Source organism: Fundulus heteroclitus, unplaced genomic scaffold (genome assembly GCF_011125445.2).
Source record: "Fundulus heteroclitus isolate FHET01 unplaced genomic scaffold, MU-UCD_Fhet_4.1 scaffold_96, whole genome shotgun sequence".
In the NCBI taxonomy this organism is placed as follows: Eukaryota; Metazoa; Chordata; class Actinopteri; order Cyprinodontiformes; family Fundulidae; genus Fundulus; species Fundulus heteroclitus.
In genome coordinates this window covers 299,696-371,784 of record NW_023397428.1, presented here as the reverse complement: position 1 = coordinate 371,784, position 72,089 = coordinate 299,696, and the positions used below count along the sequence as shown (strand labels likewise).

The 72,089-nt window shown below is 42.5% G+C and overlaps 1 protein-coding gene and 2 long non-coding RNA genes across 3 annotated transcripts; 1 reads left to right on the top strand and 2 right to left on the bottom strand.

The window, feature by feature from the left end:
- Positions 1–3,445: 3,445 nt before the first annotated feature.
- On the bottom strand, positions 3,446–5,550 carry LOC118562530. Its single transcript, XR_004930650.1, has 2 exons — positions 5,350–5,550; positions 3,446–3,490 (listed from the first exon to the last, which is right to left on the bottom strand). It is a non-coding gene; the product is annotated as an uncharacterized LOC118562530 (long non-coding RNA).
- Positions 5,551–24,336: 18,786 nt separating this feature from the next.
- On the top strand, positions 24,337–28,486 carry LOC118562526. The gene is made up of 4 exons (XR_004930644.1): positions 24,337–24,378; positions 25,618–25,978; positions 26,073–26,488; positions 28,018–28,486. It is a non-coding gene; the product is annotated as an uncharacterized LOC118562526 (long non-coding RNA).
- Positions 28,487–34,792: 6,306 nt separating this feature from the next.
- LOC118562532 (F-box only protein 3-like) lies at positions 34,793–71,387 on the bottom strand. Its single transcript, XM_036134961.1, has 10 exons — positions 71,376–71,387; positions 71,138–71,294; positions 40,941–41,025; positions 39,472–39,561; positions 39,222–39,385; positions 37,923–38,037; positions 37,645–37,849; positions 35,419–35,487; positions 35,061–35,132; positions 34,793–34,881 (listed from the first exon to the last, which is right to left on the bottom strand). The coding sequence occupies exons 1-9, from the start codon at positions 71,385–71,387 to the stop codon at positions 35,061–35,063; spliced, it is 969 nt and encodes a 322-aa protein (XP_035990854.1). The 3' UTR covers positions 34,793–34,881.
- Positions 71,388–72,089: the final 702 nt, after the last annotated feature.

Here is a 72,089-nt window from a genome sequence, read left to right as displayed (position 1 = left end):
AGTCCTCAAAAGCCTGCTGATACTCACAGTGAAATAATTATTTTGATATATCTTATACTTTTTCAGCTAGAGCGATTTGTTCGGGACCGTTTTAAGAGGATTTTTGAAATTCCTTAAAAATCCCTTTTACATCATAATTTTTTACGCCTTTAGTAAAATATTTCCAGCAAAAACCGATAGCAAGTCTTCTTCTCCAATTCGTGAAGAAATAAACACAGAAAAAATTACGTCTCTACCATTTACGGATCAGGCGATATGGAGTGTTGTGCGAAGCAAAGTTCTCCATTATAACCCAATGGGACATATTTTGAGCAAAGTGTCTGCACTTCTGTAGACGGGCAGCTGCAGGTGTGTGAGTGAGTTTCCATGACGACGGAACTCTGAGGGCCAGAGGGAGAGGCTCCATTGAGAAAGAATGGCAACTTTCGACACTCACCGCAGTTGCTGTGATTAATGTAGGAATCTGAAATTCGCACAGTCACTTCCTCTTGACATTTTAAAATTTTCAAGTGACTTTCAGCCATGTCACTTTTCTGTCCAATTTTGGATTTCACATGCTTTCCTATTGGGCCTTTGCTTCCAACAGGACCTGGCATGATGCCCAGACACGACCCAATTGGCCAATACAGCACCACCCACCTGTGGGAAATCGTGCTATTGACCATTTTGGTCAAATGTTGAGTTCTGGGCCCAGATGTGGTGAGGCTGAGTTGCTAAAAGAGGCCAATCTGACCCATGAACTTTGGTCACGTTTGGTGACATTAAGTATTGGCACCCCTTTTTGAGGCACTTCCCAGTACAGGATTTGGACCAAACTGACAGAGTACAATCACCCGGTGATACTGAACACAACCATGTTAGCGGCTAACAGTTAGCATGTTTCTAATCTGAAGTAGCTCTAGGAAGCTCGGACAAACTTCTGCTTTACAGAGTCTGTACCTCCTTTATACAGAATGCTCCACAATACGTTTGGGCCTCGTCACGTAAAGCATCTCCAAGTTAGGAGGTGTCAAACATCCAATGCTTTTCAATGGGGGCGAAACCCCTTATACTCCCTAGAAATGCAGGCCCACATATGGCTACAGTATATTCAAGTTTGAAAATCTACTTTTGCTTTGTTAAACGATTCAGTGTTTAGAATGAGTTAGGAAATGTTTGGTGCCTCTCCCTCATTTTTTTCTTCTTCTAATCATTCAGCTATTGTTCTTTCATGTTCAAATTCTTCAACTCTTTCAACGTCTTCAACTTTTTAAAATTCTTCAATGCTTTTCAGCAATTTTTTCTCTTCTTCAAAGATCTTCTGCATCTTTTGCTTAATCATTCAGCTATCTGCATTCACAGTGCATTTTCGCAGGAAATGCTAATTTTTCTAGTTATTAATGCCATCACACAACATTTAAATAAATTATATCATGATATTATTTTTGGGTGATTTAACACACTCATAATGTAGAGAAATACTTTCTCCTACCTGAGAGTACTGATGTGTGGAAGTGCCTGTAACAGGAATTCATACAAACTGCTGCAGACCGTACCTCCTTGAGCCCAGTAGAGACAGACATTGACCTTTGCAGCAGCTCTCTGTGTGATTTTCACAGCGCGTTCAAAAAGCTGTTTTTTACCGACAACTGGAAGATGCAGGTTGTTTTTACACAGATGAAGTAATGTTATATATTCTCTCTGCACTTCACTGAGAAGGACAACCATCCACAACTGCTGAGGCAGAGTGTCATGCCTGTAATAAAAATGAAAAACAGTATATAAGACAATATCATTTTAGTATTGTATTAAAAAACAGATCATGTACAACTTTCACTTTGAGTATAGGTCTTAATCATGGGGAGTGAATATAAAACAAAACCTGTTAGGTCATACCATTCAACATTTTGAAGGCATCCAAAGAACCGTTTCATTCCTTGTTCTGATACAGTCACATCTTCAAGGTTCAGAGTTATCTTCCGTTCTTTTGACTGAGTGACTACAAAGGCCACAGCACAGCAAGAATGAGGGTCCAGATCCTCTCCACTGAGGTCCAGATAGAAGTCCAGTTTGTTCAGAAAGTAAATACAGGCTTTAGAGTTTTGGGACTCATACAAACACTGGCATAGAAACAAGGTGTCGACATAAACCTCACTGTCATCAGCTTTGGTGGAAAATTTGTCAATCATCTCTTCCATGAACCAATTAGGTGTTTCCTGGAGCTGCTCAGCTGGAGTCAGACAGCTCATCAAACATGGACTCTTCTCAATCAACAAACGACACATGAAAGGGATCAGATGTTTCATGTGTTTCATCTCCTCAGTGAGGCAATGCTGAAAAACCTCCCTGATCTTATCAGAATTCTTTAACAGCCACAGAGCTGCAAAAAACTCCTGCATGGTGTAATGGAGAAAAGCATAGACAGTTCTGGTTTCAGTAAGAGCTACTTTTATATCAAGTTGTTTCAGGAAGGAAAGGATGCAGCTGTCATCACAGGAAAGTTTTTCCAGGTTTGCAGTTTTTCTTTGAGTTGCATAAAAAGCAGCTTCGGCAAGAGACAGGATTTCATTTGCCTTGGTTTTGATGAACTGATTGAGATTCTTAATCCTGGTTTTGTTGCTGTTGATCTGGAGACAAATCCGAACAATGTTGATGCATATTTCAGTTACAGTTCTGGGCTGCAGAGAGTTTCCTGATGAAAAGCTGGCAGCCACCATCAGTGCATACATTGGGACATGACAAAGAGTCATCAGCTCCACGTTACTCAAAACCTCCCTGTGATCATCACCCAGGGTTGTAGACAAATATGTTTTTATTGTCTTCTCACTGAAGCCTTTCACCTCCACTCTGAGCCAGTCTTCAGGACAGAGGTCTTCCTCATCATCTGGTCTGCAGGTAATGATGATTTTTGCATCAGGCAGCAGATCTTTCTTCACAAATTTCTGCACCACCAATGAAGAAAGTTCAGTGACTCCGTCAAAAATCAATGTAACATTGTCAGAGTTGTTCTCTATATCCTGTAAGACCTCATCTTTGCCTTCATCTGGTTTAATGTATCCATTAAAAAGAAGATCCTCCAAACCCATGGTTGGTGGGATGCTGCTTATTTCCCTCATGTCAAAGTAAAACATGTAATCCAGATCCTTGTTGTCTCTTTCTGTCCACAGTCTCAATATTTCATGGCTCAGTGCTGTCTTTCCAATTCCAGGTTTACCAACCAGGAGAATATTTTTATCTGTTTTTAGAAGATCAATGGGGGAGGGTTTTGGTTTGTCCTCTGGAAGGTAAGCCCTGAACTTTTTAGGGCGACTCAGTTTGCTTTTCTTGCTTTTTAATTTCTTTATTTTGGATGGAGAGCTTTTCTCTTGTGTGTCCAACACAAGTGAAGTGTACGATAGATCAGGACTCTTATTCTCCATAAATAGATTCCTGCTGGCCCTCCAGAACTCATTGGATAAGTTTTTTCCTTTTGATTTCAACTTTGATTGATATCTGTGGCACGGCCTTGGCCCTGAGATGGAAGGAACAAAAGGTACATTTATTAAAATAATTTAGCATTTGAGTTGTAGCTCTCAGAAGAAACATTTTTGATATAAACACACTAAAATACAAACATATAGACAGGTCTAAGATGATACCTGATAAAAAAATATGTGTAGCGCTTAATCTTTCCAACCAGGATAATGCCCTTAGTTCAACTATATCATATTACTTCCCTTAGTAGATTGTTACTTTGTCATGGTGCAGCTTTGCCTTCTGCACCATGGACATATTCTTGGCATTCTCCACCCTCCATACACCCCAGTCTCCACTCCACCTTCTAATCACCTACACCTGTCAGCCACTAATCAAGCCAGGACTCTTTTCACCTGTCATCACTCCTACTTAAACCTCCCTCAGTCAGCTCTTCCCTGTCGGTTCGTCTGCTCATTACTGCTTATCTCATCCTTTCCTTGTCCTGCCCAGTGCTCCAAGTATTCTCTCTGCCGTGCTATTGGTTTTCCTGCTACTCAAGCGTTTTCCACTCCTCCAGCTCTTGCACTCAGTATTCATCTGCTCCAGCCCGGTAAAGACCCTGGTTCTCATCCTCCACAACTCATCATCTTCAATAAACTCTCAAAAAACTAGCTCTGTGTGTGATTGTGTTCGGGTTCTGTCTACAAAGTATGACATACCTTGGTTTTCTAATACTTAAACATTAAAAACTTAATTTAGCAGCTGCATTTGAGTCCAAATAACAAAACTAATCTTTCCAAACACTCCCTCATTTATTAGAGGGACAAAATAAAAAATTTAAACCTGGTATTTTCTCCAGTCTTTTCCAGAATAATAAACAGGTTGCATCAGATTTACTTAACACAAATTAGATTCAGTTTTGCTCAACCCAAAACTTACTTTTAAAAATAAAAACTCCCAAATTATAAAAACAGAAATTGGGTAAACTTCTCTTTTTTTCAGTGCATTAATGAAAAAAAACTATTTTCTGTCGACAGATTAGCATATGAAAATTAGCCCCCCTATTGCAGGCCTGTACGATGCTCAGGAGCAGTGTGGCCAAAAATACTGTGACCTGTTCACTCTATTGATCTAAAATAAAAAGATGAGGACTCGTAAACTCCAGAATAATGTCCATGTCGTTAAGTGCCACCTCCCACAATAAACTGCAGAAATCAAACAGACGTGGTCGACGCTGTCAGAACAAGATTTTGCTTGTTGCCAGAGGAGCCGCCAGGCTGTACCTGGTCACCTGAACCCATCAGGTGCAGCAGCGTCTTGCTTCTGTTTCTCCCTGATGTGAGCGTCTCGCCCTGCTTCAGTCAGATGCAGCAGCGTCTCCTTTTTGCTTCAGCTTGGCTGGTACGCTGCTTTCGGCAGGAAACACCTTACTTAAATTTAGCGGTTTCTGCTCTAATTAGCTTACACAACAGTCCAACCAGTATTTACCCAAAAAGTCTTAACGTTTTCCAAGTAAAGTCGCTTTTCTTTCCAGTATTTTCTCTTGATTCTCTCCTTCTCCTCCTCTGCCGTGTTTTTTTCTTAGACCCTCCTCCCAGGTAATCAGAATCCAAAATTGATCGGTCATTCATTTACATCTCCAATCTCTGAATAATAATAAACCAATCATGGTTGCTTTTCCTATGGAGCACATGTCTTCCACTTGTATTTCAAACAATGTCTAAAACTCTGCAGTACCCCCTGCTGGCATGTTCACTTACTGCATAAACTGACAGTGCAGATCAGCACAACTACTGTATGTCCTGTTCATTACCTTGCCTGCTGACAAAGGTCTATAAAGTTTTAGTTTTTTTACGATCCTAATAAATCTAAATAGGGATACATATATTTTCAACAAAGTTTACATATAAATACCTTGCATGTAATTTGCATCCATTTCTACATCTTCTGTGAAAGAAAAGCAGCTGATCCAGTGGTTCAGGTCAAACTTTTTAGCCTCAGTTGAAGCTTCATGACTGTTCTTGAATACAGGATCGGGCCTCTCCAAGGTTCTTTTCCTCGTTTGGTAAATAATCTTCAGTAACTGATAGCAGGCTGATTCACCTTTTTTAGTGACTGAACACAGTATTGCTCTGGTTCTATCATAGTCATCTTTCTCTGCCTTTATTTTGCTGACCTCTTCATCATGGAGGACTCCTTGCTTATACAAGTTCTCAAGAATTATGGAGAGATTCCTTAATCCTCCAACAAGATGAACTCTGGCATTCTTCAGATACTCCAAGGAAGACTGTGATGTACAAGCCATAACTCCATATGTCTGTTTTCAGACAAACCTGAATTCACTGATCTGAAAGACAAAACAACAGTTTAAAGAGTAGTTTTGGAAGACAACACGCATGAACACAGGACAATATATTGAAGACTGAATGTCGTTATAGACTTGTGCACCTTTGAATGCTACAAGAACAACTAAGTGAACCCTTCTTATGGTATATCCCACCAGGTAAAAGCAACATTTCTTATCTTCTGAGATCATGGATAACTTCACTCATAACAAGTCTTTGAAAAGGTGAAGGGAATAAAGAGCCAAACGGAACAGCAGTGTCATAAAAGTTTTTAGATATTATTTTGAAAAAAATGTGCCCTTTGATGGATTGGGACCTGTCTGGGGTGTATTCTGCATCCCACCCTCTGACGGTTGGAAATAAGCACCAACTGCCCTAAAATTGTGGTAGAACCACAGTGTTGTTAATATTGGACCAAAGTGCAGTATTTGACACTTGATAACTCTATTATACTGGAGCGCCTGGAAAACTGGGTTGACCTTTCTGGTACAGCATGTGACTGGTTTAAATCCTATTTGAAGGACAGCGACTCTTTGGTGTCATTAGGTAACATTAAGTTCCCTCTTGAGGCCCCTCCTATTTAATATCTATCAGTTCCCAGTAGCTCAAACTACAGCAAACAATATGACGCTACTATAACTATATAGACAGCCCACAGTTCTATATTACTTTGCCATCAGGAGACTATAAACACATTCATGCACTGGGTAAATGCATAGAAGAAATTAATGCATGGATCACTTATGTCAGTTACCTAAAGCCGGGCATACACTGTACGATATATTCAATCGTGGTACTCATGTACAACTCAAACTGTACGATCAAACCGCAGGGTTTAAAATTTCACTGCTCACGATATCTGTTCTTACACTGTGCGGTCCGACTCTCTGATTCGACTTGACTGCTCACACAGTGCGTTCAAAAACTAGACGTCGGACTCATCCCCGTAGAGAGATGCCACTACTCGGACTCATCTACCCGGAAGCCAAACGTCAACAGTAGAAGAAGAAAAAAGCGGAAGTGTTAATTCTTACTATTAAATATGAGGCTTACTAGAACGAAATGCCTTGGCAATTCTACGAGTTGCTCCTCCGTAGTTTGACTCCATGTCACGCGTACCGCCGCCATGATTCTCTCCGCTCCTATGTTTTTGTTTCAGAATACGAAGAAGAATTTCCTTGTTTACGCATGCGCAGTGCACGAGGTTGGGAGAAATCGGCTCGTAGACGTTTGTAGCTCTGCTTTAACAGCAGGATACACTCACGATCACCTCACGAGGGCTGACTGAATTACAGACATTTTTGATTTTTATCCAACTGTCTGATTCCTGATGGGGAGGTGGCCGTGAGAGGCGAATCGCCCCTCGTTACCCCCTGCATACTTTACAACGCAGGACGCATGATCAAGCTGAAACTCGTCCCGTTCCAAAAAATTCTCGCACGACTGAAGAATTGGCCCAAAAAGGGCCCCGCTTTACAAGTCTGAGTTAATTACCTTGTATCTGCAATATGTAACCTTTTAAGGAAAGGGATTTAGGTGTCTTTTATACAGATAACATGTCCAAACAGCCATGGCTCGGCATGTTGGACATGTTACTGAGGCTGGTTGCCGAGGCAAAAACGTGGGCGTGGGAAGAGTTCGGAGAGGCCATGGGGAAAGACTTCCGTACGGCTTCGAAGCGATTCTGGTCCACTATCCGGCGTCTCAGGAGGGGGAAGCAGTGCAGTACCAACACTGTTTACAGTGGGGGTGGTGTGCTGCTGACCTCGACTCGGGACGTCGTGCGTCGGTGGGCGGAATACTTTGAAGACCTCCTTAATCCCACCAACACGTCTTCCATTGCGGAAGCAGAGCCTGATGACTCTGGGTCGGGTTCCCCCATCTCTGGTGCTGAGGTTGCTGAGGTTGTTAAAAAGCTCCTCCGTGGCAAGGCCCTGGGGGTGGGTGAGATTCGCCCTGAGTATCTTAAGGCTCTGGATGTTGTGGGGCTGTGTTGGTTAACGCGGCTCTGCAGCATTGCGTGGACATCGGGGGCAGTTCCCCTGGATTGGCAGACTGGGGTGGTGGTCCCCCTATTTAAAAAGGGGGACCGGAGGGTGTGTTCCAACTACAGAGGGATCACACTCTTAAGCCTCCCTGGTAAGGTCTATTCTGGGGTTCTGGAAAGGAGGGTCCGTCGGATAGTCGAATCTCGGATTCAGGAAGAGCAGTGTGGTTTTCGTCCTGACCGTGGAACACTGGACCAGCTCTACACCCTCAGCAGGATTCTGGAGGGGGCATGGGAGTTTGCCCAACCAGTCTACATGTGCTTTGTGGATCTGGAGAAGGCATTCGACCGTGTCCCCCGGGGGATCCTGTGGGGGGTACTCCGGGAGTATGGAGTACCGGACCCTTTAATAAGGGCTGTTAGGTCTCTGTATGACCGGTGTTAGAATCTGGTCCGCATTGCCGGCAGTAAGTCGGACTCGTTTCCGGTGAGAGTTGGACTCCGACAAGCTTGCCCTTTGTCACCGATTCTGTTCATAACTTTTTTTGGACAGAATTTCTAGGCGCAGCCAAGGTGTTGAGGGGATCCATTTTGGTGGCCTTAGAATTGCATCTCTGCTATTCGCGGATGACGTGGTCCTATTGGCTTCATCAGGGCGTGATCTACAGCTCTCACTGGAGCGGTTCGCAGCAGAGTGTGAAGTGGCCGGGATGAAAATCAGTGCCTTCAAATCCGAGACCATGGTCTTGAACCGGAAAAGGGTAGAGTGCTTCCTCCGGGTTGGGGAGGATGTCCTGCCCCTAGTGGAGGAGTTCAAGTGTCTTGGGGTCTTGTTCACGAATGAGGGGAAGATGGAGCGGAAGATCGACAGGCGGATTGGTGCGGCGTCTGTTGTGAAGCAGACGCCGCACCAATAGAACCAATAGAACGTAGATCGATTTACCGGCCGATCTACGTTCCTACCCTCATCTATGGTCACGAGCTTTGGGTCGTGACCGAAAGAATGAGATCCCAGATACAAGCGGCTGAAATGAGTTTTCTCCGTAGTGTGTCTGGGCTCTCCCTTAGAGATAGGGTGAGGAGCTCAGTCATCCGGGGAGGACTCAGAGTAGAGCCGCTGCTCCTCCACGTCGAGAGGAGCCAGTTGAGGTGGCTCGGGCATCTGGTCAGGATGCCTCCTGGACGCCTCCCTGGTGAGGTGTTCCGGGCACGTCCCACCAGGAGGAGGCCTAGGGAAAGACCCAAGACTTGCTGGAGGGACTATGTCTCTCTGCTGGCCCGGGAACGCCTTGGGATTCCCCCGGAGGAGCTGGCCCAAGTGGCTGGGGAGAGGGACGTCTGGGCCTCCCTACTGAAGCTGCTACCCCCGCGACCCGACCCAAGATAAGCAGAAGAAAACGGACGGATGGTGTCATTAATACGGGTAACGAGTGGAGGGAAGAAGAGCTTCTTCAAAAAGTTACAGATCTCTGAGGGTCAGACATCTTGCTCATTTGTGGTTAATCAAATACTTCTTTTCCACCATAATTTACAAAAAGTCTTTAACATCTAATATCTAACTTAAAATTTAAAAATCCTACAATGTGATTTCCTTTTTTAATTTTAATAATAATTAATTTAACTTTATTGATCTCACAATGGAGAAATTCTCTTCTGCATCTTAACCCATCCCTTTGGGGAGCAGTGGGCTGCCATTGTGCGGTGCCTGGGGAGCAATCAGGGGTTAAGCGTCTTTCTCAGTGACCCAGAGTGCAGGCTGTGGGGATAGAACCGGGTACTTGCAACCTTCTCTGAGTGCAAGCGTGCTGCTCTAACCACTAGGGCACCACTCCCAAGAAGCAGGTTCTGTCAGGAGTTCTTTTGCACTCATAGTTGAGGTTTACTGATGATTAAAATTACAGCTCACCTTCTAAACAGAAGAACTTCCACAATCACTGGCTGACCAAATATTTTTACCCAACTGTATTATTGTAACAAAAAAAACTGCTGCGGTTATACTGTATCTGCCAGAGTTAATTACAATAAAGGATTGTGACCATATAAAGGGAGTTTACTTGATACATTTTTTTAAACCCTGAAAATTTTTTGAGAAATATCAATGTTGGATAGAAGCTTGTAGGAGAGAGGACTTTACTGTGGAAAATCTGACCAGAGACACCTCTAAATTTCATTGGTGGTAGGAAACCAACAATTGAATTTCCAACAATCGCAGCCTCTCTTCAGGTACATTTATTTGATATTTTCTTAGCGGAATGAAAATTTCCTCATACAATTCATGACATCCCTCATCATTGTAATCGTAAACACATCATACATTGCACTCTTTTTTGGAAACTGTCTATAGCCCCATCTGCACTGCTACTCAAAAGCCTGGGGCTTTGCAAATCACAGGTAGCGTATCCATACCCATCGCCCCAACTAATTTCTCGTTCCCGGGGCTTTGGTGCCCCAACCGACCCAGTACTCATCTGCTTTCTTGGAGCTTGTTGAGGGGACAGGTTTGTGTGCAGTAAGAAAAACTGTCCACCACAAGTTTTGTTTTAAGATGATTTTAAGTAAGAAATTTCACCTCCAAACGTCTTCTGTTCAGTTTATCAGGATTATGAGCCTCTTTTAATTCTACTTGGACTTGTCGAGACAGAGCACCTTTCAAAATGGTTTACGGTTTGACAGCTTCTGTTATATTTCTTAATGTTTATCTTGGTTAACTCCTAAAAAAAAACACCTGAGCTATTAATTAAAAGTTAGTTCCTGAAGTTGACACTCGAGGATCTGTTTTGCTTGTGGGAGATGGGCGCCTGAAGACTGTGTGTAGGAATTTCACCCCTACCTGAACACTCTGGGAGTGGCCGCTCAGTCACTTATCTTAAAATTAGGCTCCTGGAATGTATCGAGCAGACAGATGCTTACAATGGCCATGGAGGGGGACTTTGGTCATTTACTACATGAAGCTTTATGGTAAAGTTGTAAGTGTTTTTCTCCCTTTGGAATTACAATTGTAATAAATATATGCATGTAAGTATTTTGTCTCTGATAATTGTTTTCTTCCTTTGCTGCCAAATCTCCGAACCAGGGGAGGCGGGCCGGACTTCACCCCTCCCTGGAATATCCTGGAGGGGTCTATTAAAATTAGGCTTTAGAATTTTTGTTGGTTTACCTTTCTTCTAATTGTTATTTCAGTGCAAAGACACCTGGTCAATATAATTGAAATGTGCTAACAGAGAGATTTGTCTTTTTTTGGGCATTCTCAGGTGCTGAATGGAGTCCCAAACTGTGCAGCAATGACATGAGGGGCTGATCCTGGGGACAAAGAGGAAAGGTCATTGACTTCTGCCTAATCCAGTCTGATTTGGATTATCACAATGTTTGCAAAGGCTGCAAATAGTTTTAACGTGGACATGTGATGCTACAAGGTTTTAAAAGAAAAACTTGGTTTTATTTTTAATTGTAATTATATAAAGACGACAAATTCAGTTTTCTTTTTTAAGTATTGAAGGGATTCACACCTGGGGGAATGGTGGAAGACCTTTTTATGACTTTTTTAGAGGGAAAACTGTGGTTAAAATGTTTGTTTGTGGCTGTTTTACAGCATTTTTTTTTTCAAAACGTATGGACACTACACTACGGATGAAGAAGATGGTCAATGTTTGTTTTAGATTATGGGATTTTGAAAGAACTTCCTTTTGCAAAAATGTTGGCAGAGTGCATTCTGCTTTCAGAGACGAAGGCTGGAGATGTGGGTTCATGGATTCTAACTCTTCCTGTAAGGTTGATGTCCAGCTGACAAGAATTCAGACACAGGGGCCATGAAAAGAACACTAAAAATTGATAACAAATGGCAGAGGCATTGGTGAACCTTCAACTGTCCTGTCAGCTACAGAAACTAAGATGAGTTCAGCAAACACACCTTTCACTTCAGATTTTCTTGAACACGATTAAAAAAACAAAATACACAATTGCGAACACCACATTTACTAGATATCTTGAAGCTTGTAAAGGCGCAGAAAAGAAACAAATAATTGAGATGTTGCTTGTATCTACCACCCCAGCAGAAATCAAGAAAGCTCCACAAAGTCAGACTGTCCACAGTGGAGCCTCAGTCCCTGGAGCAGTGGACAGCCTCAAAGAGTACCAGCTAAATAACTCTGCAGACTTAGGTAGCTCAGATTGGAGGGATGAGCAGCCATCACACCTGACTTATACCAACACCTGTCCTGACTCTGTGCCGCCCCCTAAGGGCCACGAGAGTTGCTCAGGTCTCCCACACCAACCTGATCCACCACCAAATGTCAGAATTAACACCTTGAATACTCTCCCTTAGATCATGATCATTCTTCCTTGCATCATCAAAGGTTGGTTCAAATGCCTCCATAAGTTCGTGAACCAGCTTGATTCCCCAGGTGGTCCAGGTCCACCTCATATGTATGGTAGCCGTATTTAGCAACTGGGGTCCCTCGCTCAGGACGTAGAACATTTTGACTCAGATAATCATGATTCAAGCATTCATGATTATCTGCAGGAAGTAGAACATTGTCTTATTGACTTGCCCTTTCCCTCGTCTTGTGAGAAATTAAAGCTTATTTGGAAAACAACAGCTAAGAGTGTTAGAAAGGCATGTGGGTGAAAAATATACGGCATCATGTTTGATCCATATTTAAAAATATCTTAAAATACACACCTGTCTGCTTGACGCCAACTCGGGCCGATTGGGTAAATCAAGTTGAACACTGTTTTATTAATTAAGCAGAGCAGCATTATGATAGTTATGTAATACTGCCGGTAGATGGAGCCACATCTGATTACATCTGGTCATTGTGCCTGACACTCAGGTTATATTAATCCACAAAAGGACCATCAAAACATCATCAGGGTGGAGGCTTGATGTATATAACTTTATTTTATCATGATAAACGTTTTGTGGTCTCTTTTATAAGCATATAACGTGGCTATATGACTTTAAAATGTGTTGTCACATGACCGATTCTTCTGCAGTTATCTAGAACAGGAAGTAGCACGACTTCCCCACTGACAAAAATTAGCAACTGGCTATAATCTTGCATATTTACATTGTGTTCATTAATATATGCAGTGTCCCTTTATAAATAAATAAATACAATTACAAATCACCCTCCCCTAATTATGTACTGTTCATATACACTTAGACAAGTTACATTATATAGACACATAAACAAATTCTAGGCACTAATGGAACCCCATACAGTGGCATCAGAAGGCGTCTGAGGAGGGATTGCAGTTGGACTACATTTCAGTTTGTCTAATTCAAAGTCTGTTACTTTTTGTTTCCGTGTCCATCCAAAGCTTCTCATCTGTCTCCATTGTTTTCTCTTTAAGGTTCAATGTTTCTCCTGTTGCAAGAACTCCAAACCATGAAAACCAACCAGTTTTTTTTTTTAAATAACAACCATGTCTTCCTGATTTCTGGCAGCGTTTCTCTTTTTTCAACCGGGATATCGACCCTTGTTCTCGGTAGTTTACTTTAAAGTCTGCCTACGTCTTTGTGACTTGTAGAAACTAAGAACAAGTCAATTAAGTTTCTTCTTCAGAGGAGTTAGACACATTTTACCTGAAAATAATTATTAAAATCTTCTTAAATCCTACCTGTATGACCTTGTTCCGGTTTATTGTTCGCTCCGACATTTCCTCATCTAAATGCGGAACTCCACCTGTACATGTATTCTTTCAGTTTCTTTTTTCGCTGTGACCCCTGCAGCATCCACTAGATGGCGGCATTGCACAAGAAATCGACAGACTGACCCAGTAGTATGATTGACTGATTGACTGACGCAGGAAAAACGCACCTGTTAGCGAGTTGAATGCCTGAAATTAAATGATATGAACTGTGACGGTGTTAGGCTACTCCTTTAAAAACAGACCACACCAAAATGCTTCCTGTTAATCCCGTTCTGTTTTTGCTTTACTGTGGATTTTTTTCACCCTAAAACATTTTAATCGGTTGTTCAATGAGGGTGTATAATTATTTATTTAGTTAGTTATATTTGAATATGTAAAAAATATATATAATTATTGTCATTGTTGTAATGTTATAAATAACATAAGTGAAAGATTAAAAATGACGTATAATATATTTTTTTACATCAAAAAATCTGTTTTTGTAACAGGTTTTGTTTTGTTTTGTTTTTTAACCTTTAATAGTCACTTTATAATCCTAAATGAAGAATCTACATGTGACGCAGATATCGATTTACATGCAGTTTAAACTACACAACAGACCAAACATTAATCCACATGTAATATTAATGTCATAGTTCACCAGCTCAGAGAGGAACACTTTGATACTTTTTCTTTATTTATTTATGGCCAAGATCAGAAATCAAAAAGTATAAAAAGGTATCAAAAGATTTCAGCATTTTATTCTTGTATTTTCCGTCCAGGCAGTGAGACTTTTATAGTTTCCATAAAAATATCTTGTCTGAATGATGTGAATCTCCTTATGATGTCTACAGCTTCATTAATGCGATGATCCACCAACAGGATCTGATCGCATCATAAAGTTGCTGTCTAAAGTTTTGCAACACATCGTGGTGAAGAAGTTAAATCCATCTGTACAGAACCTGCATTGTGTGGCGCAGCCAGGGTTGCGGCCTGCAGGGGGCGCCACATAAAGCTCCATCTGTATTAAAGCGCTGCACCATCAGCCGGTAACTCAGTCCTCCAGACACAGTCGCTCCTGCCGGCCTGCGCTATGGGCTGCCGGGCAGCTGCAGCCTGGCCTCTCCGCCTCCCTGCGCTCTCCACCCGGACACTGGCAGCGCTCCGGCCCGGAGCCTCCGCTGCGCTCTGGACCAGGAGGAACCTGAAGGTGCAGGCGGCCGGTGAGCAGGCGGGGAAGCTGAAGAGCGTCGCTGATCTGCCGGGGCCCAGCTGGTCCACCACTCTGTACTGGCTCTTTGTCAAAGGCTACGCTGACAGGGGCCACTTGCTGCAGGTAGGCCTGGCCCTGGCTCTCTGCGCGCTCTGATCCATCCAGTCCCAGAGTTTGGCAGGAAAGCGTCAACAAGAGTGACGTCATCAGCCTGAACAAAAAGTCCGATTGTTGGACCCAGCAGGTGGAAAGTTTGGCATCTAAACTGATCTGAGAGCAGCTTTCTGTATTTTGTTCCTGTCCTGATGTTATAGCAGGATAACATATTTTCTACTCTTTGTTTCTCTGATCACTGTTAAATATTAGTAATAAATATTATATATATTAAAATAAATACTTTAGAACAAATAGAACAACATATTAATGTTTGTTTCTTTACCCAGAAGTTATCAAAACGGTGAAGATGGGGTACATGTTGAACCGAAAGATTTTTATTAGATTCTCCCAAATTATCACCAGAATATCAGATAATCAGAACATTGTTAAAATGATCCAAACTTCTCTGATTTTTATGGATAATTAATTTCAAAGATGCAGGATTTAGGCTGCAAACAGAGTAATTACATGTTAACGTCCACTGAAAGCACAGAACTGACACCAGAACCAAGCGATGATGCTAGCAGGCCTCATGAAGCCGATGAGAGAACATGAAGCCGGACTAATGAGCAGTGAGTGTAGACGGCCTCCAGGAAGAAGAGCTGGTGGAGACGCTCCTGCTGGGAACCATTGGACCACGTTGAATGAGTGAAGTGTGAGAAAACAGGTTTAATTCTCTGTCAAATAACTCTCATATCACTTATGCATTGACTTTTTCAGTTATTCTCTGCCACCAACACCCTTTTTTTTCCACAGCAACAGCATCGTTTCTTATCGTTAATATTCTCCATATGCCTTCATTAAAGATTTTTATTTTCACTTGCGGGAAATGTCACTTCCAGGCTTCTTATTTCCTTTGAATAAATTGAATAAAATTAAAAATAAGGCACATTTTCACAGAAAATGGGTTTGAATAGGGAATATATCTAATCGGTTGTTAAATCCAAAGGTCATTTCTTATCAAACGCTTTTGTCACTTTTTCAGTTTCCTGGTCCAACCAAATAATACGCTGTTGGTTTATGATGCAATTCTCTGTGGTGCTTTGAAACTTCTGTCATTTCTACCTCAAAGTCAGGACCCTCTGCTCCATGCTTTGATCAAACTACAATTTATATTAATCACAACTCTATATTTATAAAGTTATACCTACTGATACAAAAAAGTCCCTGTCCTTTAAGTAGGATTTAAACCAGTGGAGAGCTGTACCAGAAAGGCCGACCCAGTTCTCCAGGCGCTCTAACAGAATGGAGTGATCGACAGTATCAAATGCTGCACTGAGGTCCAATAGAACCAGCACGGTGGTTCTTCCACAGTCTGTATTTATATGGATGTCATTAAACACCTTGATAAGGGCAGTCTCTGTACTGTGGTGAGCGCGGAAACCTGACTGGAAAACATCAAAGCGGCTGGTCGTTGTTAAGAAGGTGTTTAATTGTTGAAATACAGCTTTTTCAATAATCTTACTGATAAAGGGGAGGTTTGAGATGGGCCTGTAGTTCTGGAGTAGAAGTTGTTCTTTTTCAGCAGTGGTTTGATAATTGCTGTTTTTAGGGACTGGGGGAAAATACCTGACAGAAGGGACGTGTTTATTATCTGAGTCAGATCAGATGTTATGACAGGTAAAACTTTTTTAAAGAAGGCTGTGGGTAGAACATCAAGATAGCAGGAGGAGGAACTTAGCTGCTGAATGATCTGCTCTAAGCTTTTGTGGTTTATTTGGCTGAATTGGGACATTTTGTCAGAAGTAGTTCCAGCTGGATACAGCTTTGGTTCTTGTGTTGATATGGTAGTACAAAGTGATCCTCTAATTTTTAGGATTTTCTCAGTAAAGAAGTTAGCAAATTCATTGCAGGTCCTGGTGGAGTGGATTTCAGAAGCCACGGACACAGGAGGGTTTGTTAACCTGTCGACTGTGGCAAATAAGACACGAGCATTATTAATGTTCTTGTTTATGATCTCAGATAAGAAAGATTCTCTTGCATTTTTCAGTTTTAAGTTATATGTGTAAAGTCTCTCTTTATAGATTTCACAGTGAACCTGCAGTCTGTTCTTTCTCCACCTGCGTTCAGCTGTTCGACTCTCCCTTCTTTCACCTCTAACTGCTGGAGCATTTCTCCAAGGAGATTTTTTCTTCCCGGAAAAAACTTTATCTTTAACTGGAGCAACGCAGTTAATGATGTCTGACACTTTAGAATGAAAGTTGGAGTCGTCGGATGATTTATTTCAATATTCTGAGCTCTCACATCACTTTTGTAACATGAAAGAACGCTCTCAGTTCAGAACAATTTCTCTCTGCTGCTCTACATTTTTATGCAGTGTCAACTAATTTTTTAGAAGGATGGGTGAACAATGCTGGCAAAAAAGATGAACATATCAGTTATTTCAATAACTCACACCATACCATCATTAATCACACATGTTGAATAAAACCAATTAGATCCATCAGATAATGACATCAAGCAGTTTCTGGATAAAATAACACTTCCTAAATGATCAGATAGTCAAACAATGACCCTGGATTCAAGGCTGACAACCGCTTAAATTCAGGAAGCTCCAAAAAGCATGCCCAATAAAAAGGCTCCAGGTCCAGATGGATTCCCTGCTGAGTTTTAAAAAGAGTTCTGGAATATTCTGGCACCAACGTTTCACAGAATGTTGCAGGAAACTCAGGAGAATGGTAGATTTCCTTCTAATACGAATTCTGCTACCAACTTCTGTTAAAAGTCTGTCAGGTTGCTGCGGCGTCTCTCTCCCTCTCACAGGCGGCTGACCACTGGGCGGTGCTGAGCGCAGGTGTTCTACATCACCGCTACTGCGGAGAAGGCTTTAAAAGGAAGCGGCTGACTGCACCTCTTCGCCAGAGGATTAGCCATTTGTGGTAGGAACTCACGGCCAGCGTTTTTCTAACGTCAATTCTCTCGACTAAAGCGTCTGTTTTGTGTCTCAGGTGGACAGCTCCGAATCACGTTCCACGGGGAACTGTCCAGTCCTGAAATCGAGCCGACATCCCCTCGTCCAGATCCACTCTCCTGCCGAAAGGTAAACCAAAGATCTCGCCGCCGCCTGCATCTAAGCGGCGCGGTGTCCAGCAGCCAGCCGTCAGCACCGATCCGCAGTCCGATCACCGGAACCCCGCCAGCCCTCCACCTGTCAGCAGTCTCAGGAGCAACAGCCGCCTGCCCCGCTGCTCTCACCAGCAGCCTCCGGCCCCAGAGCCCCGCAGTGTCCGCTCACTCTTCCCGTCGGTTCGTCTTCCACAATTAATTCTTTCTCCCTCTGTTCCAGAACCTCAGTGTGTCCCTGCCTGTTCGCCGGATCCAAAGGATCTCCCGCGATCGTTTTCTGTTTAATAAACTTTATATACCGTCCTTCTGCCTGCTGTGTATTCTGCATGTGGGTCAAAAGACTAGGAACCATGACAAAGTCTTTCACCTTTTCTTTCCTTTCTTTCTCTCTTCTACTTTCTTATTGTAGTGTCCACATAACATGAAATACTCCCTGCATAAATTAGAATAAAGCCATTTACATGTATAAATAAAGCGGAGCAATATGGCGAAAGCGGTACGGCTCTACTTGTGAAAGCAAAATCTGTTGTGCTGTTTTTGGCATTAAGACAATTGTTAATGGCAGACAGGACACTATAAAACGCTGCACTAGTGACGGCGAGGACAGGCGTTCCTGTAGACTACGAATGTATGACTCAGTGAGCCGCCCCTGTCTAATTGTGATTGGCTGGCATATTGCCTTCAGTTGTTGATGTGATTGGTTTAATTGTATGATGGAAAAATCAAAGATATGAATACTAAAAAGCTGCCCCCCCCCTCCCCTCAGGTAAAAAACAAAACCCAACTTCCAGTCCAGGGCGGGCACAGCCCCCGATGCCCATGCCACCAGCTCTGATGTTTAGATGTAACTTATCATTAGATATATTTGTTTATGCTGGAAACACTGAGCAATACATTTATATTAAACTGAATGACCTCATCCGTTCACAAAGTAGAAACCTCGTGTCATCCTTCCTGTATCCTGATACACCATCTTGTTTGCTGGCCACACCTTGAATGATTAGCCCTAAACAATTACTTCTAAACAATAACCAATAACCAACTAAAGCATTGTTGGATATAATCCAACAATGCTGGTCCTCTGCCCGGCTTCGGGCAGAGGACCAGCAGGGCTGCAGATGGAGACACCAAGACTGCAGATGAGTTGAACTCATTCTTCACTCGGTTCGACTCCCCCCACACTGGCCCCCTCCTTGCCCTCAACTCTCCACATGTCTCCAACCACCAGCACTCGAGAGACCTACCATCCCCCCCACCGCCACTCCGATCAACGACTGACCCATCCACACCTTCAGCCCTACCTTCCTCCCCCCTCACAGTCACACCAATGCAGGTGAGGGGACAGCTGACGAGGCTGAAACAAAGGAAAGCCTCTGGACCGGACGGCATCCCCCCCAGGCTGCTGAGGACCTGTGCAGATGAGCTCTGTGAGGTCCTCAGCTACATCTACAACCTGAGCCTCAGCCTGGGGGTGGTGCCCACCCTGTGGAAGACCTCCTGTGTGGTACCGGTTCCCAAAACACCGCACGCCAGGGAACCGGCCGACTTCAGACCAGTCTCCCTGACCTCCCACCTGATGAAGACCATGGAGCGCCTCATCCTAGCTCACCTGCGCCCCGTGGTGAGCCCCACCCTGGACCCGCTGCAGTTTGCCTACCAGCCCAACATCGGAGTAGAGGATGCCATCATCTACCTGCTGCAGCGGGCGCTAACCCACCTGGAGACCACCGGGAGCGCTGTGAGAGTCATGTTCTTCGACTTCTCCAGCGCTTTCAACACCATCAGACCGGTGCTACTGAGGGGGAAGCTGGAGGACGCTGGGGTGGACAAACATCTGGCTGACTGGACCATGGACTACCTCACTGACCGCCCTCAGTACGTGCGGCTGCACGGCTGTCAGTCAGAGGTGGCACTGTGCAGCACCGGGGCCCCCCAGGGCACAGTTCTGTCTCCGTTTCTTTTCACCCTTTACACCTCGGACTTCACCTACAACACGGACAGCTGCCACCTTCAGAAGTTCTCTGACGACTCGGCCATTGTGGGCTGCGTGTCTGAAGGGAACGAGCTGGAGTACCGGTCGGTCATCAGGGACTTTGTGGACTGGTGTGAGAAGAACCATCTGTGCTTAAACACCAGTAAGACCAAGGAGATGGTGATCGACTTCAGGAGAAGACCCCCACCACACTCACCTGTGAACATCCAGGGGGAGGACATAGAAACTGTGGAGAGTTTCAAATACCTGGGTGTTCACGTCAACAATAAGCTGGACTGGACACATAACACCGACGCCCTGTATAAGAAGGGCCAGAGCTGCCTCCACCTCCTCAGGAGGCTGGGGTCCTTTGGAGTGAGCCGGCCTCTGCTAAAAACTTTATGACTCTGTGGTGGCCTCAGCACTCCTCTACGCTGTCGTCTGCTGGGCTCCTGGCAGTGCAGAGCGGGACAGAAAGAGGCTGAATAAGCTGGTGAGGAAGGCCACTTCTGTCCTGGGCTGCACTCTGGACTCTGTGGAGGAAGTAGCTGAGAGGAGGGTGTTGTCCAAGTTCACATCCATCATGGACAACACCTTCCACCCGCTGCACCAGACTGTAGAGGAGCTGAGCAGCTCCTTCAGTGCAAGACTTAGACATCCTGTCTGTAAAAAGGAGCGCTACCGGAGGTCATTTATTCCTGCTGCTATAAGATTTTACAATGCTGCACTATAACTGTGACCATAACTGTAATAATTAATGTGCAATAACCAATGTGCAATAATCTATTTAATACACTGTCCTACAACCCGTGCAATAATCCTGATGTAGTGACTTCTGCTGCTATCATCACCTGAACATAAGTCAGCCCACATGTATGTATGTATGTATGTATGTATGTATGTACAAATGTATACAATGTATATGCACGTACATACGCGTAGGTGCGTATGTAAGTAGGCGCATAGATATATGTATATATTTAAGTATATAGATATGTTTATATATATATATATAGACCACTAAGAATGTAAATGAGACATCATATGCCCATTCCTATTTCCTCTTTTTTGTATTTTTTTGGTATTCTTTCTGATCCATTGTATATATGAAGATTCACTGTATATAATTGAATGCACCTTCCCTACTCTGCACCTTCTTGTATGAGCCGATGTGACGAGTGAATTTCTCCATTGTGAGATCAATAAAGACTATCTTATCTTATCTTATCTTATCAACATTTGGATTTAATGATGGGATGGTGTGAATGATTGGCTTCACCCATCCTTCTAAAAAACTACCTGACACTGATTTTCTTGTAGGGGTATAATTTGTGCCAACCTCACTTTATTTTAACTATATCATATATGTAGGCTAAATTTATATTTTAAGTTAAAGTAAAGTGTCTTTATTTGAATAAAGAAAGGGCGTGGCCCTGGCAGTGGGGGTAAATCCTCAAAAACATGCAAAGGAAGGAATGTGAATGCCATGCAGCAAATTAAACCTAAAATATATGAAAGGAACATTAGAGCTGGCAGACTTGAACTTTGATACAGAATAAATTATTGCATTGTTGGTTCTTTTATTAATCTCGTGGGTCTCTGACTACGGAGCAGTGCAACACTAACATTTCTGAGAACGAGACATACAGCGGCTTTGAAAGATTTTCTGCTTCCGTTTGCATAAAAACGAAGAGCAGTACAAAGAAAGTGTTCAGAACTCAGAGTCCCCTCGCTGTGTTATAAAAGCGATGTGCGGGCTGAAAATATCAAGATAAATCATTGACAGTGGTGAAAGATGATGCTTGAAAATATATGAATCCAGAAAGGATAAGACAATTAATCGTGGTCTGATCAGCCTCTCCTGACAGAGATGTTATAAAGTATTTGGGGTCCAGCCTCTACAGGCTCCTCCAGAAAAGGACAGGCCTTTTCAAACACTTCCTTGCGCAGATCTCAGCTAAAAAGTAGGAAAACCTCAGAGTTTGCCCAAACAACTCTGCTACTGAGCAAGGTTGTTTCACAGAGTAATTGTAATAATGTGACTCAGGCTTCTGGGCTTTCTGAAATGGAAAAGCCAGGTTATGCAGGAATTTACCCCAGACATTACACTGGATATCCACTAACTGAGCTTTCTTAACCAGGGGAGCAGGGAGTTACAAGAAATAATGAAAGCCCTGGGAATCCTGACAGAAAACAGAGCAGTTAAAACAATCTGAATGCAACTGAACACATTAAATTAAACCTATAAGACCATTTCAATTCCATATCCGCGTAACAATATCTTACTTAACCACTGCATCACATATCAGCACTGTTATGGTGGTACATTTATTATTTCAGCGTTAATCTCTCTATCCTATTGAGACGGATGAGAAATATGAGTTGCAGTGTTTTTCATGGTTTAACTTTGCAGATAGGCCCTCGGAAATCATCCTCTGCGTCCTTTGGTTATTTTTAATGTAATAATAATAATAGTTAAATGTTGTTTTTAATATATATCAGTATTTTTTCACAGGTATGTGCTAACAAAAGGCATGATTAGCTACCTCAATTGCAGCCTTGGACAGCTGTGGATATTTTTGTGGACAGATTAATTTACCTGGTAATCTGCCGTAAATGTCCCATGACATAATTAAATATACCTTTTAAAATATGAATTGAAATATAAAAATGTCATTGTCATGATAACATTGCAGCATGGGAGCCATGAAATAAACAGAGTGAAATAATTATATGCATTTTTTTATTTTATTCATCTTGTAAACCCATAGGTGGGTCCAGACCTCCACTTTGGGAAACTCCTGCTGATTAAAATGCGATCATGCAAACCAGCTGAGTAATCAAATAACACCCCATCTCATTTCAAGCTGCGCTCCTTCATCCTGAACGATTTTCCTTGTTCTCGGTAATCTACGTTAAACTTTTTCTACTTCTTTGTGACTTGTAGAAAGAAAAGAACAATAATAATCATAGAGATTAAAATCTTTTTAAAATCTTACCGGCGCGACCGTGTGTATGGGGCTAAAATAGTAGCTTTAACATTTGCAAATGTGTGTGGAGAGTTGTGTGTCTGTATCTCGATTTGTGCGTGTGCAGTGGGATTTGTAAATGTGTGAGAAGATTTGAGTGTCTGTACAACAATCTGCAAATGTGTAAAACTACTTGTGTGTAATCCGTTTTGCAAATGTGTAAAAAATCCACAAATCTGTATTCAGATCTGCAAATGTGTACAGAGATTTGCAAATGTGTAAAAAATCCACAAACCTGTATTCAGATCTGCAAATGTGTACAGAGATTTGCAAATGTGTAAAAAATCCACAAATCTGTATTCAGATCTGCAAATGTGTACAGAGATTTGCAAATGTGTAAAAAATCCACAAATCTGTATTCAGATCTGCAAATGTGTACTGAGATTCGCAAATGTGTAGATCAATCTGTAAGCACACACAGAGACACTTGTGTCTGAAGTGTTTTTGCTTCAAGACCCAGAAATAAATATCTTCCAAATGCTACAAATAAGAGCAACTTCCTTCGATGAAATCTTTGCTTTAAGAATCAATGCCAACTCATAAAACAGTGTTTTCTCTTTAGTATTTGTGATATTATTCTCTTTTTGGTAGAAATGGCAATGCTTCCTTTTTGTGGCAAGACAGTCTAAATGTCCCCACCACCATGACCACATTTTCCAGTCAAACCTTCAGATCAAAGCCTGCCAGGGTGTCCTCACAATGGTGTTCCCTGATCGCCTTTTTTTTTGTACTTGAAAACTCCAACAAAGAGTGTGTGAACTAGGCACTCTGAACAAAATGTAAAGGAGAAATTAATTCCTGGAACGGCATGAGTTGGGCACCAAGACAATTTTGTCATTAACCGTTGCTGCTCTGTCTCCTCTGTGTAAGGCAATGGTCTTCAAGGATGGGTGGTCCGTCTGGGGCTGAAATCGGACGTATGTGTAGGGGTGTGTGAGCTCCCTTTGTGTCAGGGGAGAGCGGCCTTTGTTCTCTTAACCAGGGAGGTGGGTCCAACAGATTAAGCCTTTAGAAGTGTTTATAACAAATCATTGGTTACAAGTCAAGCGGTTTTTCGGTTGGCTCTCTTTACACACGTGATTTTTGCTACTGTTCTGCCGCGTGAGATGCACAAATGCGTGGAAGGATTTGTATGCGTATCTTTTCGATTTGTGTCCCCTTGCGCAGACTCACAGGCTCAAAGGCTCACATACTGCCCTGAGCGCAGGCTCACAGGCACACAGGCTGCCTCTTCCGGCTGTGGGAGGTCACGTGACTTTCAAGGATTTTACCAAAGCGTTTTGCTTCCAGACGGCTGATAAGGCAACTTGTTATAACTATATAACTTTCTCCCTTTAACGGCAAAGGTTTCTTGTTTTAATGAGAGACTTATCTTGCTAAAACCAGATAATTGTCTCATCATAACAACGCAACATACCCCGGCATCAGCTCGCGGGATATTTGAGTGTCATGGAGAAGAGGAGAGACGGAGGGGCGCCTTTTATTTCTTTTTAAAAAGTCGTCATTTGTCGGAGGAATGTATTTCTGCACTGAGGAGTGACAAGGTAAGTCGTGCATATACAGCAAGTCCTCTACTTGAAATTTTATCAATTCGGCAGTTATTTATATTTAACAACTATGCTATGGAAACAAGTTGCAGCCCTGTAGTACAGTCTCTGGCTCTGTTTACACGGTGAAAACAGGTTTGCGTTGCCTTTGTACTCTCCATTTACACACTACAAGGTTTAACTGTTGCTTAGGGGGGCTTTCAGCTATAGCTGTGGGTTTATTTACAACAGTTTGCAGCCGAAACAGTCCTCCGCGGTGCCAGCCGCTGTTTTCTTCTTCTGGGCAATTTGACCCGGAGCTTCAAAAATCACAGCACTACTAGTGGTGCGTCATGGGAATTACACCGTTTAAGTACTCTAAACAGGGCCTGTGACTGCTAATGTACCTATGCCTTTATGTATTTGAATTAAATGTAATTAAAATAAATTTTAATTCGAAACTCGTAAGGCTAATTAAAAGTATGTGTATTCTACACAATAAAAGTGAGGCTAGATAAAGCTACATTTATCCATATTTTATTGTGTCAAAACAAAGTGATGAATACAGAGCTTTCTAATGTGACTATTCACAAGCCAGTAAAGGACAGCTATTTATATCAGATCCATTAATAAACCCAGTCAACTACTGCTTTATGCTTTAATAAGGAGAAAAGCAAAAACTGATAATCGATTATTATTGCTGCAAATTCAAAAGTTAATATCGGAATTTATCAATAAAAGCACCTGGCAGCAAGGCACAACTGTTCTCAGTTTATTAGTTGTTGCATTTGTTTTTTCTGATGTCTTTTTAAACTTACTCAGAAAAGAAAACAAATCTTAATCAACAACATTGTTTTATTGTAGTCTAGGTTTGAGCAATTAAACATTGATCCAGTCTAACCTTTAATCACAATTTTAAACAGTAGCTATTCTTCTTCTGATGGGAATTCTGTAAAAGTACTTTTTAAAATTCCCATAAACAAAAACATTTAGGTAGGAGGACCAGGATTAAGATAGCTACATTAAAAATACAGCCAGAAAATCATGAATGTTCTCTTTTGCATCGTAGAATGCCTGTGCATTTAAATTGACACAAAATTTAAATACTTGAAAACTTTGAATTTGGAATAAGTTAGATTCTCACATTTAGCAGAACTAACGTGCTCAATTTTTAGAAAGAATACATTGTTATTTTTACCTTTTGTTTAAAATAAAAAACTTGAAAGAACGATAACAAAATCTCTGCTGTGTTTACAGGTTGGCATCTCTAAAGCTGAATACATGGATGGTGCTGTCCAAAAGTTACTGCTGGATATTTTCTTCCAGCAGTAACAGAGGGGGTACCACAGCCAGAATTCATAGAGACATGGAGACAGAGAATGGTACAATGAAAGACATTCAAAGATTTTTGCGTCTTGATGACAGCTATCCTGAAAACTACTTCATTGTGGGATCCAGCACCCACAGCCAGCACATCAACAGCTGGTGGGATTTCTTAAGGAAACGTTGTGCACAGTACTGGATGAACCTTTTTCAAAAACTGAAGAATACAGATTACTTTACTGGTGACTTCTTGGATAAGCAGCCAATTCTGCTCACCTGTTTAAATATCACTGAGGTATGTTTGAATGTAAAAGATAAATACTATATGATATATGCTTTTAAATATGGAGTATGTACTTTAAGAACTTGTTTATTTTCTTGTCTTTCAGGAAGAACTCTTAAAGTGGTTCACTTATGGAACATAATTCGTAAGATTAGAGATACTATTGCTCCAAGTTGCCGGTCCTACATGATGTATACCCTTCCACGGCTTTTTGGTGAACAAGACAATCTCAAACAGGTTTCTGAGCAAGCGGCGGAAACTTGCACAGTCCAACGTCTTCAGAGGACCGTTCACACGTGATGAGAGTTCGAAGTATCATACCTTCTGATGACAGAGAACTTTCTTCATGCACCGTCCACACATGATGAAACAATTGAGTTATGCTTATTTTTAAAGAGCTTATATACGTACAAACCTGTGACACGTGTGATATTTTCTTGTAAAAAAAAGAGTTTGTGGAGCAAATGACCTTGTGAGCCTGTCCAGAATGAACCTGTCACTTTCCCACACAGTCAGAATAGGGTGTTTTCAGCTGACGTCACGCTCACGTGACTACTCAGCGCGTCCGCCATATTGGGTGGCAGTCGTTTCGCACTGTTGACCTGCGTTGTATGACGCCTTAGGCAGTATTGGAAGTGAACAATGGGGAAAACGTGTTTAATGGTTGGTTGCACGGCCCGTGGAGGTGGAGATCAACGCTCTTTCTATCGCCTACCATCCGTAATAGTGAATCAGTGTGAAAAAAAAAAACAGCTGTCTGAACAACGCCGTCACCTATGGCTGACACGGATATCCAGGTCCGATTTGGACGGTGTTAAGCTGGAATACGCCAGAGTCTGCGGTGCTCACTTTGTCACAGGTAATTAACTGTTAAGTATTTAAAACATATAAGAAGAATATATTAATAATAGGGCTTGGGCGTTATGACTTATTATTTTCCGCGGCTGTCATGTTGACTGCCTCCGCCGCCTCTACTGCCTATTACTACCGCGTACTGTACTCCCTCTCTCAGCCGTGTTTTAATTTGATTAATTTCACCTTAACTTGATTTCAACCATGGTAAACCGTTGCTGTATTGTGGGCTGTAACAGCGCAACACATGATCGCCATGGGAAAAACATAGAAACAGATTAATTTTCCACCGCTTTCCTGCCTGGAGGCGCAACCACGGAGAACAACTGTAAGCGATAACAAAGAGTCGTCGGCTCGCTTGGATCGCGGCTGTAAGTCGACCGAACATAACTTTCCACAGTATCCCGATGTCAATGAGAGTGTGTTCTAAACGTTTGAAACACACAGCAGCAAGTTAAAAGTACATTACATGCGCGAGTGGTTGTTAGCACTGACGGTTAGCAGCTACTAAACTAGCATGAGCGCAGCTTACCTTTGAACGAGTTGCTGTGTTCCCACTGTTTGCTGGCTTTATGATCTGCAGCTCCTACCGGCGCCAATACGGTAAATACAACTTAATTTTGCACTGGTCATTGTTCTGCTTAAATAATTAAAGCCGCGAGCGGCGCCGATCAGCCCAGAGCCCGTCCGCCCTGCGGCGGGCGGTGCGCCTTCGCGCACCGCCCGCCGCCGGCCGCCAGCCACCGCAGAAGCATGCGACACATTTGCGTCGGATTGTTTACATTTTTACCATCTTATTAAAACTCACCCGTCCACGTATGATGGCGATTTCCTTGATGTACATAACCAGATGTGAACTGGTTGTGAGCCTCTAGACCCTTGTAAGCTCTCATTTCCTCAAGAGTGTGCAGAGGGTTTTCACTGAACACCAGGTAATGCACTATGTCGCCGTGCTCTACATTTGGCCAATCATCTGGATTACGGCTAAACAAGGCACCGTGGAGGGCATAGGGGTCCATATGGTCGATCACGGAACATTTCCTCAGGTATACATCCTTATCTGGTCGCTCTAGCGTGCTGGCGTACTTATCCATTCGCGATACGATAATACGTGTAAGACAACTAGAGATAAGGAAGTGTGCCACCCAATATGGCGGACCGGAAGTTGGCCAGTGACGTCAGTGAAAACACCCTATTAGGCAGCTGCAGACCCCACAACCCATAAAGGACAGGCAGTCAAAGAAATACAGATGGAGGGGGAAAAAACAGACCTCTGTTTTCTTCGATTCCCATGTACTTAAAGGTTTCATCATGATGTACATAACTTTTTGAATTTTGCTGCTAGGTTTTATATTTTCTGTGATTCTTGTTGTGTTTGACAGCAAATATATGCTGCTACATATATTAGGACAATAACAAGAAATCTAACTTCACATTTGCCTTGTAATCTGTCATGTAGGACAAAATGTTTAAATGACATGTTCTGTAAACCCCTCCACTGCTCCTTATATTCAAGACATACTTTTTATATTTATCACAGCAAGACTTATAGTTCTCTGTTACTGAACACTGAGACCCAAGTTATGTACTGTTTCACAATGACGATATGGTCGAATGATATATGAAAACCTTTAATGAATCTTTGGTAAAAACCCATTACAAAATGAAGTGTTATGGTTTGTGATCAAACCAACTCATTCTTTCCTTAGAAACATAACATTATACTCCAATGTTACATCAACTCACAGAAGAACATACATTAAAAGTACCTTTAACAAGTGCTCTGAAAGATCCTTTTGAAAGGAAGTTTTCTACCTCCAGAAGATGACCAAACTAGAACATGATCTATGAGTATTAAAAAGATCAATACATGGATCTCAAAAATGAACATGAGAAAATCCTTTTACATACAACAGACAAAAGTCTTTGTTAGAAATCTGGGCACTATTGCACTCAAAGCATTTATCAATTTTAAAATCAACTTTGAAGAATATAAAAGAAAAATAATGCCCTATGGAAAGAAAAGGAAAATCAGTACAGTTTAAACACATGCTTCAGAATTTTTACCTTAAAGAAGCTTTATAGCAACAGCAATAATTTGACTTCAAAACTTGTATTTCACAATGTTGTTGGAGTAATCTTTTTAATCAGTATTTTTGCTCTATATCTTTGTCAGCAAAAACAAAAGCTAACTGACTCTATTGTGGCTCACTTCCATATGTTCCTGAAAACATGACCATTTTGAGTCAAATGGTAAACTTTCTTTTGAAATATATTACATAGTGGTATTACCTGTAACCAAAAACATTTTAGATCAAATTGGACTTTTTCCATGAAGATTTGCATGAAAAGAGTTTTTCAAGCAATGTCTGTCGAAGGACACCTCTTTCACCTTTCCCTTGGAACTCGAAGCAAAATCTCTGGGTGGCAATTCTGTCAGCATAGGTGGGAATGTAGATGACCAAGCTCTCATCATCCATGGTTGCTATAGCTGATATGTCTACAAGCACAATGAAATTATGGTTAATATAAAAAAGAAATAAACTAAAATGACTCTTTTAAGCACACAATTATTAGTCTTTACAGCAGAATTTATGATTGTATGCATGACATGTTTTAAAAAAATTAAGCTGCTTATCCGTATCTCTATATCTTTTTGTCAGCCTATCTCATTAACATCCATGAAGAACTTTTGCAGTCACAGGCCATGTTTAGAGTACTTAAACGGTGTAATTCCCATGATGCACCACTAGTAGTGCTGTGATTTTTGAAGCTCCGGGTCAAATTGCCCAGAAGAAGAAAACAGCGGCTGGCGGAGGACTGTTTCGGCTGCAAACTGTTGTAAATAAACCCACAGCTATAGCTGAAAGCCCCCCTAAGCAACAGTTAAACCTTGTAGTGTGTAAATGGAGAGTACAAAGGCAACGCAAACCTGTTTTCACCGTGTAAACAGAGCCAGAGACTGTACTACAGGGCTGCAACTTGTTTCCATAGCATAGTTGTTAAATATAAATAACTGCCGAATTGATAAAATTTCAAGTAGAGGACTTGCTGTATATGCACGACTTACCTTGTCACTCCTCAGTGCAGAAATACATTCCTCCGACAAATGACGACTTTTTAAAAAGAAATAAAAGGCGCCCCTCCGTCTCTCCTCTTCTCCATGACACTCAAATATCCCGCGAGCTGATGCCGGGGTATGTTGCGTTGTTATGATGAGACAATTATCTGGTTTTAGCAAGATAAGTCTCTCATTAAAACAAGAAACCTTTGCCGTTAAAGGGAGAAAGTTATATAGTTATAACAAGTTGCCTTATCAGCCGTCTGGAAGCAAAACGCTTTGGTAAAATCCTTGAAAGTCACGTGACCTCCCACAGCCGGAAGAGGCAGCCTGTGTGCCTGTGAGCCTGCGCTCAGGGCAGTATGTGAGCCTTTGAGCCTGTGAGTCTGCGCAAGGGGACACAAATCGAAAAGATACGCATACAAATCCTTCCACGCATTTGTGCATCTCACGCGGCAGAACAGTAGCAAAAATCACGTGTGTAAAGAGAGCCAACCGAAAAACCGCTTGACTTGTAACCAATGATTTGTCTGTATTTCTGGGTCTTGAAGCAAAAACACTTCAGACACAAGTGTCTCTGTGTGTGCTTACAGATTGATCTACACATTTGCGAATCTCAGTACACATTTGCAGATCTGAATACAGATTTGTGGATTTTTTACACATTTGCAAATCTCTGTACACATTTGCAGATCTGAATACAGATTTGTGGATTTTTTACACATTTGCAAATCTCTGTACACATTTGCAGATCTGAATACAGGTTTGTGGATTTTTTACACATTTGCAAATCTCTGTACACATTTGCAGATCTGAATACAGATTTGTGGATTTTTTACACATTTGCAAAACGGATTACACACAAGTAGTTTTACACATTTGCAGATTGTTGTACAGACACTCAAATCTTCTCACACATTTACAAATCCCACTGCACACGCACAAATCGAGATACAGACACACAACTCTCCACACACATTTGCAAATGTTAAAGCTACTATTTTAGCCCCATACGTGTGCCTCACAGATGCATCATCCGTCATTTCCTCGTTGAAATGTGGAAACTACACCTGGACTGTGTAATCTCTGCAGCATCCACTAGGTGGCGGTATCGCACCAGCAAACCAAAGGACTGACTCACCTGGAATGTTACAGTTAAAGAAGTGGAGAACCACCCAATCCCGATCTGAATGTTGCTGCGTGACTATGTGTTGTTGGGATTAATCTGAGAGATTAAATTTGGATTTGGACCAAATTAGGAGAGTGTTGACCATGTGGTTGGAGCAGGACGCTTGAATTCAGGAAAGGCTTCAAGTTCCCCGGTTTGAATCCCACCGACTGCACCTCTGGGTTCCTGCTCAATGCCCTCAGACACAGAATGCCTCCCTGGACACCACACAGTGGGAACATCCATTGGAAAACATAATTATTGTTATTGTATTTCAGCAAAAGGGTTGAACATTTAGGTTTGGAGGCTCAAATCTTAACAGTGACAAAATGTTTAATTTCAAATTTCCAAATGAAAGGTTGTGGGCTAGAATCCATGACTGATCAGAAGTTTCTGGTTAAAATCCCACTCCAGGTACCTGGACCAGCAAAGGTTCCACCTGGTTGTGTGTGTGTGTGTGGGGGCGGGGGGGGGGGGGGGGGGGGGGGGGGGAGAGACATGTTCCCTCTCTGTGCTCTGCAGACTCTGACTTACAGGTCAAGAATCTTAAAACCAAACAGCTGTTTGATTCCTGGGGGGAAAGAAACACGAGGACCTGTGAGACTTTGGTCTTTGAGCAGCAGCTCTAGAGGTTAGAAAACATGTTTGGTGTTCAAGTGGTTGGATGTTCATTTCCCAGTGTGACCATAGAGAGCCTTAGATTTAGTGAAGCTAAAGTTAAGTTTATGAATTATAGCTTAAAACAAGAGGAATCTTTTAGTAGATCAACTGGTCAAACTGCCTGGGGGCTGATTAGCTTTTCTGAGATCTAAACTCTAATTTGTTACGTCTGTCAAAGGTAAACCAGGAAAGTTAAAGAGTTTAAAAATAGTGAAAGCTTGGTAACATCTGCCTGGGTGGAGCAGAGAATAGAGAACGCTTCTTGAGTTAAACATGTCCTGAGATAAGGTTTAGTTTTATTAAAGACTTTGACAAGCTGAAGAGAGTTTTTCACAATTGGTTTTTAACAAGTGTAAGAAAGTGTTCCTCTGTTTGGTTTCTCTGTAGCTTCTTGTGGAAACTGTTAACATCACTATCTCTCCTCTGAGTCTCTGTGGAGCTGCTTTTAATAAAACTAACAGAGAAAAGTCTGATTTCTCACCTGTGGATCTGCTGTTACATAACGGTTAGAAAACAAATCAATAATTAAATAAGAACGGCATGACCAAGGTATCTGCTTTATTAAATGCTTTAATAAATGCTTTATTAAAACGATAGAGGTAGTACATCATTTGAAGATTTCACTGCTAAATATAACCTGAAAAGAAACAAAAGAGTTTATAAAAATTATCAAAGCAACCCCCCAGAATAATCCATGTCAGCAAGAAAAAAAATATCTTATTCTAGTGCCTCTGTCCTTCCTGGGCTTTAGATTAATTAGCATAAACATCACAACCAATGAACTCCCTAACTCTGAAAATAGGCAAGGCACATTTATTTATAAAGCACTTTTCAGCAACAAGACGATTTAAAAGGTTGTACATGAATAAAATAAAAATAGCTGAACATCATTACTGCAGCCAACCCTTTTATTGAGGATGGACATTTGACCTGACAAAACAACTTTTGGAGGATTTACATATTCAGCTATATCAACTATATGAAATGGCTTATAGAGTCGGTCCATGGCAGCTTTAATCATTTCCCCCTAAAATATGCTGGTATAATGACAAATTAGATTTATGAATAAACTATGTAGGTTTCTTCCTCCTATAAAGCTTAAAACATCCTCCAAAGTGTCCATGAAGCCTTAATATGTTTTTACAACTTCTTAAAATGTTCAATCTTAGGCCTAATCCACACATAGCCAGATATCTGGGAAAACTATACAATTTTATGCGTTTTGGCTTTTAATCAACATAAAAACTCATTTTCACATCACTACAAATGTTTATTTCTAAAAATTCTGAAGTAGAGATTTGACAAATCCTTGTATTTGTCTCTGGGCAACAGAATTTTTATGTTCCCGTGCATCAAAGTCTGAAACAAATAACGCAACACTGAAGTCTCGTGTGTGCCCATTGTTACTGTCTCAGCTATGCAATGGAGGAAAAATGTATTTGCTCAGTGATGTGCTGATTTTTACTGTGGTTCAGATGCTTTTTGCTTGTTTGTTTTTACAAGCCCAACAGCTCAAATACACTTGGGTGCAAAGAAAAATCGCTGTTTTACACCATCCAAATACGGAGGAACCACATGATTTTGTTTTAAGATTCTGTTGGCTTGTGTGGATGAAAAGGATTTCTTGTTTAGGATATTATTTTGAAAATCAATGTGTGGGAAATATTCTATTGTATAAGGTTCAAGGCCTTAATCTGGAAATGCCAGCAGTCAGCTACTCAATTTGAAGTTAATCTTAGTTTCTGTATTTCCTCCACCAGACTGTTCTCGCCCATTTTGTTTAAAACCCTCTCCATCACCTCTAAAGCTCTTTCTAATCCATAGCGACTCACTACTAAATCCACAACATTTCGTCTCTCAGCGTTCTCCAGTTCTGCCTCTTGGATTGGTGGGGAGTTGTCCAATGATTCTTGTTTTAAGTACCACTTAAAGTCCTCAAACTTTTCTTTCTTCAAATTGTTCAGGATGTTAAAGAGTCCCCCCTTGATAAACGCTGTCTGTAAAAAAAACACAAAACATTGGCAGCTTTAATTGATTAATTTTGTACCTGTGTTTCATAAATTAAGGATTAAAGTAACAAACTTCAGGGCCTTTTATACAGAAGAAAAATTCTAGTTAGCTTCCAGCTGAGCTCTGTGTTGTTACTGGTATATGTTGGATCTTAAAACACATTTGTCCAACCTGTAGTTAATGAACTGAGTTTCCAACCAAATGTAACCTCACCTTGTCACGATTGTGGGGTTTGGTTTCGTTTTGGACTTTTTGGATTGACTATTTTACTCCATGCTCCACCTTTTATCAGCCTCTATTCATTATCCAATCAGATCTGCTGTCTCCCTACCACCTGATCAGCTCCACCAGTTACAATTAATCAGTTACAACTCTGCTTACCTGTTCCCGGGTCTACATATACATGCCTCAGCCAACTCTTCTGGGACAGAACATCTTGTCTTGCCTCCTGTGCACTTCCACCGTGTTTCCACCATTTCTTCTGTGTTCTGCCAACTGGTCTCTATTTCCTGCTCTTGTTCAGCTCTCACTGATGTGTGCTTCCACTGCCTGTGTGCTACTCAAAGTCTGCCTTGTTCCCCCTGCGTTCCAGCTGCTTGCTCAGCCCATTCTGGTGGTTCCTCGGTCCACATCATCTGTTCTGGTCATCTCCTGTTTTCATCTCTGGTTCTGGTCTGCCACTGCCTGCTTCACCTGTCTGGTTCTGCCAGTCACCCCAACCTGCATCCTCTGAGCTCCTGTTCATTACTGTCTGCCTGAATCTTCCTCCACAATTCATTATTGCAATTAACCTTTTAGAATTAAACTCTGTCTAGCTGATATCGGGTTCTCTGATTCTATTCATAACAAACCTTTGATGCACCCCCTCAGGGCCGGTTCTAGCCCTTTGGTTGCCCTAGGCGAGATTGAGTTTTGCGCCCCCCCCCCCTCCATTGATCAGTGGTGTTCAATAAAACTGTGGATGAAATTACTTTCATAGGGATGGAATGTTATTGTGATTTCCATGTGTTTTCATTTCTAGTATATTTTGTCAGATGGTTGTAGACTTGAATTAGTTATTTAAAGGACTAACTACCTTACGGCTGGGTGTCCCTGGTCTCAGCTGTGTGTTACTGGCGCCCAGAGTGCTTGGTGTGGTCCTGGATGTCCCTTCATCTTCATCACCTGTATTCAAGCATATTGTATAGCCAGACAAGCGGGGTTTAATAAGTGAAATTATCATGAATGTAGTTAAACTTCTTTAAGAAAAGAAGCTATTGCATTTTGATACATGCTAAAAAATGTTCTATTGTACTTTAAAGTATAGATGTGGCTTGAATAAATACTATTAAAAATGATCTCACCTAAAGCAGGCTGTGTGTTGGCCTGTGTGGCACTGGTCCCTGGAGTACTACTGGATGTCCCTTCTCCTGCAGCTATTAAACACAGTTCATCTATGCTGTTTGTTACACAATTGCATTTGGTCATTTCTATATTCCTACCACATAGTTGCATTGTACAAATGCATTTTATCTGACCATGTAACTTGTAGATAAATTACAATTACTACCACCACCACTATTATTACTATTAGGCTGCTTGAAGGCTAAATAATACTACTGATTACAATAAGTAGTATTAATGTGATGTGATTATAAAAGTAATAATTGCTAATAATAATAATAACAATACAAATAACAGCAACAATAGTTGTGTACTTACAAAGTTCAGAGAGAGGCGAACATGAATGATCAGCAGGTGCTGGCCTCTGTGAATATTGTCTGAGTGCATCTGGCAAGAAAAACAAGAAAACATATACATTTTAGTATATTCCTGAACTGTGCAGAAGGGTGAACAGCACCACTATCACCATTGGTGCCACTAAACACTGGGCATGGAAACAAAGTCGGATATTTCAGGCAGTAAAAGCCCCGGTAAAACAGTGAGAAACCCATGAAAAACAGTCACTGACTCTCCTATTGACTTTAATTGGGACATTTTGGTACAAGTGGAAGGACAATAAACGTAGCGATTCACGTTTTGAAGGCTGGCCGCTGATAAAAGCACCTTGCTCCGAGAGGGGGGGCGGGGGAGGCGCAGAAAGAGCGGTGAAGCACAGAGCCGCAGCGCAGGTAGTTAAAAAAATCAGAATAAATAAGAACGAAACTTATAAACAGACTAATTGGCGTTTTAGACTGTATCTGGTTAGCAGATCTGTTTTCTGATCCAGCGTTCAGCCATGACTGGTTCTGAATGTGAATTAGCTGAACCAGCACCGCAGAAGGCGGGTCTAGACTGAGCTCTGGATGGACAGAGCTGTGAACGGATCATACGGGTTTCATCATTTTTATGTTATTTTTTATTTTATTTGGTACAAACATTTACTCGCCATGTGGCAGCAAGCCCTCTGAAATTCACTCGCCAAACGGGAAATTTACTCGCATTTGGCGACTGGCGAGTGTTAATTTCGGACCCTGGTGAGCCCTAACGTAACGTGACCCCCCCCCCCCACCCCACAATTAGGAAATTATCAAATGATCGGCAATAATAATCATCAATTCAATGTAATAATGAGGTTGACAAGTAAACGTGTGGCTGTGGGGCGCCATAGGATGATCATATATTTAATAAACATGTTTTAATTCGCTCTTTTTTGTAATTCTATGAATAATGGGAAGTAAGCCTAAGGGCGACGCTAGAGGGCGCCCCCAACACATTTGTCACCCTAGGCAATGCGGTACCGCGCACGTGACGTCACCGTCTCAAGAGCAACGTCCCTTTTGCCGCTTAGGTAGGACATACAGGAGAGAACGCACGGATTACCCAGCTATTACAAGCGCAACAGAACCAGCGATATGACCGACTTTACAGCCGTTAAACTTTCCCAAGACGATGTCCCAGGCACACGGATTACTGGTCGCACTGTGGAAGAACACACCAACCTTCAGCTCAAACGATGGCTTGAGTGTCGAGGGCTTAAAAAGACCGGAAAACTGGCCGAGTTGATGAACGGTAAGCTTTGTTTTTTTTCCTGCGCGGCGATCATGGCAGCGTCGGCCGTTTTTTTTTTTTGTTGTTGTTTGCAATCACCGTCCAGGAATGGGTATATGTTTAATGTTTGTCTCATTTGAAATGTTTTTGAGTAAGCTATCCTGGTAGCAGGCTATCATGTTAGCGCCTGCTACCATGATAGCCTATATGCTGTCATGGTAGCAGGCGCTACTTTATTAACATGTCGGCCACCAAAATACTCTTACCTTGACTTGATGTCGCTGGAATTGGGTCAGGATGTTCTTCGGTTGTGCCCTTTCCTCCGACAAAATGCTTGCTACATATGTACTTGAATTTGGTAACTTTTTCCGGGTTGAACTGTTGTGTAGGCCGACCGCCCCGGTGTACCAAGCACACATTTCTCCTTGGCAGTCTTGAAGAAAACATCCTTCATATGCGGCCGATCAGCGTAACTCGAGTCGCTGTTGCACGTTCCATAGCAACAATGTTTAAAAACCATGGTCTTAGATTTGGAAAAAGCAGTCGTTTACCGAGTAAAACCTAGGCTAACGCACGTCTCTTTTACAGCAAAACAGCGGCGGGTTTCCGGAGTTTGCCCCACTGCGTACCATGTGATGTGACGTCATCGTGACGTTGTGTTTCTAAAAATAGCTCGCGCGCGGTACCCCATTCAGCTCTTCTGCTACGTTGGGACAGCGGCAGGACCGGGTAATTAACTCTTGTTGCGCTTTTTTCCTCCATCATGATACAATTAATATATATATACTATAGACAGTATATATTTTTTTATTATACTCTTTGATTCGTGCCCTTCAAGATGAATTACCGTTTTTGATAAATAAGTTGCAGGATCGGCCAAACTCTGAATAAGAGTGCAACATATAGTCTGAAAAATACGGTCTTCCTAAAGAAGGGGCGGACAGGAGGAGTACTGACAGGACACGGGTAGAAGCTCTCCCCCGTCTTGCGTCCCTTGGCGTCCTCCAGCGCCACATACTGGCTGAGCCCGGTATGGAAGCAGAAGGTGAGCGGCAGCGAACGCCTCATTCCCTTCCTGTGCTGGAAGCCCCCCGCCGCCGTCTCCACGTCCAGCAGCACTTCAGAGCGGTAGTGGTTGGAGAGGGACATGCTGCCCATCAGCCTGAGGACCCAGAGACACACGGTTAGACCGGGCCGGTCGATCCGGGGGGGCAGGACACCGGCCGCGCACCCACCCTGGGATGACCAGCTTCTGGCCGTTGTGGATGCGGAAGGAGCAGCGGTAATCGTCCGGAAGTTTGCACCCGATCTGAGCCTCCATGTCGTCCAGCTCCTGCTCGGTGGCGCCATCTGCAGGTCAAACAGAGAAGACGTCTTTGGCTAAAGCGACACGTTGACCCGCAGCACGACGGTGGACAGAACACGTTTTATAAATGGAAATCTGCACACAATGCAACCCAGAAATTACACTTTGAAAAACTTCTTAATAAAATCTTTGCTGTTTTCTCAGATTTAATTTTTTAAAAAAAGCATTCTCTACAGATTTTATATTTTAATTTCCCCTTTTCAGATTGAGGTTTACAAATCTCATTCTTCTTAAGTTGCGTTTTACAGATCACATTTTGCTTGATGCGCACACTGACCAATAAAACGTTGCTAACGACCAATAAGAATGGGTCTTTCTGCAGAGCAAAGCCCGCCCCCGGGGCAGCGAACGTGATCTGTAACACGCAGTTTGAAAAGAATGCAATATGTAAAAGTCAGTAAAAATAATAATAATAATTTGAAAAAATTAACTTTGTAAAAATGTTTTTTGAAACAATAAAATTTGACAATGTAGAATCTGTAAAACTTTGCTTGAAAAACTAAAATTTGAAAATAAACCTAAATTGTTTTTAAACAATAAAATCTGAAAATATAAAATCTGTCAATCTTGGATTCAAAAAATAAAATGTGAAAATTTTAAATTAGTAAATTTTAAGATAAATCTGTACAAAGAATTGAAACAGTAACATTTTCAAAAATAAAATCTGTAAAAATGGTTTTTGAAACAATAAAATGTGAGAATACTAAATATGTAAAACTGCTTGAAAAAAAGTTTGAAAACAAATCTATAATTTTATTTTTAAAAAAATATAATTTTCAAAAAAATAAATCCAATGTGAATTTTTTTGACATCTGTAAATCTGTAAAACTGCTTGAAAAACTAACATTTTAAAATAAATCTAAATTGTTTTTAAACAATAAAATCTAAAAAACCAAAATCTGTAAAACTTGATTTGAAAAAACAAAATGAATTAAAAAAGGTTAACTTAAAAAAAAATCTATATGAGAAAACAGCAAAGTTACTCTCAAAATCTTTTTTTGAGTAAGAAGTTTCAAAGTTACATTTCTGGATACATTTGTTTTTCTCATTTCCATTTACAAAACGTGTTCTTTGCCTCCAACAACAACAGAACAAACCCCCCCCCCCCTCCCCCCTGCTGCCCAGAGCAACAACCCAACCAGGAGCTTTTTCTCCCTGATTCCGTTACCTTTGAGCGAAACGATCATCCGAGGACATCTCTGATGCAGGAAGCCCTTCAGCTGCTCCCAGGCCTTCTTCAGCACAGCGTAGTGCTGGATGTAGCGGCCCAGGTCAGAGTAGTAGTGTCTGAAGAGGCCGTACCAGGACAGGCCCTGCTGCGACCGGTCGGCGCTGCACACACCAACACAGACACACACGGTCCGCCTCAGACTCCCGACGGCTTAAAAACGCTGCAAAAGGATTTAAAGGGAGCTCACTCTGTCAGCAGCCAGTGTTTGCAGCAGTGTCGCTTCCACAGTGGGTTGTGCTTGCTCAGCTCGTTCAGCCTCTTGCTCACGTAGCTGCAGCTACACAGAAAATACACAAAAAAAGGCAGAAATACTAAAACTACATTTAACCAACACTTTAGGTGCATTTTTATTATAAAACAACGACAGCTGGAATAAACAGCATAACTTTATTACATCTAAGGGACAAAACAACACCACTGTGGGGGTCAGCGGTGTGGACTTTACATTTTATCATGATATACTGTGATAACGATAAAAATTACGATAAAAGACTATTACCAGCTTCTTATAGTGTTTTTAGGTAACAGCCCCCATAAATAAAATTACTCTCTGTAAAATAAAAAAAAACACATTTAATAATTTAACATAAATTAAAACTAAATTCATAATTGTGGTTTACAAAGTTACATAAATTAGATTTTTTTAAATCACTAAACAGCACAAAGTAACAACATTTAAATATATTTTTAAATTTATCGATGCTCCAAAGAAACCAACAGTGGAGAAAATGTCAGTTTTTTTTGGGGAGGTTTCAGACATTAATTGGATTTTATCGCTGGGTTTTATTTTAACTAAATTCTTATCATGATAAGGAGTCTTTTTGTTTTCTGATAACGATAAAACGATACAATAAAGGCTCCACCCTACATCACTGTGTACTTTTAGCTACGTGATTTTATGTAGATCTTAGTTCCTTTATGATTTATTAGGTAAAATTAAGCAGGTAGGAAATGTTTGGACCATTCTGTCTGTATGATTTAATTCAATTGAGTTTGTAACGAGCCTTCATGTTTGGCACTATATAAATAAACTGAACTGAATTGAGTGAAGCTGGATTATTATTTGTGAGGCAGAGACAGTTTAAAGTTGTTTTTTTCCTGATGAGTCTGTGTTGAATCTGTTAAATAAAACAGCAGCTTCATTCCAACATGGAGATACTCCTGCAGCAGGAAGTGTTATTAATGCTCTGATTAATATTTACTGACTCGAACTCCAATAAATGGTCACAATCGGTCGCTTTTTTAACGCATTAAAGCCAGGAACATTATTTATTTGGTCGCTTTAGATATTCCATTATATCTCTGGTGTTTTATTCATTCGTTTAGCTCAGATCAGGTCACTAACGGACGTAAACAAACTGCAGCTGTTAGCATGAAGCTAACTGTAAACAAGATCTTTATCTTCCCTTTTAACGTAATTTTATCACCTCAGCGTCACATGAGCTGCTCGGTTTTCATCTTTAATCTGTAACTATTGGCTGTGAACCGCTGACAGTCCTGTTTAGGCTCATATTTGAGCAGAAAAACAGAAGCAAACCAGCTTTTACGTGTCGGGCTAACGAGCCGCGGGTTAGCCGCTAGAACCCGGCGGTCCGGCGGGTTTCCGGAAGCAATGGCTGCCTCCTGCTCGGTGTCCGCGTGCCGTCCGGTACCTACCGGAGCAGGTCTCTGAAGCTCAGGTAGGACAGGACGTGGAGCAGCGGGTCTGAGGGCAGCAGGTCCAGCTGGAGCTCCGAGGCGGCTCAGCAGAATAGAAATCATTTCCAGACTCGTCTGTCCTGTATTAGTTATACCCATCAGCAGTCAAATCTATTAATCAAATAAATTTTGACTTTATCAATCAATCAATCAATCAATCAAATTTTATTTGTCAATTACAATTTGCATTGCAATCAAAAAGTCAGTTCCAGTACAACCGTCCATCACATAAACAAACAAACATTTGGGGGGAACGATTGACTGAGGCCTTGCGTTGCCAAGGAACGCAGCCAGCCAGCCGCTGCTAAAAAGCGCAGCTGTCAAGGCCACATTCCTCCAAACTGCCCAGACCCCGCCTAAACGGAGTTTACAGGCGCTGCCTTGAAACTCTCGAAGAAAGAGCAACAACATGGGGGAAAGAGGGGAGGGAGAAAAAAAAGAGACAGATGTTTGCCTATTTATGCTCTCACCTATAAAGAGACAAACAACCGACACAAAAAAACCCTCATAGCACAAAAGCACAAATAAACACAAGACAACATGTATGCAGAAGGTAAACATTTGAGACCTGTCGCGTGAGTGTATTTCATCAGTTTTTATGAGTATCAGTTATGCGTGTCTGTATGGGCGAAAGTGTTTTTCTCCGTGAACACTCTCCAGAGGCCATTGTCCTTGATGTTATTAGCCGACCCACAGTTCAGAGAAGCATCCTCAGGTGTCAGCGGGGGAGGGGGGTAGCCGGGGGCTTTTCTGGGCACTTCGTCATAACAATCCAGGAGAAGATAGGGAGGGAATCCAAATATGTTATTTGTTATGAGACAAGCTGCACTGCCTTTCCTGTCAGCTTTTAAGTCTTTTGCTGGCTCCACATAAATCCAATTTTCCAAATTATTGGGCTTTTTCGCGCTTCACTCCCAGATTTTATCCCATCTCCCCTTGAGTTCAACCCCAAAGTCAGTCTGCGTTCCAGCGCAGCCAGCTTTTCGGCTTGGCTCCATTCACCTGCCAGGTTTGTCCATTCACAGCCATAGTGAGCGCGTCATGCAGCCGGCAGCCTGATCAAGGCCAAATGGCTCCGACATCCGCTGTATTTGCCGATACTTCAAAAATCCACAAAAACCAATAAGTAGAGATCCCAGTATCCTTAATCCAATGTGAAAATTTCAAACGTCCAGGAATGACAAGGTCGAAAGACACACCGTTTTCCTCCAGGAATTTAGGATGTATCTCACAAAATAAGTCAAATCAGGACCGGACGGGTCCCCCTTCCGTTGCCTACCCGTCGAAAAAAAATTATCAATAGTATTGAGAGACCAGCTTACCAGATCCATGTTTTTCAGAGTTGGGTTGATATGAAGAAAGTGCTCAGAAGACAAGACATAGCAAAGCAAAGCAGGATAGGGGGGGGGGGGGGGGGGGGGGGGGGTAAAAGCTGCAGAGAGGGAAAGACACGACCGACCTCGGAGAGAGACAGAGAGAGCTGATTATGTGGAAGCAAAATCAATCAATAAATAAATAAATGAATAAATACTTTTAAAAAAGTCAGAAATGTGTGGTTCAACAGAAAAAAGATTAGTAAAAAGTTCAATAGAATAACAGTTTTCTTTCCTTTTGCACTGTATCCATGTAGGTTAATATTGCAGTCATTAAATCCTCCCAACCAATCACAACGCAGACACAGGAGAGTCCAGAGAACATTTTATCACTATTATTATTATTTATTTATTTTTTGGTATAAAGATGTTTGAATAAATGGTTGAGTGTTCATTCAGTGTTATTTAACTGAAAATAGATAATTAAGCATCAGCCTAAAATGGCCAGGACTGCACTTACAATTTACATTTAGAATTTTTTGATAATTATCAATATAAGTTAATGATTTCTATTTTATGGATAAGCTTATTTTCTATATAGTTCTGCCCTACCGTCAGCTTTTGAAACAAAAAAGGGAAGCCAAAATCACACTACATTAAGTAAATTAATCAAACAGTTTGAAGAGGAAGGATTGCAAACTATTGGATTTGACAGCCTTAGGTCATTTTTATTGCTTCACGTCTGAAGTAAAATATTTGCAGATCTGTGTAGAGTTAAACCTCCCTCTCAAATGTGATTTGACATATAAAAAAAACAAACTGCACTGAGAACTTTCTGGTCTCCATTCATGATTACACTAGCTCCACATTCAATGTAATTTAATTTTAGGAAAGCATATTTTATTTTAATACCAGTGAACTATATTGATTCGTTTGTATTGCTTTAATGTGAAATAATTGCTTTAAGGTGAAAATATCTAAAAACTACCTTTAGTAAAGAGCTGTAATTACCTTCTGGGTCCAGTAGAGGGCAATAACAGTTTAGTTTGTGTCTCCGCAGCTGAAACGTCAACATTATTCTGTCCGTTTCCAGGATACTTTAACATTTCATCAATATTTTCCTAAATTTAAAGGGACAATCTCAACATGACAGCATTTGAAGCAGAGTTGTAGAGCTTTATTTCAGCTTTCTGCTGGAGTTGCGCCTTAACATCAGTAGCTCTGAGTGTCTGTGGGGCTGTTTTCAAGCCTGTGGAGCTGGTTCTAATTCATACTAACAGAGAAAATGCTAATTTCAAGTCAGAGGAGGCAGAAGAGTCGGGAAATAACTAGGGCTGGGTATTTTGACCAAAGTCTTGAATTGATTTGATTTCGATTCATACAGCTCTGAATCAATTCATTTCGATTAAGTTTGATTCGATCTGCTCTTACAATAATGAAAGTGGCTCAATTGTGTTGCAAAATACACGTGTTTTATTTTTTTTCACTTCACATTAAACACAAAGTGGAAACAAAGTACAGACTTGTAAACAAGACAGTTTAAACATTGTATGTAAACAAAACTGTCTCAAAAGTGCAAATTTGTATAAAAAAAGTATTTCACTTTAACTACAACACTGCAATTTGCATAAAGGCATTTTCTCTTTTAAGGGCCAAAACAAAAAATAAATAAATAAATACAAAGTAAGTTAAACTGCTAAGTCAAATTACTGTCTTTCTTTTCACTTCTCATTAATTGTTAGATTCTAGTGAAGAAAAATAAGTTCATTGACATGATCTATGCTTAGGCAGCTCCTTTTTGCAGTGACAATGTCACCTGCTGTTGAAAATACCAGGGGGCAGTCCTTTTAATCATCTGTGAAAACATTATTATTAAATGAAATCATTACTAAACACTTACATCACGTGCAGCAGTGGCAGCCTGCAGCCTGGAGAAGGTGTCATTTTGTTCTGAAGCAGACAGGAATGGAAGGGCCTTAAAGCAAGGATCCAGCGCGGACGCTGCATACAAGGTGACCTTTTGTCCATCATATCTTGGAAAAAATGTGTTGTAACAGTTTGTGTGAGGATAAGTACATGATGGAATATGAGTCACTGACTGCTACAACTAAAAATATGCACATAAAGGCAAAAAAAATACATAGATACCTTGTCCCCAAGTTATTCTTTACAGCAGCCTTTAAATCCCTGACTACAGCGCTGTCTTCTAGGCTGGGGGTGAAGGCATCCTGAAGCAGGGCGAGCAGTGGGGTGATGATGGACAGAGTTGGCTGCTTGTCCTCCAACATCGCCAACGTAGCTTCTTTCATCGGTTTCAACACCCGGACCAACTCCTCAGCAGTTGTTACATCTTCCTCTGTTAGGGTGCACAAATCCTTTTCATTCCTGCGCACGTCTTGAGAAAGGAGAGTAGCAAAGATGGCTGGTTGTTGCTCCAAAAAGCGCTCCAGCATGTCCAGTGCACTGTTCCATCTTGTCACAATGTCAGGTGTTAGTTTGTGCGGTGGTAGTTGAAGCAGCTTCTGTTTTTCTTTCAGTATGTAGCTTGCCGTTGTACTTCGGTGAAAGAATGCTGCCATACGTCTCACACGAGCAAGCAGACGTGACACAGCGGGGATTTTTAAACCTGCTTGTGAGGCTAAGTTCAGTGTGTGCGCGAAGCAGCCGATATGCATCAGCTGCGTTATTTCCACTGCACGAACCATATTTGCTGGTCAGCCCCCATTTCTGTATTGCCCCCGTCCACATATCGGCTAGATTTGCAGCGGTGTGGCTCAAAGTAACTTCAGTTGTCTGCAGCACATAAGATGCGAGGCGCAACTCGTTATCGATGTAGTGGGAAGTCACCGTCAAGTAGGACTGAGTTGACAGCAATGTCCATGTGTCACAAGTTATGCCGACTCTCTCTGCTAACTGCATTTTCATTTGGATGTCCTCTTTCACTCGTGTGTACATCATGGGGATAACAGTTTCGGTCATATGTTTGCGTTGCACCATAACATAGTGTGGTTCGACCACATGAAGGAGCTGCTTGAAGCCTTCATTTTCCACTACCGAGTAGGGGCGTAAATCTTTGCACACAAAAGTTCCCCTGCCGGCGGGGAGCTGCAGCTTTCTACCACTGCGCTCAGATCGCTGGGAGGGCTGTGACGTCAATGAGCCACTTTATTAACCTAATCTTTAATAAGGATCGTTTTATGTAATCTTTTGCTACTGTTGGCCAAGTTTTATGTCCACAGACATAAGACGGTTATGATTAAACCCTCATGTGTCTCTTTTTTTAAAGGAAGCGACAACTTACTTTCCCTCCAGTAACGAAAAAGTTATTAAAACTTTATCTTTATGTATCTTTATGTTCTAAATTCAAAATATTTATATTGTCTCCATGGCTGCTGTTATGTGTACCTTTACTTTATTGCTATTACTATTATTTTTTATTTTTTTGTTCAAACCCCTGGCAATTGTTCACTGTTCATTGTATTTATTTTCATTTGATTTTATACTAGTTCTGTTTTTATGTTATAAAGAATATTCTAATAATGTTATTTAAAAAAACGGAGTCAGGATCATTATCTCGAGCAGAGGTAATGATCCTTACAGATCCTATATTGCTAGAACCGTGGGAGCTGTTAATCAGCTCCCACGGTTCTAGCACCTTTACAGCATCTGTTCCAATGAGTAAATCAACTTCAGCATCAATATCATGAAGCTTGACTCCTTTTAAATGAGGCCACTGACTGACGTCTTGCTGCCGGGGAACATTTATTGCAGACACAGTCATGTCCTTTGCGTCAAAACATCAGGTAAGTCAATAAAATCATGGCCTTCCAGACTAGGCACCTCAAAGTCAGATATAATCTGAGTACTGACAATTTTCTTTTGACCCATGGTTCTCAGGAAAATGCTTGTTCTTTTACCACTTAGATTTAACCTCCTTGCCAGACTTTCTGTGCAGAATGTACCTGAACTTCCGGGATCTAAAAAGGCATATGTCTGGACAATCTTGTTGCTCTTCTTGCTCTTAACTTGAACTGCAACAATGGAAAAAACAGAGTCATCTCCATGACCGGCCCCAATATGACCACAAGTTTGGGTTGTTGCTGTTGCCTTACTGACATGAGGTTTTTTTTGGATTTGCTCTACAGATGCAACTTTATCCTGTCGATCTATATGTAGGACCCCAGGATGTTTTTGATGACACATGTTGCACTCCAGACGACTCTTACAAGTTTTACTGGTGTGACCCATCTTCAGACAACCGAAGCAAATTCCCTTTTCCTTGATGAAATTTATTTTGTCTCGATGTAACTTTGCTTTAAACTGCAAACAGTTATCCAGTAAGTGGTTACTTCGTGCACAAAACAAACAACCATAAATAAAAGAGGAATTGGTCTTATTTTCTGCAGGATGAGAATTAACTTCTTTTACTGCAGTAATATTAGTAGCAAAAGAACTTTCTCTTTTTTTTTGACTTTGTGGAAGAAGAAACCTTGAGGTTGGTCCCAGAGTGCATGTCTTGAATGTTGCCAAAAAGTAGATCAGAAGCGATTCGGACCTGTTTTTCAATAAAGTTGACCAGATCTGTGAACACTCCTCTTTGGCCCCTTTGTTCTTGCAGCTCACATGCAACAGTTCTCCATTTCTCTCTTAATTTATAAAGAAGCTTCAGAATAATGCTCCTCATATTTGTTGGCAGGTCCAACTCCTTCATGTGCACTATTTGCGGGACATTCTAAAACGCTTAACGTGAAAAAGCTTAACGTGGCTTAAGGTAGGAAAACAACGAGGAATCATCATATATATATATATATATATATATATATATATATATATATATATATATATATATATATTTATTTTATTTTTTTCCCCCCCAGTGTCCTGTCTGGCAATGTGGCAATAATAATTGTTGTCTTAATGCCAAAAAGAGCTCATCAGATTTGACTTTCACAAGTGAAGCAGTACTGCTTTTGCCATAGTGCTCCACTTGATTTATGAATGTGAATAGTTTCATTATGATTCATGCAAGGAAAATCTCAAATGATATGGACACTACAATGGGAAAGTAGGAGAGGAAAGGAAGAACAAGAAGAAAAAAGAAAAGGTGAAAGAAAGAGGAGATAAAAGGAAGAGAATGATAAAACAATTATTGAAAAAAACATGTACTTCGTTTAATTGAAAATCTGCAGTTCCTATATTGTCCACCAGGGGCGCTGTGTTTTAATTAGCAGATTAAGCTTCAGGTGTGGAAAAATTTAAAACATTTTTTAATTTTTATCTGTTTGATGTATTTTGTCATGTAAGACAGTGTTTTTAAGTTCCAAAAAATGTGAATAAATGTTTTTCAACATTGTACAATCACTGTGATCAGTTCTTATGCATATTGCACAAGTAAATGTTTAACTGAGTAAAAGTATTGTTGAAATTGCACATACTTTTCTTAAAAACGCTGAGGTTATTCATAATATATTGTGTAAAAGTGAAATTAATTTAATATAAAAATCAACAACAAGTCCACATTTATTAGTTCTATTTAATCTTGCAATGAGTTTACTCGTGTGGCCCTCTTGAGATCAAATTAAGCTGCATGTGGCCCCTAAACCAAAATGAGTTTGACACCCCTGATATAAGTAGAAGAATCTGAATCATTTAAATAGCATTTCATTTAATGAACATCTTAGAGTAAGCTGATTTCTGCCACTCCTACAGGCATCAATAAAATGCAAAGAAAAAGGTTACTGGCTAAAATGGATAAGGTTGCAACAAAATTAGCATAATGACACATTTTACTAACTAACATGGGTACACTTAGGATTAAAGCACCAGTGTACAATTGTTATTGTACAATTGTTACAATATTTATGGAGATTTAATATATTTCAACTAGAACACATATAACTCAATAGTTATTTTAAACAGTTAAAACATCCTGGGGGGAAAACAGACTGAGTTTATCTAACCTTTAACCTAGAGGGCTTTTAGATCAGGATAAATTAATTGGTATCCTCCTACATACAGAAAATAAGTAAGATTAATTTAATTAGATTAAATTATGGGGACATTTTGAATCTGGTCAGGATTGCTGGGGGGCTGTGATGATAAAACAATAACAGCTTAAAGGTGATATCAATGAATGAAAGTTTTCTCTGACGAACATTAAAGCAGCAATGACACCCAACATTGGAACTCCAGTTGGGCAAAGAACATCTTGAATGGGACATAAGGTGAGATCCTTGCAACCAGAGACGTTCCACACACACATGGGGGTGTGGAGACCCCTGGGGCACAGCACCCATGGACAAGCTGCTGTGGGTTGGAGCTGTTGTAACCTTGACACAGTTGGTGGAATCAGAGAGACGACGACGTGGTCCCACAGGTTACCTGACACCCAACACTGACTTTAAAGGGTTCTGGGTTTTCAGGGTTGCTGAAAACAGAAAGCTTCAGAGAACCTTTAACCTTTCCTGACCAGGCACTCAGAACACATAGATCAGATTACCGAGGCCTAGTCAAATAGGAATGCAGATGCACGTTCATTCAAGAACTTCTTAATCAAAGTCCTTAATCCTCAGTTAAAAAAAGGGAAAAGGCAAAGAATAACAATGTACACAATGTAAGGTTTACTTCATTTTAGGATTTAATTTTGAAGTGATTGTAATGTTCTGAGGAAAAGGACCCAGAATTCAGCCAGACCAGCAGAGGTTTCTTAAAAAAAGCTCTTTAATCACCCACTCAAAAAACAGGGGAAAAAATCCAAACAGACTGTTGAACAAAAAGATGACACAAAAAATAAACAAAGGAGCAGGGCAGACAAGGCAGGAACAGACCGGACAGACTGGCTCAGGTTTCTGGAGGAAAAGGGGTCAAAAAATCCAAAAAGCAAACCTAACACACAGAATTTGCAGGGGGAGACTCACCCATACTCAACAGGACAACCTGGCACTGATGTCTGGTCTCAGCAGTTTATATGGAGGTGGAATCAGGTGAAACCGGTGAGAGGTGATTGCAGCAGGGGTGGAGTTAGGCAGGTGTGCAGAGTAAGTAATTAGACCAGACATCAGTGCCGAGGCTCAAAACAAGAACAAATAAAAAAAAAACCCAAACCAAAACTAAGAAACTTCTGAAGACATAACAGAATAAACTACAACAGTAAACACTAATCTAAACAAGAAACCAGACTAGACAGAACTCAAAACAGCCAGATAACAAAAGACAGGAAAGAGAAGGAAAACTAACACTAACAAACCATAACAGAACTCAGAATATTACAGTGATTCTGATTTGCTTAAGTAGTTTTGGGTGTTTAAAAATGTTAGAACGTTCTCAAGAGAACTCCTGTTGTCTACCTCTCCTGCTCACTGCTTTGTTGTGTAGAACCTTGGCATTGTTGAACCGACCAGCATGGTATAAATATTTTGTCTTCACTGTGCACTTGTACTTCTCTTAAAAAAAGAGAGATAGAGAGAGAGAGAGAGAGAGGGGAAAAGGTTTGATGCTAGGCAAGCTGAAGTTGGAAAAGGCTTCCACATGGAAAGGTTTCCTTTTTCTCAGCTGGGTTTTAAAAATAAAACAGGAAATCACATGAAACAAATATTTTGATGAAATTATGTTGCAGAGAACTTCAACTGTTACAATAAAAGTAAAGACACATTGAATGCATTCTGTTAAGAATTACTACGAAACTACTGCAAATACATTTGAACGTAAAGATTGCTCTTTTAATTAATAATTAAATTGCACAACTCTGGGAGCTAAATAATTGTGCACAGAAATATCTTGAATGTGAAAGTGCTTGGAGGGTGTTTTTAATAAATGACACATGAGCGGGGGTTTTGATAAGAACACTAATTACACCTTGTTTCTGTTCCCCCATAGAAACAAGGGCTCATGTCTGCTGACCATCTTCACAAAGGGTTTTATTAGAGACAAATGCAAAATAAAATGCTAATGGCCCAATTAAGAACTGAACATTTATTACCATCCAGCTCAACCGTCAGACTGTGAGGGGGAAACAGGGAGAGGACTGGAGATGAAGAAGCCAGAGAACTCTGATTACTTATTCTTCAACGGGAGGAGTTGCCTGAAGAACCTTAAGTGCAATTAGATTAATTTCTGCCTTGTGCCCTGAACGGCCCAAAGGCCTTCTTAACTTTGCGTTTTTGACGTTTCGGACTCTTCTCATATTGAGTTACCATTTGTTTAACTGCTCTGTTCCACTGACTCACATGTTTGATTGTTTGTGTTATGACAGCTACACTGTGATGTTGCATCAAGTAGATCAATATGGTTTTATGGTAAAAAAAATGGAAACTGGTTGCTTCAGACACACAAAGATCTATGGTTTATGCACTTTTTGATTTGATATTGGAAGAACCAGGATCTGATTGGTTCTAAAGATCCTTTAATATTAGCTGGTAATGGTAACTCCTAGTTCCAAAAGAGGTACTTCTTGCTCAGATTGGCCGAGAGCGGGATGTCACCTGGGGTCACATCAGTTTTTATCGTCTTTTAGAAAGGATGAGGTTTTCAGGTGAGTGAAGGCCCGGCCTGCCCTCTGATGCCCCACCCTGGTACTCCTTGATTTGTAAGGTATGAAAGTGATGGATGATTGTCAATGGGAACGGGGAATTGAGAACCAAGTGGGGTTTGACAGGGTGGGGGTGGAGTAGATGGATTCAACCTTGGTTACCGAACAGGTTTATCTTACCTAGGCTTATGTAAATTTTAAATAATGTGCGCACAGGGACCTAAAACAGGCCTTACTTAATTAGATGAACCCTAATTTGTAGATAAAAGCTAAACCTTTGATCTTGTGTGATAAAACTCTATGAAGCATTTATGTTAATCTGTACTAAAAGTTCCAGCACTGCCCGGTTCCAGCACAGGTTCCTTTTGGGCCCCACTTTACGAGTTTACAGAAATGGGTCCCTTGAGTTTTGTTCACGTTTTCTTGTGATGGGTCATCTGGTTTTGTGCGGATCATACAGATCCTGCCGACAACCACATCAATAAAAAAAGAGAGGAATGTTATAAGAAATATTATTCCGAAGTCACTATGGCCTCACGCCACTCGAACGTGGGAGGCCTGCAGACCTGATGGCTGTGTATAAGTTCCACTGTTTGCCAAGTGCATGGCTGAATGCTGCGTAGAATGATTTTTGTCTATGATAGACTGTATTTGTTATGTCTCAAGCCAAGGCCACTGTGCAGTATTAGGGAAGACAGGTGGAGACAGGGAAGATGCAGACCACAGCGGAACCTGTGCGGTGCGATTACTTTCCATCTATGTTATCTCTGCTCTGTTTCTCAATAAAAGTGCTGGAACTTTATCACCGCCATCTCCTCATTTAGTAAAGATGGGAACTCAGTTACTATTGTTTAGAATTCCATCTAGAACTTCCATAACACTATAAAATAGTGCAGCCTCAGAGGAGTGTCAGAGCAGGAGGGGTGCTGTAAAATGACCTGATGGAGGATGGTGTTTCCTACAGGATTAAAACAGGAACTTTTTCTGAAACACATGGAGTAGGACATGTGGGTTTGAGCAGATGTTGGAAAACTTGAAGGAGGGATGGCATCTAATTATGTTGGATATAGTGAAATATTTTGTGAAAAGTGGTACGATGTGTGGTCACTTTAATCCAAAGAACACTCTGACATTGTTACAGGAAAAATGTACTTTGATGGCAAACCCGGATTAAATTATTCTTGATTCCACAGACATGGTGATCCCTTTTAGAGGTTTTTAAGTATTTGTTTGTGTTTGTGTGTGGATGCTTTTACAGGATGACCAGAAGCCTGTGGAAAAAGAGGACAGCATAACTGTGATTAGCTATTAGCATTAGCTATTACATTTTTAGGTATAGGTTTCCTGACAGGATGGGGATTGAGTGGAGTCCAGTTTAGGACTCAAACAGGTTTGGTATGATGCATCCTACTAGTCCCAAGGGAAGGTGGAAAGAATTAATTAAGAACTAAATAAACAATTCGATAAATTCTGTGCACAGACTAAATTATGTTATGTTAATGTAACCCCGGTGTTACAGAGGGTGTGTTTTTTTTTCATTAAAAAGGAACCTATTCTGTTAAGCCATCCATGGTCTTATATAATTCATAATTCCTGTATGATACAGTTTGTTTATTCTTCATGTGCGATGCATTTAAATAAGTTGCATAGATTTACTTTATCTGTATTTCATTTAAAAGAGCAAGAAACAGAAACAGGACAAAAATGTTATAAGTGTGCTGTAAAAACCTGAGTGTATGAAAAAAAAATTTCTTGCATGCCAGAGGGACACTTCATTGGCTGGGAATGCACTGGAAGAACGGGGGAGAGGGTGGAGTTAAGGAGACAGGATACGAAAAGAGAGGAGTTTCGTTTTGTTTTTTCCTTCGGTGTGCGGTCCTGTTCTTCTCTGCGAGGTGAGAGTAAAAGAAGGTAGAAAAAGAGACATTTTGCTCGGAGGGAAAACCGGTGACGGAGAACCACGGCGTTTTCTATCTGCTCTGCGGGGCATAGTTGCATTGAGTATAGTTTATATGTTCGCCGAGTGAATGAGCCTCAACCCAGCGCGGGACCGGCCCAGAAAAGTTAGCCACGGCCAGATGCGGCTCGTAGCTACTCAAGTTAGCGCCCTGGTTTCCGAACAACCAGTGGTTCCACTGAAGTAGCCGGCGTGGGAGCAACGCTGCCTGGATAGCGCCCTCGTGGCCAGGACGGCCAGAGGCTCCTCCGGCGACGAGGGAGGGACTTCATCAGCCACCCGGTCGGACCTCTCGTGCGGCCAGGACAGTACCTGACAGTACCTGCGCAGGTGTTTTGAAGCTTTTGTATTAGTGTGGCCACCCGTTTTCTGTCAGGTTCAGATGTGATCTGCCATTAGTGGCTGAAGAGTACTTTCTGTACTGTGGGAGGATTTATGAGGAAATGATCGTTGGTGTTATTTGGTGTGTTTAAAATAAATGTTTATTTAAAAATATATATATATATGCCTTTTAACCACTCACTGAATAGTTCCATATTTTGAGGTATAGCTACATAGAGAACCCACCACGCTTAAGTGATCATAGGACATGATTTGGGTTACATAAAATGCAGACGAGAATGGGATTGATTTAATTAAAAAAAATCCAGTGAGTGGAGTAGTGTGTAGACTAAACTAGTTGATGCCGAACTGAAGTAGTTGTTGCACAAACTTAATAAGACAACAGTAACAATGTCATTTCTGCTGAATTGGTGCCAGGGAGAAGGGGAAGACCCAGCTGATGCATTAATAGTCAAAAGTGTTCCTAAAGATGCCCTTAATAAAGTTATTGAGGGCCATCTGATTGCTATTAAGTGTCTTGGACGTGTCAAAGTGAAAGGGCGGATGTTTGATCCCGAAACTCAGGGCCTTGTTGTGCTATGTGTATGTAGCGAGACAGTGAACAGCGATACCATTCCCCCAGAAGTGAGGCCTGAAGAGGGAGATCCATGGCAACTAAGTATACCCATTGACTCAAGTGCTCTACCAGGGGTTACCCCTGGCACCCCCATAACTATGGCTACCAAGTCAGATGCTGGAGTAGCAGGTACCCTTGATACCTCCAGTCCCAGTGACCCACATTTCACCGCCCTTCTTAAAACAGTGGGGGACATACTTGAGAAAGTCCCTAGGCCAATTGCCCCAGAGAATACAGCTTTTCGAAGGTTGCGTCCCTTTTCGGGGACTGCACCTACCCCCAACGGAGAAGAGAACCTCGATACTTGGCTTATGCAGGCCCGCTTAATGGTTGATGAGTGTGAGTGTTCAGACAGTGAAAAGCGCAAACAAATTATTGAGAGTCTCAAGGGTCCAGCACTGGAAATTGCACAGGCTGTTAGGTCCAGCGATCCCCAAGCCACTCCCCAAGATTATCTGGGAGCTTTGGAACAAGCATTTGGTTCGTCTGAGTCGGGGGAAGATCTATACTATGCTTTCCGGGAGTTACAACAACGTTCAGGGGAGCGACTCTCTGATTTTTTGCGACGTATGGAACACGCCCTGACTAAAGTAGTGTTCAGAAGCGGGGTGATGGCATCACAAAGAGATTGTATAAGAGTTGAGCAACTTCTCCGAGGGGCGGTGGAATCTGATTTGATGCTGGTGCAGCTGAGGCTTCGTGAACGCAAAGAGACACCTCCGTCCTTTTTGCAGTTATTAAAAGAGATAAGAGAGGAAGAAGACCAACAAGCTATGTGGCAGAGGCCAGGCCTTTCAGTTACAAAAACGGCTGTTAGGCAAGTACGAGCTGCTGATGACGAGCTTAAGCCCCAGGATGCGGCTAAGCTAAAGCAAGAGATAGACCACCTTAAGGTCCTTGTAGCTAAGTTGTCTGCCAAAGGCTCTGGCCCCAGCCTTTCAGTCATGGAATCTAAAGCTTTGTTGGCAACCCGAAAGGATGTAGTAGGCCATGAGCAGGAAGTGCACATGTTACAACGTCAATTAAGTGACTTGCAACATCAGATACAGATAATGGCCGTGAGCCAGCGCCCCCCTAACCCCCGAGAATGGAGACCTAGAGATACCAATGAGCATAATAACCGACGAATGACAGGCCGCAGCAAATGTTTACCATCAGAGGGGCCAGGGGACTATTTTTGCTACCGATGTGGGGAGGATGGCCATGTCGCTACGCGCTGTGATGCACCTGAGGATTCAGGTAGAGTTATTACCCGCTTGATTCGGTCGTTGAGAAAACAAAAAGATGGCAGACAAGAGGCATCCTCCAGCCGGGCAGGGATCACAGATACTCATGTAAAGCGCATGTCCAGTCGCAGTGATGAACTTACCTCACCATCTGAAGTGTTACCGGATGGGTTAGTTGGAAGGCCCTCTGTAAGTAAGATCATTGTCGAGGGAACGGAGTGTAGTGCACTAATGGACAGTGGCTCTACTGTCACCATCATTTTTAAGAAGTGGTATAATGAGAATCTGTCACATATCCGAATCCAGCCCATTTCCAGTCTGTGCATTTGGGGTTTGAGTGAGTCCAGCTATCCATTCAAAGGTTATGTGGCCATTAATGTAAAGTTCAAGGAGGATGGGCCCAGTGAAAAGCCTCGAACTGTACTGGCCTTGGTGTGTCCGGATCCCCAAGGGCCAGACCAGGTACCAATGATCATTGGCACTAATGCTAGAGGTTTCCACCATGAACCAGTGTCTGACCACATGGCCTCGACCTCACATCAGGCCGCGTCCTGGAGGATTGATACTCGTATGGGGGGGCCTGTGACGGGTCCAACTGAACATAGGGTTGGCCAGGTGACATGGACTGGGCCCGGACCACTTAAGTTGACTCCTGGAGAAGCGCGCATTGCAGTAGGTAGGGCCTCCATCCACACCCCTGGAGCTCCTGGGATATTGGTCCTTGACAACTCCGACACCCTGCCGCAGGGGGTTGTTTCACCCCCCTGTGTGGTCCTCCCAAAAAACCTGGATAAGAGTCATTGTGCTGTGCTGCCACAAAATGTCTCCCTAAAAGAACGGTGCATCTCAAAGGGTACCGTCATTGCTCAGATACATACTGCTGACGTTGTCACCGAGGTAGATCAGGGCCATCCCTCCACTAGTAGCCTCTGTCCCGAGCTATTCGATTTTGGTAGCTCCCCTTTACCCGCAACCTGGAAAAATAGGTTGTCGCAGAAATTGTCTGCTTGGACAAGGGTTTTTTCAGTAGAGGAGTGGGATGTAGGGCTAGCAAAAGGGGTGGAACATGAGATCCGTCTCAGTGATCCTAAACCATTTCGTGAGCGATCCCGACGTATTGCGCCCGCAGATATTGACGATGTGAGGCGTCATTTACAAGAGTTGCTGGCGGCATGGATAATCAAAGAATCCCGTAGTCCCTACGCCTCACCTATTGTGGTGGCGAGAAAGAAAAGTGGCAAGATTAGAATGTGCATCGATTATCGCACTCTCAATTCCAGAACCATGCCAGACCAGTATACTGTACTGCAGATAGACGATGCATTGGACTGTTTGACAGGCAGCAGATGGTTTTCAGTGCTTGACCTGCAAAGCGGGTATTATCAGATACCGATGCTGGAGGAAGATAAGGAGAAAACCGCTTTCATTTCCCCCCAGGCTTTTACCAATTTGAGAGGATGCCACAGGGCATCACCGGGGCCCCTGCCACTTTCCAAAGATTAATGGAACGAGTGGTAGGGGATATGAACCTGCTACAGTGCATTGTTTACTTAGATGACATTATCATTTTCAGCCGCACGCTGGAGGAACATGAAGAGCGCCTCCTTAAAGTCCTCAATCGGTTAGAAGAGTTCGGCTTAAAAGTGTCCATCGACAAATGCCAGTTTTGCCAGACACAAGTCAAATACGTGGGGCATGTTGTGTCTGCCAACGGTGTGTCTACTGACCCCGAAAAGCTCAGGGCAGTTGCCCAGTGGAAACAGCCGACTAACCTCAAGGCCTTGCAGTCCTTCTTGGGTTTTTGTGGCTATTATAGGCGTTTTATTGCCCATTACTCCGCCATAGTTCGTCCACTTACTGATTTGACCAGAGGCTATGCCCCTCCTCAGAGAGGGCGCCCGCCGAAGTCCACCCAAGACCAACCCTATTTAAACAGGTCTGAGCCTTTCGGGGATCGATGGACTGCCGAGTGTACTGAGGCCTTCATAAAGATAAGGAACTGCCTGACCAATGCTCCAGTGCTTGCCTTTGCCGACCCCAGTAAGCCCTACATATTACATGTAGATGCAAGTTTTGATGGATTAGGGGCCGTGCTAAATCAAGAGTACCCTGAAGGCTTACGCCCTGTAGCTTTCGCCAGTAGGAAACTCAGTGCCTCGGAGAGAAACTACCCAGTCCACCAGTTAGAATTTTTTAACCTACGTGTTGTCCTCTGCCAAGCTGAATGCTTGTGGGCACAGGTGGTTAGCAGCCTTGGCCACTTACAATTTTGGAATTCAGTACAGACCGGGACGTGAGAACATTGATGCAGACCTGTTGTCAAGAAAGGAAGAAGGGGGTGACGAAGGGGGTGCAGAGGAGGAAGGGTGGATACCACCATCCGGGGTGAAAGCCGTCTGTAAAAGTCAGTTTGTCCCATCTCCCGGGAACTATTTCGAGAGGAGTTGACCAACTGGGAGCATCTCCACACTGCATTCCCCATGCTTATGTACACCCTACTTGGGTTAGTGCTAAGTCATTGGAACAGCTGAGTGTAAACGACTTACAGTTAGCTCAAGATCAAGATGTGGTCATTAGTAAGGTGAAACGAGCCTTGGCTGGTGGTCGGCGCCCTTATGTCCCCTTACGTGATGATGCTGAGGTTCATTTATTACTGCGAGAGTGGCCCCGGCTAGTTCAGCGGAGTGGAGTCCTGTACAGAACAGTTTGTAAGAGGTTAGGGAGAGAGGTACTCCAGCTTGTCCTCCCAAAGCAGTTTCGCCCCCAGGTGCTAAAAGCGCTGCATGACGATGGGGGGCATTTGGGCATCGAGCGGACTATTGAGCTAACAAGAGACAGATTTTATTGGCCTAGGATGGTCGCGGACATTGCCAGTTACATACATAACTGCGGGAGATGTGTAACACACAAATCCCAGCCCCACCGAACAGCTCCTCTCCGCCAAATGACCAGTAAGGGCCCACTTGATTTAGTTTGCATTGAGTTCTTGTCGATGGAGCCTGATTCTCGTGGTATTGCAAATGTTTTGGTTGTAACAGACCATTATACCCGATATGCTCAGGCTTATCCCACGAGAGATCAGAAAGCCCTAACAGTCGCTATAGTCTTGCTGGAAAAATTCTTTGTCGATTATGGACTACCTGCCCGAATCTACTCAGATCAGGGCCGCAATTTTGAGAGTAAAATAATCAAGGAACTACTTGCGGTGCTGGGTATCAAAAAATCAAGAACAACACCCTATCACCCTCAAGGTGACCCACAGCCCGAACGTTTTAACCGGACCTTGTTGTCTATGTTGGGTACACTGGACCCAGTGAAGAAGAGGTGTTGGAGCCAGCAAATTGCCGCTATGGTGCATGCTTATAATTGTACCAAAAGTGATGCGACTGGCTACTCCCCGTACTTTCTTATGTTTGGATGTTTCAGTGCTGTGCAGGAGGGAGAAGAGGAAAAGTCCCACAGGAGATATGTGGAGACACTTAGGAAAGACCTGCAAGATGCTTATGAACAGGCTGTGCAGGCAGCCGACAAGAGTCATCAACGCAACAAGCGGGCCTATGATCGGAGAGTTCGCTCCCACTTGTTAGACATAGGTGACAGAGTACTTGTCCATGCTTTTGGAGGCACTGGCAAACAAAAACTTAAGGATAAATGGAACTCTGTGAAACCCGAGAAGTGAAACCCGAGAAGGGCGCAGGGTTGGTGAAAACTCTGCACCGAGACCACCTGCTACCAGTAGGCTCCCTTGTAAGGTTACCCGAAGGGTCTGATGAGGCTAGGGAAACACTCCACAGTGTGCCGCAGACACGGCAGCAGTGTTGGGCTCAATCAGAAGGAGTGGGGGCTGCTGGTAGTGAGTCAGATTCTGAGGACGACGAACATGCGTATGCCCCTACAGCAGTGACAAGCTATGCACCTTACCCGTGCCCCGATGGGTCGCCACCGTCAGTGAGTGATGGTGAAGTGGGTACCAGCACACCTCAGGCTCCTGATGATATTGAGGGGATTATTCAGGAGGATAGTGATGACTTGCAATTAGATCTGGGAAACCAAGTTGAGCCAGGGGAGGGTGAATACTGTAACCTGTCCGACGGGGATGGTGCTGAGATACAATGCATTCCCCAATTTCAAAGTTCGGGGTCCCTCGGAGAGGTCGGCTCTCGCTCGGGTGACAGTTTGGGGAGCGGGGAACAGGCAAGAGATATTGCCCCGCGAGAGGGACGAGTGGTCAAGCCTGTGATTCGTTTCACTTATGATGAACTGGGGAAACCCTCTGACCAGCCATTGGTCAAACAGCGTAAAGGGATGAAAATATGTATATCCTGGGATGGGGAGTTGACAAAGCAGGGTCGAGTGGTTAACTGTTTAACTATTAGTATCTTACCTGATGACAGTTGTTAGTTCAGTCTGTTGAGGACATGCAGACCGTTAGAAAGGGGGGAGTGTAACCCCAGTGTTACAGAGGGTATGTTTTTTTTCATTAAAAAGGAACCTAGCCACGGCCAGATGCGGCTTGTAGCTACTCAAGTTAGCGCCCTGGTTTCTGAACAACCAGTGGTTCCACTGAAGTAGCCGGCGTGGGAGCAACGCTGCCCGGATAGCGCCCTGGTGGCCAGGACAGCCAGAGGCTCCTCCGGCGACGAGGGAGGGACTTCATCAGCCACCCGGTCGGACCTCTTGTGCGGCCAGGACACAGGGTTTTCCCCGCTTCACTGGAAGACTGAGACTACGGTACTGTGAGTAAAGGACCGTTGGAGAAGGACTATTTCTTCAGCTAAACCAGTTAACAGGCCTGCAACGATTTGTTTTGGGGTATTTTCTTTTATGTGCCGGCTATTTTTTTTAGTACCTGCGCAGGAGTTTTGAAGCTTTTGTATTAGTGTGGCCACCCGTTTTCTGTCAGGTTCAGATGTGATCTGCCGTTAGTGGCTCAAGAGTACTTTCTGTACTGAGGGGGGATTTATGAGGAAATGATCGTTGGTGTTATTTGGTGTGTTTAAAATAAAGGTTTATTTGAAAAAAAAATATATATGCCTGAATTTTGACCACTCACTGAATAGTTCCATATTTTGAGGTATAGCTACATAGAGAACCCACCACGCTTAAGTGATCATAGGACATGATTTGGGTTACATGAATGTTTTGCTTTTTGCTGTGATGTCACTCATGGGTTTCGGTTAATTCCACTGCAGGTTGGAGACTCGAATGATTTTTTGGGACTCGAACACCAACCACCGGGATTCACAGGTAACTTGCAAAATTTGACATATAAAAATTGTCTTTTAGTTACAGACTGTCTTGGGGGCATAAACCAGTGGACAAGAAGTTCCCAAGCAATGTGAAGTAGGTGCTCCATCCCCAGACACTGACTGAGTGTGCCCTAAGGTTGAAAGGAGGAGCTGAGAGGTGGTTCCAGTGGAGCCAGTGTGGGCCAGCACCCAAATTCCAGAGGTCATGGAAGGAGGACCAGGAGGGCCTAAAAGAGACATTTGGGAAGAATAGGCCCTGTGACATCCTGGTTATGGTGCAACCTGTGACAAATGGGAAACATGGGTCCTGTAACACCCCGGGGACTTTTCCATGTGACAAATGGGACACATAGGCCCTGTAACATCCCGGATAGGATGCAACCTATGACATATGGGAAACATGGGTTCTGTGACCCCCCGGGGACATTATAGTGTGGCAAATGAGAGATATACACACGGTGAGGCCCAGTTAGGGTACAAACGGGTGGAATCAGTGACAAATGGGATAAATACACTGAATTACACTGGGTAGAACCGGTTAAGGTACAATCGGGTGCAATTGGTGACAAATGGGAAGCATACACTCAAATACACTGGGTAGACCCAGTTAGGATACAATCAGGTGCAATCGGTGACAAATGGGAAAAATACACTGAAATACAATGGGTAGACCCAGTTAGGGTACAAACGGATGCAATCTGTAACAAATGGGAAAAATACATTGATTTACAATGGGTAGACCCAGTTAGGGTACAAACGAGTGCAATCTGTGAAAATTGGGAAAATACATTGATTAACATTGGGTACACCATGTTAGGGTCCAATTGAGTGGAATCTGTGACAAATGGGAAAAAGCCATGGTTTTACATTGGGTAGACCTTGTTAGGATACAAACGGGTTCAATCTGTGACAAATGGGAAAAAGCCATTGAAATATACTGGGTAGACCTGGTTAGGGTCCAATAGGGTGGAATCTGTTACAAATGGGAGCAACATACTTATACACATTATGAGACTTTGTTAGGGTTCAACATGTGACAAATGGGAGCCACATGTGACATTCGGGTGGAATTTCCTTATGCCTTAACAGGGCCCCAGTATGGTATGGATAGGGATTTAACAGGGGTAGCCCAGGAAGATACATGGGTCTGGAGGGATCCTGGGGCCTTACGCCAAAAAACCCTTTCACAGATTTATAGGAACTGAGTCTCATGAAAACTACAGTTGGAGATATGTTGAAGAGAAGGCCTGGGGTGGAGCCTCTGCCTGGGGGAGAGGGACCAGGTAGGGCCCTGGTGGTCTGGAACTCCGGGCTGGAGGTTCAGGGGGCTGGGTGTTGGTGGAGATTAGGCCAGGGATGGAGGCTCTTCCTGGGTGAGAGGGACTGGGCAGGGCCTCTAGCTCAGCCGTACCAGGGGAATATAAGTATTCCACCATACCAGGGGCTCGAGGACTCTGCTTTTTTATCTGTTTCTGATTGTGGGGGTGCTTAAGAGCGGGTACCACGGTTCGGCTGTTTGTGCAGGTTATGGAGGTGTTCCAGCCAGGGTCCAGGAGGGTCCATGGACTTAAACTGGACCCCCACACTAGACCTCCAGAGAACCAGGGGCATACATCATCCTTCAAATAGAATTATTATTACTATGTCTACATATTTTATGTTATTTACTATTTTCATTGTATTTATCATATATATTTACTCTTTACTACTAAGAAGTTTTAAGGTTTTAGATCTCTCTCTCTTATAGTTGCAGAAGGCCTGCAGAAAGCAGAGAAATATGTTGTGACTATGATAAGTGTTTTATGAACTCTATTCGGCCATCTGGGGTGCTGCACTGTGTGAACTGCTTGGTTTTATCTCGAAGGTCACAGTTATTTTGCTTATCCCTACCCCTTAGCTTGACAATGGAACCAGGGATTCCCTTTCCTAATAAATAGAGAGGGGGCGACGGATTTGCTTCAGATCGGATTTGGACATCTGTATTAAGCATCTCCGTTCGATCTCCTTGCAAGATTATTTGAAAACCAATCTCATTGTTGTCTCTCCTTCTTGTGTTGTTAATGAATGTTTTAGGTGTTTGAACCTGACACCTTCTCTACCCAGAAACAGAGAACCCTAGCTGGGCATGAACTTCAATGGAGCAGCCCCTGGTTCTCCAGAAACACCAGGTTCCTGAAAAATCAGGGGGCATCCATGGAGCTTTTTTACCCAAGAACGGAGCACCCTAGCTGGGCATCAACTTCCATGGAGCAGCCCCTGGTTCTCCAGAAACACCAGGTTCCTGGAAAATCAGGGGGCATCCATGGAGCTTTTTTACCCAGCAACGGAGCACCTTAGCTGGGCATCAACTTCTATGGATCAGCCCCTGGTTCTGCTGGACCACCAGGGCCTAGCAGAGCCAGGGGCATCCATGGAGCTTTTTTACCCAGCAACGGAGCACCTTAGCTGGGCATCAACTCTGGAGAGGCAGCAGGAAAAGAAGAAAATGTTTTGGGAGAAGAAGACATCATGAACAATTGAACATATTGACGAAAAAAAAGAAAATTGTTATCACTGAAGTGGTCTTATAAGTTCAAGATTCTTAAGACCTTGATTACAAGAAATGTCAGGATAATGGGTGTGTTTTGCATAGTAATTTGATCTTTATTTCAGTGGTATTCTGGCTTGCTTGGATTGGAGCACTCCTAACTGGTTACATCCATCTGTAAAGATGGATGTAACCAGTTAGGACTTGGTGTTGATGGTGCAGACAAAAAATAAGAATACAGTAAAAAAAAGTAAAAAGGATATATATACAGAAGCAATATACATTCAGTAAGCTTTGCGTTAATGTAACGCAGAAGCTTGTAAGTCCTGAACGGGGAGAGACAGTGTCCAGTGTCATAGGCGGCTCTTGGCCTTGTTCATGAGGCTGGTAGCAGATGGGAAAAAATGTTCTTGTGGCGTACAGGTCCTGGAGAGATGGAAGATTGCAGGCAATCACCTTCTCTGCAGACCGGATGACACGCTGCAGTCTGCCCTTGTCCTTGGCGGTGGCACCAGCATCCCAAAAGGTGATGGACGAGGTGAGGATGGACTCATTGATGGAAGAGTAGAACTGCACCATCATTGTCCTTGGTAGGTTAAATTTCTTCAGCTGCAGTAGGAAGTACATCCTCTGCTGGGCTTTTTTGGTAAGGGAGTTGATGTTCAGCTCCCACTTTAGGTCCTGGGAGATGATAGTTCCCAGGAAGCGGAAAGACTCCACAGTTTCTATGGCAGAGTCACAGAGTGTGATGGGGGTAGCTGGGGCTGAGTTCTTCCTGAAGTCCACAACCATCCCCACTGTTTTTACAGCGTTGAGCTCCAGGTTGTTCTCACTGCACCAGGTCACCAGATGGTCAGCCTCCCACCTGTAGGCAGACTCGTCACCATCAGAGATAAGTCCAATTAGAGTGATGTCGTCCGCGAACTTCAGGAGCTTGACAGACTGATAACTGGAGGTGCAGCTGTTGGTGCAGAGTCATGTTTTGCCAGCTTCACATGCTGCTTCCTGTCAGACAGGAAGTCTGTGATCCACCTGCAGGTGGAGTCGGGCACATTCAGCTGGGAGAGCTTCTCCTGAAGCAGAGCTGGGATGATTGTATTGAAGGCAGAGCTGAAATCCACAAACAGGATCCTGGCGTAGGTTCATGCAGAGTCCAGGTGCTGGAGGATGTGGTGAAGGGCCAGGTTGACAGCGTCGTCTGCAGAACTGTTGGCTCTGTAGGCAAACTGTAGGGGTCCAGGAGGGGATCAGTGATTTATTTTAGGTGTGAAAGCACAAGGCGCTCAAAGGACTTCATAACCACAGAGGTTAGAGCGACGGGTCTAAAGTCATTAAGTCCTGTGGTCCTTGGCTTCTTGGGAACAGGGATAATGATGGAGGATTTGAAGCAGGCTGGCACGTGACATGTCGCCAGTGAGGTGCTAAAATGTTATATATGTTTTATCATGTATTTACTCGTTACTTTTAAAAAGGTTTTAAGGTTTCAGTTTGAGTGTTTTTCAGAGGGCCGCTAGCTCTCTCCTATGTTACAGAGTAAGGCCTGGTGCAAGAAACAGCCTCACCATAAATGTTGATTGTTATTGTAAAGCTCTACCTTATCTGTGATTAATTTCACCCAGCCATGTGGGTATCCTCCTTTTCCTGGTCACTGAATTGTCAATTGTGAAGGTTGTTCTGTATACCTGTTATAAGAATTATTATTCTGAAGTCACTATGGCCTCACACCACTCGGACAGAGGAGGCCTGGAGACCTGATGTCTGTGTATAAGATCCACTGTTTTCTGATTGCAAGGCCAAATGCTGCAGCTGCTGAGGGATACTGATTGTTTACGATAGACTGTCTTTGTTTTGTCTCATGGGAAGGCCACGGTGCAGTATTAGGGGAAGCCCGAAAGCGAGGCAGGCAGAGACAGGGCAGACAGAGACCGCAGCGGAACCGTGGGGTGCGATTACTTTCCATCTATGTGAATCTCTGCTCTGTTTCTCAATAAAAGTGCTGGAACGTTATACCACCGTCTCGTCATTTAGTAAAGATGGGAACTCAGTTACTATTGTTTAATATTCCACCCAAAACCTCCCACAACAATACCTGAAACTGCTAGTTTATGATGTCAAAGGTCACACCAAAGTACATTTCCCCCTTCCTTAAGCTCTGCAAATGTAACTAGGGCCCTCTCTCTTTAAGATAATAAAAGAAAGGAAGCAGCAGAGTGAATTTCAGAACAGAGGAGAGATGTAAAGGAATTCATCTCTCTGCTTGTCTCCTTGCAATAATTAACCCTATCGTCTCTCTCTTTTTGTTGTTTAATGAATGTTTTAGGTGTTTAGACCTGACACTAAATAACTCTCAACCCTACACTTTGGCAGACAAAAAGGAGTAATAAAGTTCTAATAATGCTTTACAACCACATAAGCACACACTGAGAAACTGAACTTTGAAGAGATTTGCAGCAGTGAGATAATCTAGTTTTATTATTTGTTCTAGAGTTTACATAATAAATGCATTTGGACCAGAAACTTGCAGGAATCCCAGTACAGCATTAAGTACTGGTCAAACTGTTTAATATGTAAACTTGTTTGTTGGTTACACCTGACACTATATTTTCAACAACGATTTATGTCCACTCACAAAGCAATTCTCTTGAATAATAATCTGAATAATAAAAACATTCAAATTTCTTGTTTTAAATAGTCCCTGTTTACAAACATCTTTATCCACAGTCAATTTTTGTTGCTTGTTATTAATGCAGAAAAAAGTCACATATAAATCCCAATCACAATTATGGTTGAAATATAGCAATATAGCATTGAGCAGCGTAATAGCTGCCCACTGCTCCCAAGGCATGGTGAAATACAGAAGACAAACCTTGTTGTTAATGTTAATATGTTAAAATAAAATAAAAATAAAATAAAAAATAAAATAAAAGTTTGAGTCAAATAACCTGACTGTTCTGAATTATTATGCTATATCAAACATTATTTGGTTATGGCAAGACAGTTGACGCTGATTACTTTCGCAACCAACGCAAGAGATGTTAAATAGTTCTCTCAGACATTTCTTGTGAAAATCGTACGATTTTAATGGTAAAAAACCCTTTAAAGTTTTAATAATTGATTTAATATGTATTTATTTATTTCGTAAATGACCATGCTGTTAGTGGGATAATGCCTTTTGAGGCGTCCATTATGAAAAACAATTGGACTTTGTGGAGGAAACCGTCTTCTGCTTCACATTGAACAGTTCATGCCTCCGCATTGTCCATTCGTTTCTGATAATGTTCAGGGAAAATCGTACAAAACTCAGCCTTTCTCTGTACAGCTGCAATGCTTTTGAATAGTGTACGTATGGAACGAGACATACAAACTGGTTGCGTGTGTCCGTTACTGGGAAGCGGGCGTACGTACACAATACAAATTCCTACAATTCGCCCGCTTTGTCCAAGTCGACCTTTTGTACGGGCGTGCTGCCTTCTGTACACCATGTGATGGCGCTCTCTTCTCGATTTAGCAAATCGGGCGGGATCAGAGGGGGGCGTGTACAAAAGGAAGGATCGTTGTACGGGCCTGGTTACAATGGTTTATTAGCCCACCCAGGATAGCGCCACCAACGTGTCGGAAAGTGCACTGCACGAACACAACTACGGGTGGGAGGGAAAAGTGGGGAAGCTTTTGCTATCGGCTGAGACCTTGGCTTATTTAATTATGCGTGTTTAGGAGGGGCCAAAGTGTAAAGAAGGAGGGATGCTGTACGGGACTGGTTCCATTGCTTTACAATGGCTTATAAGCCCACCCAGCATAGCGCCACCAACTTTTCGGAAAGTGCACTGCACGAGCGCAACTACGGGCAGGAGGGGAAAAGTGGGGAAGCTTTTGCTATTGGTCGAGAGCGTGGCTCATTTAATTATGCGCGTTTAGGAGTTGCCAAGGTGTACGGAAGGAGGGATGCTGTACAGACCTGGTTCCATTGCTTTACAATGGCTTATAAGCCCACCCAGCATAGCGCCACCAACAGTTTGGAAAGTACACTGCACGAACGCAACTACGGGCGGGAGGGGAAAAGTGGGGAAGCTTTTGCTATTGGCTGAGACCGTGGCTTATTTAATTATGCGTGTTTAGGAGGGGCCAAGGTGTACAGAAGGAGTAATGATGTACAGGCCTGTCCAAATATCAAAAGCACCAATGGTGATGGGAAATGGTACTGCAGCATATGGCCAAGAGTGGAACTCTGGGCCCGTTTTTATTTCTGAGCTATGCCACCAGCCAAGCAATATTTGATTTGTGATTATTGAGGCCTTTGCAGCTGATGGATTTGTACCAACCTTATAAATTATCATGTTCTGGAAGTGCTCTACAACATGCCACGAACCACATCTTCTTATCTCATTGCTAAAAGGAAGTAGCTATAGGAAGGGGATACAGGTGTGAGCTTTGCCCTGTTGGTAGATGCCTCAAAGGGGCTCCTGTATGCCGAGTTGGAGCTGGAACAGACACACCGTGTGTGAGCTGTGTGCCATCAAAGATTACACTTTTTCACCTTTTGACCCCTACTGTGTCCACGTGGAACCACTCAGGGAGTTCAAAATCACAGGTTCTGCTCCTCATAAGGTCACCTACAAAATATGTTAAAATCAGCCTCCTGTGAAAAAAAACAACAAAAGCTGATTGCCCCAAAAAATCAGCCAACTTCCTAAGGGCTCAAGACAGTATTTGAGTCTCAAAAGCTGAGTTCTAGCTCACCCCTCAACCGACATCTGTGATTTTTGTGCCCACTCGAGCCCATGTAGCTCTTTTTTGTCTGCCAGCAGCTAGTTTTTTCACCTTAATGAGGCCTTAATTGGAGCCACCTAGAAAGCAGTGTTTTGTGCCACTGTTCGGCATAGGGGCAACGTAGGGTAACAAACTTGGTACCAAACGAAAGAGTAAATCGAGACGATTGAAACAAATATTTTCCTAATTTCTTAATAGGACTCTGGAAGGAAAATTTGGAAACAGATTTAATAATAATTTTAACATTATCTTTTAAAAAGTGGCATTTTTCTTGAGGTCCTAAATGTACATATCGCGGTAGGTTACGTAAATATAAAGGTTATGGGCCGATGCTGGGACTCATTGGAAATTAATATTTAATAAATATACCATTGTTGTCTGAAACTGCACTACACGACCACAACTATGGGCGGGAGGGGAAAAACAGGGAAGCTTTTTCTATTGGCTGAGACCGTAGCTTATTTAATTATGCGCGTTTAGGAGGGGCCAAGGTGTACAGAAGGAGGGAGGCTGTACAGGCAACATTGAAGTATAAAAGGGCTATCTACCCCCTACATATAGGGGCTAACAACACCACCCTCCACCTAGAGGAGCAGGGCTCGAATCCCACCTCAGCCATCAGATTTTAATTTACAACATGAAAATAAATATATATCTGAGACTTTTTTTCTAATTTCTTAATAGGACTCTGGAAGGCAAATTTGGAAACAGTTTTAATAATAATTTGAACATTATCTTTTAAAAAGTGGAATTTTTTTTGTTGAAAAATGTACATATCATGGTAGGTCACGTACATATAAAGTGTACATATCGTTGGAGTGACGTACATATAAAGTGTACATATCGTGGGAGGGACGTACATATAAAGTGTAGATATCGTGGGAGTGACGTACATATAAAGTGTACATATCGTGGGATTGACCTATATATAAAGTGTACATATCGTGGGATTGACTCAGCAAAAGGGATGTTAGAAATTTGAAACAATCCCATTTTAAGTGTCTCTTTGGTTCAGTCTGGGTGCAACTTTGGCATATAAGCCAATTTTTAATGAGTTTGTAACGAATAAATAAAACATTGTTTTATGAAGTTCAGCATGTGGCCACCACTGTTACAAAGTGTAACCTGCCCTACCAAACATTTAGATATGTTGCCTAATGTCTGTCAGAGCTCCAGCAGAGGGGGGCATCATTCCAGCACTCTTATCCAGCGGGAGGCCCTCATCCTGGGGGAGAGGTCTCTAACCAGCCCCCCCCCCCAGCCTGGAGCTGGCATTTTAAAATATTTTTCTAACTTCAAAATAGGAGTTTCTGCAATTTCTGTGTGCCTGTGTGCTTGCCTCAGCAAAAGCGATGTGTTAGAAATTTGAAACAATCCCATTTTAAGTGTGTCTTTGGTTCAGTGTGGGTGCAACTTTGGCATATAAGCCAATTTTTAATGAATTTTTAACAAATAAATAAAACATTGTTTTATGAAGTTCAGCATGTGACTACCACTGCTACAAACTGTAACCTGCCCTACCAAATATTTAGAGATGTTGCCTAATGTCTGTCAGAGCTCCAGCAGGGGGGGGGGGCATCATTCCAGCACTCTTACCAAGCGAGAGGCACTCTTCTTGGAGAGAGGTCTCTGACCAGTCCCCCCCCAGCCTGGAAGTAGGAGATTGAAAGTTTTTTTTTTTAATTTCACATTAAGAGTCTGGAAGCTATATTTGCAAACGGTTTTAATAATTATTTTAACATTATATTATAATAAGTGCCATTTTTTGAGTGCTTGGTGCCTATGGTAAGGCAGGTGGGACTTATGGTATGGTGGCTGGTGCCTATGGTATGGTGGCTGGTGCCGATGTTATGGTGGCTGGTGCCTATGGTAAGGCAGACTTCCAGAAGGGGGGCTCCAGTCAAGCATTCTGACCCAGCAAGAGGCACTTTTTTTGTTGAAAAATGTACATATCGTGGTAGGTCACGTACATATAAAGTGCACATATTGTGGGAGTGACGTACATATAAAGTATACATATCGTGGCATTGACGTACATATAAAGTGTACATATCGTGGGAGCGACGTACTTATAAAGTGTACATATCGTGGGATTGACGTACATGAAAAGTGTACATATCGTGGGAGGTGACGTACATATAAAGTGTACATATCGTGGGAGGTGACGTACATATAAAGTGTACATATCGTGGGATTGACGTACATATAAAGTGTACATATTGTGGGATTGACGTACATATAAAGTGTACATATTGTGGGAGTGATGTACATATAAAGTGTACATATCGTGGGATTGACGTACATATAAAGTGTACATATTGTGGGAGTGACGTACATATACAGTGTAAATATCGTGGGAGTGACCTACATATAAAGTGTACTTCCAATAAAAAGTAAAAAACAAAGCAACTGGACTTGTTTTCCGTAGTTGAAGACGTTTCGCTTCCTCTCCGGGAAGCTTTTACAATTCAAAAAGTCTGGAGTAATGTGGAGTAACAAGCTTTATACCATTACCAAACAAAGGCCTTGTAATGGCTTAGATAACATGCAAACTCAACCATAACGGGTCCACCCCTTAGTAATGGACGGTCGTTAAAGCCATTAAGCCAGCAGATTGGACTGAAACTGGTCCACTCCTCTGTAACGAGTCGTTAGGGTTGTTATTGGCTTGCCTTAAAGGAACAATGTCTTGATCGCCTGAAGGAGGATGAGAGTTAAGGGGACAATTGGCCAGAATTAATCATATAGCTGTGTTGTACGTTTTTGAGAGTTGGAACCTAAGGCCTCGTCCTCTGTTTAAGGTTGGTTTTTCTCTCTTAACGTAGATGGCTTCCTTCACACCCCTTTCAAACCATCTGTCTTCTTTGTCCAAAATAAGAACATCTTGGTCCTCAAAAGAGTGTCCTTTGTCCTTAAGGTGTAAGTGAACAGCAGAGTCTTGTCCCGAGGAGGTAGCTCTCCTGTGTTGAGCCATGTGTCTGTGGAGAGGTTGTTTGGTTTCTCCAATATAAAGATCAGAATCTTCACCAGCATATAAAGCGTACATATCATGGGAGTGACATACATATAAAGTGTACATATCGCGGTAGGTGACGTACATATAAAACGTACAGATTGCGGTAGGTGACGTACATATAAAACGTACAAATCAGAGGAGGTGATGTACCTATAAAACATACATATCGTGGTAGGCGATGGACAAATGAAACGTACAAATCAGAGTAGGTAATGTACCTATAAAACGTACATATTGCGGTAGGTAATGGACAAATGAAACATACATATCAACATAGGTAATGGGCCGATGTTGGGAGTCTATGGGCCCTGTACGGCCGGTCCACGTTTCGGCCGCCTGGCCCCTCCCAAAACGCGCCAATTCGATGGACGCATGGCTTCGATCAATGGGCGAACCTTTCCCGTTTTTCCTCTCCCGCCCGACGCTGCAACAGGCGCCACCCCCTCTCCGACAGGTTGGTGGCGCTGAAGGCCCGTCCAACGGCAATGGGAGTCTATGGGTCCTGTACGGCCGGTCCACGTTTCGGCCACCTGGCCCCTCCCAAAACGCGGCACTCCGACGGATGGGCGGGCCGACCAATGCGTGAACCTTTCCCGTTTTACCCCTCCCGCCCACCGTAGGCCATACGGCCCTCCCCCGCAACACGGCCGTACAGGCCGTACGCCTCGCGACCCTTCCCACGGGCGCCACACTGTGGATGGAGCCAGCGCTGCGAGCAGAGAGGGGCTCCAATTCGGGGGGCCAAGCACGGCAGCGGGACGGCGACGGGGCACTGCACGGCCCCCGGCCGGCACGCTCAGCGATTTATAAGGGGCCCAGCCTGGCCGCGGCGAGCCTCCGCCCGCCGCCGCACATCCCTTGGCATTGGGGCCGTACGCCCTGGAGGGTCGCGTTACGCTCGCCCGCTCTGAAAAATCCGGTTTTGGCCCTAGGGGGGTGATGGACAGTTCGTCGGATATTTTCCCTTACATAACTTACTGAATATGAAACTGATTTTCACACTTTTTTATTATAATTTTTTGCTCTAAAACCTAAACAGCTATCACAACACATCGTTCAGTGTTCTACTGAACACGTGTTTTTGAGGTTTTCACAGCACTAGTGGCACATTTTTTGTACAGTAGGCTGAAAGGAACAGGGGTATGAGAGAGGGGGAGAGACATGCGGCAAAGGACAAGAGGTCAGAGTCAACCCTGTGTCAGCCACGTCAAGGGCCAACACCTCCATACAAGGGTCGTGTGCATCAATCACTGCCCCACCAAAGTTTTTCTATTCTTTTTTAAACTAATAAAGTTAATTTAACGGCGACCTGGAAGTTGCTTTGTTTGTGCATTAGCAAAGGAGTTCATATGAATAGTGCTACCAGTACAAATCGGGTAGTGAAACGGTGTTGCTGTCCCCTCGTAAGTGGTAACTGCAGCTAATATAAAGCTAGATGACCTAGAATAAATACACCTCTTGTTTGTTCTTTCAAAATATAATACCAGTGCTACCAAAATATTGTCACCAGAAGTAGCTGAGCTCAGCAGCTGAAGGAAAAACAACAAGCCTAGTAAAATTAATGGTT

What these genes read in the sequence shown, in the direction of transcription:
- LOC118562532 (XM_036134961.1), bottom strand. An exon ending in AGCTTCAGAGACCTGCTCCG is followed by an intron (nt 39,562 to 40,940) that starts GTAGGTACCGGA and finishes TTTTCTGTGTAG; the next exon opens with CTGCAGCTACGTGAGCAAGA. An exon ending in AAACACTGGCTGCTGACAGA is followed by an intron (nt 39,386 to 39,471) that starts GTGAGCTCCCTT and finishes TGGTGTGTGCAG; the next exon opens with CGCCGACCGGTCGCAGCAGG.